Here is a 72,089-nt window from a genome sequence, read left to right on the forward strand (position 1 = left end):
CGTTAATATCCCCACCCTCCATCCGACAAGTTCTGTCCCTAGCAGCAAGGGTTCACCGGCTGGTTTGTACCAAGCAATTTATGAAGAGATTGGGATATTCCACCTGGCAAAGATTCCTATCAGATCCGGCGTTCAGGTTTTATATTTCATACCGAATTGAATTTTCAACGAACAAATGTCACTTCCGCTTAAATACCACATTTTAACTGACTGAACACTGTCAGAAATCTGTTCACTATCCCCATGTGAAGGAGTCCTATCACTGTGCATGTGTGACTATATCGGTGTGTTTGGGAAGATTCTCACCCGTCACTACTTCTTAAAGAACGTGATTTCTGTTTATTTGTAACTAGCAATCAAAACGTTGCCCATTTCCCCTTCCGTCTGCACACGGACTGCCTCAGATATCTGGGCCCTGAAAATTAAACCCATCGGGTTGTTCGTGTTCTTTTTATTTTATATTCTCTCCAACAGCAATTGAATGTCATAAATCGACTGAAACTCTCTTCAATATTTCATGTATTGTCACATCCTTCATAGCATTTTCTGTGTCTACTAACTTTGCAGTCTTTATCACGATCATGTCATTTTATTCCCTTTAAACTGGATGATATGTAATCACTCTGAAATGGAATGAGATGGGGACAGTGTGGAGGGATTCTACATTAAGAAACTGTACTAACCGATTATGTTTTACATATTGTCTCTGCTTTGACGTCTGAAATCTGACCCACCAGCTGTATCGAGTATTGTTTTAACTGCTTGCTGTCTGAGCCAACATTTGTGGTCCATCTCTAATTGCTCTTGAACCACTGCAGTCCCTGTGATGAATGTTCCGCAATCATGTCAGACACAAAGTCCCAGGACATTGTCATCAATGACAATGTGAACTTCACCCTGTACAGAATGTGCTATCTCACCATCATTCCCATGCATTGTGCTAAATGCTGAACTGGTGCATGTTGAAGTAGGAGGGGTGACTGTTCAGATTGGTATTGCTGGCTTGGTTCTCTTGCTTCTGAAGGGCCGAGCCAAGCAGAGGATTCTGTCAGCAGAGACAGTAAAAGCGAAATATGAGTACTGGGCAGGCTAAGCAACCTCATAGCCGTGAGAGTGGAGAGGCACCTACAATTTTCCGCAGCTCCCTTAAAGAGATGCGCATTGAGGACAAGAAGAAAAGAAGATAACCCTTCACAAAATAAATCGATGTCGATGGTTATGTACTTTGTTGTGATGTGTCAGCTTGAGAGACCTGTTCAGTTAATGAGTCACGCAACATTTTATGAATAGTTTAGATGTATGGCTGGGGTCAGTTTATATGAACTTGTTCAGTTTGTCCGTAGGAGGTCAATGAAAATACTGTCCGTTTATGGTTAGTGGCCACTTGATGTTCCATGTGCCATTCTATAAATGCCGTTTACATTTATTTTCTTGACCTTGAAACAGTATAGAAATACTGGATGAATTTACGGTGTCTCGTGTGAAAACACATATTGCATCAGTTGGAGCCATTGGTGCACTTTATGGAAGTGGATCTACCAGTGGCAGTAAACATTATGATATTAAACGTAATGTCAAGAAAACCTGCTATAAAAAGGGGATTTTGTTTTAAATTCATGGATTGGAAACCTACTTTAAACGTTTAATGAAACAGAAGAAGCTGGAATTCTACAATGAACTTGTTTAGAAAGCTGGCAGACAAGATGGCCTCCACAATTTGTATTTGAACACCTTGCACATTCCAAGGCCTGAAAGAGGAGACACATGTCTGATGGGCCTATACACAAAATAATGACTTGCACTACCGAGTTAATCACAGGAGATTCCTTTCATTAGAAGGACATTCAGAGCCAGCCTAGAAGATTAGCCTTGAAAGAGTCAATCCTCCAGGTGCAAACGTTAACATCCTGAGGCCTGTGGGACTGAAATTACTTAACTTGAATCCCATTAGAAAGTTTCAGACAATACACTGAGGCAGTCATGTGACCGTCAGTCCATCTCTGTGAAAGCTGGGAGTTATCCCTTGGACAAAGCACAGAAGCTCATTCTATGCAGAAGCTATGAGGGGTGTTTCTTTCTCTCTCTCCAGAAGACCACGTGTGGGTCAAGCAAAGCCTGCTGCTGTTTGCTGGATACAAGACAGATATATCAGGGGAAGAAATCCACCTACAATTGTGCCTACAAGAAAATTGCCTGAACCAGTGGGTCAGCCACAAAATGCACATTTGCCAGCCGAAGACTTCAAGAACACAACTTCTGCCGGAAGACAACGAAATGCTCCAACTCCACAGACTGTGTCTGGACTCTAATCCAAGCACCAATCAACTTCTTATCACGCTGTTATATAGGTGTGTGCGTGCGTGTCTCTGTGTGTGTTTGTGTTTCTGTGTACGTGTCTGAAAGAGTGTTCTAAGTTTATTTTTTTAGATGTGATTATTAAGTATAATAAACTCACCTCTTCCTTGCTTAAACTCAAGACAACCTGTCCAATTGGTTCTTTTACGATCACAACAAAGGAAAAAGGTAAAACATTCACTGGAGTGTTAAGTACATCCAGTGTTTAAACAGGAATAAACCCTGCTGCGGTCAAATGAGAGGAAGGACAAGTGGGTGTTGTGTGACCCCTCAGCACCTGATCGTAACAATAACCAATGCACTAATCTGTATCCCAAAGAGACGAGGATATCACTGTGCATATGTAGCCAGTGTACTGTTTAGTCTTCCCCACAAGAGGTATAAAATGGCATTCACCAAATGAGGTAGACATTACTATATCAATGTATGCTTTGCACTCAGCATTGCTATATAAATATAATACTGCACTGTCATACCTCCAAAAGAATGGAGGTATTACTGTATCAATGCAACAATTGTACTGTGCAGTATTCACCAGCAGAGGGAGGCAGTACTGTTTAAATGCAAGCATGGCACTGTTCAGAATCCACAGGCAGATATGGTCAGTATTATACTAATGTAACTATAGCGCTGTGCAGTTTTCACCAGTGGAACAGTTAATCAAATTATAGTCTGGGCTTTGGAAAGTTTCAATTCCTATCTGGACAATTACACTGTTTGACATATCACGTGTTCAGAAGAAAGCATGTCACTGACCCTGTTTGTTTAGTGACGGTAATTCATGGCACTTTCCAAGGGACCTAATTGTGTCACTGCGAGGTTTCTCTTTGATGTAAATAAGATTCTCCTTGCAATGTTACTCTAGCATTGCGTCAGTGACTAACAGGTACATACAGCTTTACAAAGAGGGAGCGAATGGATCAACACCGGAGAACAATAGCATGGAAAAGTATGATCTGCGAGTTTCAATATGTTTATTCAAATTGCCATATAGTATATTTAGAAATTATGATACATATGACAGATCATAGTGTCCACAAGTTGTGCTACCTCTGCTCGCTAGTTCCTGGTGAGCTTCCATCTCCAACTATTAATTCAGTAAACTACATTTAACTGTCTTTTTCTTTAATTGACCGCCTCATTACTGCTGCCTGTTCCTTGTAAGAATCAACGACTCTGATAGTCTCTGGACTGGCCTGTAGTTTAGCAGAGTTTAGTAAGACATATGAGGAAAAGACTGAGGACCGAGTCAGCAAACTCTTGAACATAATGGAGTCTTCTCTACTCTGTTTTCTTTCACTTTCTCTTTCAGTTCCCTCAGCTGGCACGTGTGTGCATGGTAGCCTCAAATGAAAAATATGTACAACACAATTGTCAAAACATTACAATATCCAGTTATCAACTGTATGAAGCATGCTTTACTGCATTTTTAAAATCATTTAGCAACGTATATTCGCGGCTCCTGTATTCTTCCTAAGTGCATCTCGCCATTTGAACAATTACATGATATTCCTGGATTGGGAGTTGTGTGTGCAGGGGATCCCTCGGGTGCGAGAATTTATTTGCAAGGGAATACTGGGAGTGCGACTATGTTCCAGTTTTTGACAGAATCGGAGGGTATTCTCAGCATTTACAAATAGACCTCTGGATTTATGTTATCGACAGACGGTTCTGGGATTGGTTATCAATGAATACAATTTGTCCATTGAAGTGGCAACATTTGAAAAGAATCTCTGCGAGTCTGGTAATATTTTCTGGGTCCATAAGATTTTCGTTACAGGAGACCTTGCATCTTTTTCCTCGGATGATGATGGCAAACACGAGAGGACATAGCTTTAAGTTGAGGGGTGAAAGATATAGGACAGATGTCAGAGGTAGTTTCTTTACGCAAAGAGTAGTAGGGGCGTGGAACGCCCTGCCTGCAACAGTAGTAGACTCGCCAACTTTAAGGGCATTTAAGTGGTCATTGGATAGACATATGGATGAAAATGGAATAGTGTAGGTCAGATGATCGGCGCAACATCGAGGGCCGAAGGGCCTGTACTGCACTGTAATGTTCTAATTCTAATTCTAAAAAAATCTGTCAGTATTTATTGTGTGCCGTTAATGCTATCTATTGACAAAGGTACTCGGAAATTACCGTGTTGACAAGAAGATCCTCGAATTTCAACGTTTATATAGGATCCTACATGTGTGGCATAAGTTACATCCGAATATCAGTGCTTACTGAATGTTCCTTCGTTACTTGCACCATTTTCAGGTTGTTCATGGCTAAGCAGGGCGGCACAGTGGTGCAGTGGTTAGCACCGCAGCCTCACAGCTCCAATGTCCCGGGTTCAGGTCTGGGTAATGCCTGGTTGGAGTTTGTAAGTTCTCCCTGTGACCATGTGGGTTTCTGCCAGGTGCTCCGGTTTCCTCCCACAGCAAAAGACTTGCAGGTTGATAGCTAAATTGACCATTATAAATTGCCCCATGTTCAGGTAGGGGATATGGGGTTAATTTAGGATTAGCATAAATGGGTGGTTGTTGAGAAGCACCGATTGGGTGTGCCGAAGGGCCTGTTTCAGTGCTGTATCTCTAAATGAATAAAGTACCAGTATTTATGATTTACAGGATTGGCCGGCTTCTCACAGATACAAGAGACCCATACCAAACATCTTAAACCTCCAACGTTATGTACGAGTAATTCAAGTTGCTGTGGCAACCAGTTGCTGTCAACACCTATATCTCATACTTAATGTATTGTAAGTCTGCTTGATACCTGCAAAACATAACTCAGGGGGATAAACCTATCAGATTGTGACAGGAGCCGATACCCCTGCAGAAACCAGTGAGTGGATGGTAACGTTATGAGGGTCGTTAGCCTGGCACGAATTCAATTTGTGAATTCATTCGTTAAATGTCCATTTCAGGAGAGTTGTTGTTTTACATCCGGGGAATGAATTCATTTCAAGGTTTTCTACTTATGGTAACTTCATAGTGACACCTCAACTGTGCTAATGTATTGATCAGCATTGGATCTTCAGGCTCTTTTCATTCTCCAGTTCTACTTTCTCTCCCGGATATATCAGGCTGACATTAATTATTATGTATTGAGTTACAGTGGACAGTTTATTGAAACAGCCATCTACCTTCAGCTCCCATCTTTGCATTGAATCATAGTGAGTTAATAACTGACATTGATAGAGGCTACATTCCTGGTGATTAAATTACAAAGTGTTAACGGTTTACAGTAACACAGCCTCACTCGACTGTCTGGATTATTAACAGTGTTACGGTTTCATTAACCTATATATTCAGGTAGAGAAAACAGCCTGAACATTTCACAAGTTCATCTATTTTACTTTAAAACCACAGGGAGAATTGATGCTCCTGCTGATCCCCACTTTGCTGATTGATTTGAACTTAGTCATTTATCGTGACCTGTTGATATTTTGGGTTTTACATTTTGGAAAGTGTACACAGATTACTGTATTTTTGTACTGTGAGTCAGTCTTTGTAACAAGAGATCAGTTTATTTAGAGTTCACTAAGCTGTCACATTTTTCCCGATACTTTGTCCTTATGGATGTTATGCAGCTCAGTTCAAAGTCCGAGCTGAAATGTCCTGCAGCAGGATGTTGATATTACAGAAATCATCATAATGTCAAGCGCTTCCTCTCAGTTCAACAGAACAGCAAAACACACAGTGACTGTTCTTTGGTTCTGCAGACTGTGAGCTGCTTTTCATATATTTCGGTAATGGAAATTCTTTGTTGATTCCAAGTGATCACCTTTTATAAAACACATTCCGTCATGCTTACAAGGAACACATCACATCCCTCCCTGCACAGTTTAACGATGGTGAATGTTTGGAACTTCTGATACCAGTCAGTGTGTATTTGTGTTCTGATTCTCTGGACAGTCTCACTAAGTGATCACGTTTCCTCAATGATTTGGCGAGTTACCCTCGAAGGCTACACAGTCCTTATATGGAGTATAATTTTGCGGCATTTCTGAGAGGAATGAATCAGAAACACATTGCCTCTCGACAGTGGACTTATACAGCAAAATTGGGCAAGAAAAACAGTGATGGCTCTTTTGCTGGTAATGGTGGCAATGGTAATCGAGGTGGCTGCCGTCAACATCAAGGCAGCAGTTTACAAAATGTATTTATAAAGAGATCACTTTCCTCATGCCCTCTTAGCCCCTTTTTGCCAGCCTCTCCAAAGTCATGTTACTATTGCTTGTATTGTTTTCTCTTTGCATTCAATTGCAACCTCACTTCTTCATTTATCCATGACATTTCCTTCTGTAAAAAGGCGAAATCCTGCAGAGGCGGGGAAGCTGAGAAATTAACAGCAAGTTCCGGAACTACCTGGAAGGCAAGGTAGCATTTTTAGAAAGAGGAACAGAGTTAAAATTTCCGGCTGGAGAATTTTCTTCCGAACTAGAAAGTGTTCTGTTGCAGCAGTAATTAACTAAGAACAGAGGCTGGGAAAAAGGGAACTGAGGAAAGGAATGAAATAACAGAAGAGATTAACTGTGATAGGATGGAAGGCAGTATTGATTAAATGGACAGCGGAATCATTCCCAACGCCTGCTGTCAAAAACAAATAGAGGAGCTGTTATCACGTGAGTTTTTGAAGTTGATGCTGATTCCGGAAGATTGAAACAGTGTAGCAGGCCCTGGACAGAGAGGTCAGCATGGGAATGAGGAAGGGAATTATAATGGCAAGTTACCGGAAGCTAAGCATCACGTTTGCAGACTTATTGGAAGTGCTCAACAAAACAGTAGCAGAACATCTGTTTGGTTTCCTCAGTGTAAAGAACAATGATTGTAAATACAATACTTATTTGTGTAGAGACTTAGCACTGAAAGAAGCACTTCGACCCACCGAGTCTGTGCAGACCAACAAGAACCCATTCATACTAACCCTACATTTCTTCAATATTCCCTACCATTGTCCTACCACCTACCTACACAAAGGGCAATTTACAATGGCCAATTTACCTATCAACATGCAAATCTTTGACTGGGCGAGGAAACCAGAGCACCTGCTGGAAACCTACACGGTCACAGAGAGAGCTTGAAAACTCCACACGGGCAACACGCAGAACTGAACTGAACCGAGGTCTTAGGAGTTGTGAAGCTGCAGTGCTAACCACTGCACCACTGTGCAAGTACAGGTAAACTACTGCTTCACCTGGAAATAGTGCTTGCAGCCCTGATGTTTGAATGAGAGGACGTGAAAGGGCAGGTGATGCATCTCCAGTATTTGCATGGGAACGTGCCATTAGCAGGGGAGTGGGTGATTTTACTGATGGAAGAGTGAGTCAAGATGTGCATCCAGAATGCTGAAAATTCTGCCCAGCAAATTCCCTCGTCACAATTTTCCCCTTGAAAATTTATTCCCCCCCCGAAAATGTATTCCCCCCACCCCCCCAAATTATTTCTCACCCCCCCCCCCCCCCCACCGCCCGCAAATTTCCTCCTCTCCCTACTCAAAGTTTAACCACGGAAACATTTCCCCCCCCAGAAAATTCCCGCACTGCAAATCCCCCGCCCCCCCCACCCCGTGAATAGACAACTCCAACTAATTACGGCTCGGCTACAGACCCCTATCTGATATCTCTCCTGTCAACAGACTTCTATCCACATGCCCCCAGGAAGAGACTCACATCTAAATACCCCTCCAGTGAAAAGATCCCCCATCTAAATACCCCCAGAACAGACTCCAACCTAAGTACCCCCAGGAACAGACTCCCATCTAAATGCCCCTCCTGTGAACAGTTTCCCATCTAAACACTCCCAAGAACAGACTCCCAACTAAATACCCCCAGGAACAAAATCCCATCCAAAACCCACTGTGAAAATCCGCCATCTAATGCCCCTCCTGTGAACAGGCCCCCCATGTAATTAATCCCTACCGTCCCCGTCAAATGTCCCACATCTAAACAATCCATGAACAGTCTGGAGAATCTGCCCTCCCCTTCCCATTTTAAACCTGGAGAATCCTCCTCCTCCAATTATAAACCTGGAGAATCCGCCCCCTCCAATTTCAGCATAACTAATTCCCTGTGTGAATATTGCCCTCTATTTCTCCCCTCTTCTCCCACTGTAAACACCCCCTTTCTAAATACTCTCCCTGTCCTGTAAAAGTACCACTCTACTAATTTACATACTGTTCCATCTCCCTCGTGAGCATCCTCCGCCCCACTTGTAACTTCCATCGCAGTCAATAGCGCCCACCCCCGTGTAATTCCAAGTTCCATCACTTTCCTTGTTGTGTCCCCGACAATCTTTAATTCACTTTAATTCCAGGTCTGGGTAAGCCACTGGAATTCCATCAACTGTTTCCCAGACCCCAGGCACCTTTAACTCATGTACGGCCAACGGCAGGGCCGGGCATACAGCAGTGACCAACACCCCAGAGGCTAACGGCATTCTGAAACTTTAACACACAGGGAGATCCCAGCCCCGACACATCCCTTTCTGCAGAAAGGCGTTTCACCTGCTCTCCCCGTCACCTTTAGGGAATGAAACAGAGGAAGACACACACAGACACACACACTGACTGGCACAAGGACGGGAGGGGGCAATTCAGCCCTTTGAGCCTGTCCCACACATGTTAGATCGTGGCTCATCTGTCCCTTCCCTCATTGAGCCATAAGAAGACAGGCAGAGACAGTCGGTTCGCAGGTACACAAAGAGACAATGAAACTCGGGGCTGGACTCGAACTTCGTGCCAATGTTGCAAACCAGGGTGGCGGGGAGGAGGGTGGTTGTGAATCGGACACCCGTTCAGCATCTGTCCCCTGTTTTTTACATCAATGAGAGCAAAACTTGGGAGAGATGAAGCGCAAGATCCCGGTTCACAAACACCCTGTACAACACCAAGGCAGTGAGTTTAAATCCACCCCCAGACAGAGAGATAGAGACACAGAAAACAGAATCCGGAGTTAGGACAGACCATGGAGAGAGAAAAATAAATGGAAAGGGAGATGGAGAATGACATGCAGGGAGTCAGAAACCAGTGAGAGAGAAACTGAGAACAGAGGGTCAGAAATACCGAGAAGGGCAGGGAGAGAGTGAAATGGAGACATGCAGAGAGAGAGAGACAGAGAGAGAGTTGGAGGTACAGAGAGCGAATACAGCAGCAATGCAGATATTGAGAGACGCAGAGGCGGAAAGACGTGGAGGGGCAGAGATACAAAGTAAGATCAGTTTACAGAACAGCGAGGGGTGTCCCCGGGAGGCGGTATGAAATGCAGAGCTAATCTTGCAAGAAAGGAGGAGCAGACATGGAAAGATTCAGGTATTTGGAAGTGAGTGAATGAAGAAATGGACTGAGAGAGAAAGACAGATAAATATGCAGAGAGTCTCAGAAAGAGAATGAAAATGAAAACTTGTTAGACTCTAGAGGGGGCAGAGATAGAAAGGATGTTGAGAGATACAGTGATAGGGATTTAAAGATGTGACGAAACAGAGCTAGGAACAAGGAGGAAGGTGCAGGCAACAGTTTGCAGCAAGAGTTGGAGAGAGCGAAATCTACGGGATTACATTGACTGTTCTGGAGCAGCGCTTCCCAAACTATTTGCTTCAGAGCTCCCTCCAGCCCCTTCCTTGTGGTAAAAAATCCACAGACCCCCGAAACACAAAACCAAAATACTGCGGATGCTGGAATTCTGAAATAAACACAGTGCTGGAAATACTGAGCATTTCCAGCACATGTTTTTTTCCCCATCAGCCCCGCAAGCACACAGTCTTATTTTCTGTATCTAGAAATGAATTTGACATTGACACATATATATTTATTATTACTTACCTCTCTGGTTTTGCCTTGATGCGGCCATTATAACGGTTGACTCTTTTTGAAGGCAGGAGGATGCTACAGAGATAGATAACTTTTTAGTGGCTGGAGAGGTTACAGAGACAGGGAGGGTTGAGTGGCTGCATAAGGTTACAGAGATAGGGAGGTTTTCTGGGGCTGGAGGATTTTGCAGAGCTGGGGAGGCATTGGAAGAGGTTACAGAGATTCAGAGAGCTGCAGGTTCTGGTGGAGGTTCCAGAGTTATGACGGTTATAGGGCTTGGAATAGATAGAGATTTATGAGGGTTTAGGGGCTGGTGGAGCCTACAGAGATTGGGAGGCTTTTAGGGGCTGGAGAAGTTTTCAGAAGTAGTGAAGGTTGTCGGGGCTGCTGCAGATTACAGGGATAGTAAAGTTTGTGGAATCTTGAGGAGATTACAAAGACAGAGAAGCCTTTTAGGGATCAGAGGATGTTCCAGCAATAGGGAGGGTTGTATTATCTAGAGGATGTTACCAAGATAGGGATCAGCTACAGGGACTGGAGGAGGTCAGAGACATAGGCAGGGTTAGCGGTTTCAGACGTTATTGAAGCGATAGGGAGGGTTGCAGAGGCTGGCGCAGATTATTGTATGGATTTATCTGTGTTTTTACAAGAATTTACAGCAATTACATAAGCTGAATGTGAAGCTGTACAAAGGCTTGTTATAAGTTTAAAGATGGAGTTTAGCATTTTCTGAGGACTGTGATGGGATATCAGGCTATTATCACATTGTGGGATCTGCTGTGCATACATTCCCGGCATCAGTTCCTACATTACAACACTGAGACAGAAACAGATGGAGATACAAAAGAGGGAGAGTGAGAAACAGCTTGAGGTGGCAGGTTAAACGCAAAGAGAGAGAGACAGGCGGAGTTTGAGTGAGGAAGGGAAGGCAGCGAAAGATGGAGAAAGACAGAGAGCGTGTGAGAGAGAGAAAGAAATCAACACTTAAAACCTTGGTAACTGAATTTTGAAATATCACCATTGCTCGGGTCTTGCTGTGCACAGCTTGCCGGCAGAATTCCTCTCATTGTAACAGTGACTGCATTTAGAAGTGAATTCATTGTGTATAAAGCACCCCTGAAGGCCTGGAATTAAAGTCATTGTTATCATTCCCAAATAATGCAGGTGTTTTGGGCAGTGCCGTGAAATTGAGGGTGAAATGAAATGTGCAGCAGGCATTTGAATAGAGAGTGAGGTTCTGAGAGTGGATTACTCTCTCTCTCTCTCTCTCTCTCTCTCTCTCTCTCTCTCTCTCTCTCTCTCTCTCTCGTGTCTCCCCATCTGTCTCTCTCAATGAGAGTAACAGGAGGGAGAGAGACTCAGGGGATTGAGGGACACATGGAGTGAATCAGAGGGGGAGAGAGTGGTAGACGGCTGTTATCACACTGCTGCTTGTGGCATCTTGCTGTGCACCAATGGCCTACACCATTTGCAACAGTGATGGCCACTTTAAAAATCAATTCATTTGATTGTCAGATGCTTCCATGAATCAGCAATTAAATGGCTGAAATGTGAAGGTTTGCAAATGCTTGTTATCATTCCGAAATAATGCAGGTGTTTTCTGCTGTGGGCTGAATTTGACAGTGAAATGAAACACCTGCGGGCCATTTGCTTTCAGATTTTCAGGGATGGGTATGTGGATTTCTCCCTCTATCCTTCAACAGGGGAGGGCATGGGGGTCGCCAATGTTTGTGTGCTTTTACAATGAGGCAGAAACAGATGCAGAGAGACACAGAGAAATAGAGAGAGAGAGGAGAGCAGAAAATGGCAGGGTAAACACATCCACACTTCCCAGTCTCTTAGTCTGTGTCGCGGGATGTGTTGTAAGATGGGGAAGTCACTGAGACTTTGTTTTATGTCAGTGAGTGAGAGAAAGAACCCTGGGCTCTTGCTGTTCTTTATTTCTGTTCAAAAATGTTTTGCTTTGTTTGAATCAATTCTGTTTCTCTTATTCCCAAGGAGAATCTTTTCGGAAGCTGCAGTGGTGATGATGCAGAGGGAGAACCTTTTGGCCACGTGGAATTCTCAGACGAGAGCTTTAACCGGAGAAAAAAATAATAATAAATATATGCGTGTCGTTCTCAAATTTATTTTTGGATACGGAAAAGAAGACCGTGTGTTTTCGGTGCTGATAGAAAAAGAAAGTGCTGGAAATGCTCAGTATTCGCAACACGGTTTTTATTTCAGATTTCCAGCATCTGCAGTCTTTTGATTTAGTGTTTCCGGGGTCTGTGGAATGTTTACCACAAGGGAGGGGACTGGTGGGTGCTCTGAAGGAAATAGTTCGCAAAGCGCTGCTCCAGAACAGTCAATGTAATCCCATAGATTTCTCTCTCTCCATCTCTTACTGCAACTTGTTCCCTGCACCTTCCTCCTTGTTCCTAGCTCTGTTTCTTCACATCTTTAAATCCCTATAAATCTCAACATCTTTTCTATCTCTGCCCCTCTGTAGAGTCTCGCAGGTTTCCATTTTCACTCTCTTTCTGCGACTCTCTGCATCTTTATCTGTCTCTCTCTCTCTCAGTCCATTTCTTCTCACACTCTCTTCCAAATCCCTGAACCTTTCCATCTCTGCTCTTCCTTTCCTGCAAGGTTATCTCTGCATTTCCCCTGCCCCCTGTCTCTGCCTGTCTCCTTGCGACTCAATGGGGGAAGGGACATATCAGCCATGATCTAAATGGGTGCGACAGGCTCAAAGGAATGAATGGCCTCCTGTCGTCCCTGTGCCAGTCAGTGTGTGTGTGTGTCTGTATGTGTCTCCCTCTGTTTGATTCCCTGAAGCCGATGGGGAGAACAGGTGAAGCACCTTTCTGCAGAGAGGTATGTGTCTGGGGCTGGGATCTTACTGTGCGTTAAAGGCTCAGAATGCCAGTTAGCCTCTGGAGGTCCTTGCTCTGCACCCGGCCCTTTGTTTGGCCAGACAGGAGTTAAAGGTGCCGGGTTTCTGGGAGCCAGTTGATGGAATTCCAGTGGCATCTTCAGACCAGGAATTAAAGTGAATTAAAGATTGCCGGGAATCGGAGCCACACCCAGGAAAGTGATGGAGGTTGGAATAACATGGGAGGGGGGGCGGCTGTTCACGGGGGAGATGATATAGGGTGGGAATTTGCATAGTGGGGGGCTTTTACAGGACATGGAGGGTATTTAGAAAGGGGGGAGTGTTTACAGTGGGGGTGCTAGGGAGGAGAATTAGAGGACAATAATCACAGAGGGAATGAGTTATGTTAGAAATGGGAGGGGGAGGATTCTACAGGTTTAAAATGGGAGAGGCATTGGGAATTCTCCAGGTTTAAAATGGGGGGGGGCAGTGGGGATTCTCCAGGTAAAAATGGGAGGGGGCAGCGGGGATTCTCCAGGTATAAAATGGGAGGGGCAGTGGGGATTCTCCAGGTTTAAAATGGGAGCGGGCAGTGGGGATTCTACAGGTTTAAAAAGGGAGGGGGCAGTGGGGATTCTCCAGGTTTAAAATGGGAGGGGGCAGTGGGGATTCTCCAGGTTTGAAATGGGATGCAGTGGGGATTCTCCAGGTTTAAAATGAGAGGGGGCAGTGGGGATTCTCCTGGTTTAAAATGGAAGTGGCAATGCGGATTGTCCAGTCCGATCACGAGGGCGGTTTATATGTGGACTGTTCACAGGGTGGATGGGGGTTAATTACTTGGGGTGGTGTTCGCAGGAGTGGTATTAGATGGGTGTCTGTTCCTGGGGGTATCAAGATGGGGGACAGGTCACAGGAGGATTATTAGATGGGGATCTGTTCCTGGGGGTATTTCGATGCAGGTCTGTTCACAGGAGCGGTATATAGATGGGGGTCTGTTCCTGGGGGTATATAGATTGTGAGGGGGTCTGGTTACAAGAGGGGTATTGGATTGGGGTCTGTTTCTGGGGGTAATTAGATGGATGTCTGGTCACAGGAGGGGTATTTAAAAGGGAGTCTGTTCGCAGGAGGGGTATTTAAATGGGTGTCTGTTCCTGGTAGCACTTAGATTGGGGTCTGGTTACAGGAAGGGGTTTTAGATGGGAGTCTGTACTCAGGGGGTATTTAGCTGAAAGTCTGTTCCTGGGAGTATTTAGATGGGAGTCTGTTCACAGGGGGTATTTAGAGGGGGGGGGGGGCTGCTCCAGGGGGTATGTAGATGGGAGTCTGTTCACAGGAGGTTTATTTAGATTTGATTAGATTAGATTAGATTTGAGATACAGCACTGAAACAGGCCCTTCGGCCCACCGAGTCTGTGCCGAACATCAACCACCCATTTATACTAATCCTACACTAATCCCATATTCCTACCAAACATCCCCACCTATTCCTACCAAACATCCCCACCTATTCCTATATTTCCCTACCACCTACCTATACTAGTGACAATTTATAATGGCCAATTTACCTATCAACCTGCAAGTCTTTTGGTTTGTGGGAGGAAACCGGAGCACCCGGAGAAAACCCACGCAGACACAGGGAGAACTTGCAAACTCCACACAGGCAGTACCCGGAATCGAACCCGGGTCCCTGGAGCAGTGAGGCTGCGGTGCTAACCACTGCGCCACTGTGCACAGGAGTCTGTTCACAGGAAGGGTATTAGATGGAGGTCGGTGAACATGGGGATATCAGATAGGGGCCTGTCGACCAGGTGTATTTACATGGCGAGTGGGGGAGGGGGGGCTATTCATGGGGGTGAATAAATTAAAGGGGGATATTAATTGCGGGGATATAAAAATTGCAGGGGAGCTATAAATTGTGGGGGAGATATAAATTGCGGAGGAGATAAATTGCGGGGGGGGGATAAATTGCGGGGGCAGGATAAATTGCGGGGGCAGGCTAAATTGCGGGGAGGTGGGTAGGGCTAGGAAAAGAAAGAGAAAATGAAAGTCAGAAATAGAGATAAATAAAGAGAAAGGACAGAAAGAGACAGAGAAACAGAAAGGAGAGGGATAGTAAGACAAACAGAGAAAAGACAAAGCCAGAAATAGAGAAAAGACAGAAACTTAGAGAAATAGAGAAAAGACAAAGTCAGAAATAGAGAAAAGACAGAAAGTCAGGGAAATAGAGAAAAGACAGAGAGAGACAGAGAAATAGAGAAAAGACAGAAAAAGAAAAAGAAAGAGGGAGAAAAAGAAGGAGAGAAATGACAGAAAGAGATAGAGAAACAGAAAAGAGAGAGAAAGCCAGACAAATAGAGAAAGCACAAAGTCAGAAATAGAGAAAAGACAGAACGTCAGAGAAATAGAGAAAAGACAGAAAGTCAAAAATAGAGAAAGGAAGGAAAGAGCCAGAGAAAAAGCGGAGGGAAAATGTGGAGGGTAAGGACTCAGACACAAATAAATTGCAGGCAGCAAAGAGACAGACAGAATGCCAGTGAGAAAGGCACACAGAGAATCACAGAGAGAGAAGAACAGAGAAAGGCATTGTGACAGAAAGACGCACAATCACTCAGAGAGAAACAAAAAATGAGGGAGAGAGGGAGAAAGATGGAGGAACAGAGAGAGAGAGAGAAACAAAGGGAGAGAGAGAGAAACAGAGAGAGAGAGAGAGAGAGATTGAGGAACAGAGAGAGATAAAGAAACAGAGCGAGAAAGAGAACCACACTGAGGGAGAGAGAGATTGAGGAACAGAGGGAGAGAAACAGAGAGAAAATAAAATAGAGAGGGAGAGAAACAGAGAGAGAAACACAAAGTGAGGGAGAGAGAGATTGAGAAACAGAGAGAGTGAGAGAGAACCAGCGAGAACATAGAACATAGAACAGTACAGCACAGTGCAAGCCCTTTGGCCCACGATGTTGTGCCGAACCTTTAACCTACTCTAAGATCAAACTACCTACATACCCTTCATTCTACTATCATCCATGTACCTAACCAAGAGTCGCTTAAATGTCCTTAATGTATCTGCTTCTACTACCACCGCTGGCAGTACATTCCACGCACCCACCACTCACTGTGTAAAGAACCTACCTCTGACATCTCCCCTAAACCTCCCTCCAATCACCTTAAAATTATGCCCCCGGGTGATAGCCCTTTCCGCCCTGGGAAAAAGTCTCTGGCTATCCACTCTATCTATGCCTCTCATCATCTTGTACCAATCTATCAAGTCACCTCTCATCCTTCTTTGCTCCAATGAGAAAAGCCCTAGCTCTCTCAATCTTTCTTCATAAGACATGCCCTCCAGTCCAGGCAGCATCCTGGTAAATCTGCTCTGCACCCTCTCTAAAGCTGCCACATTCTTCCTATAATGAGGCGACCAGAATTGAACACAATATTCCAAGTGTGGTCTAACCAGGGCTTTATAGAGCTGCAGCATAACCTCACGGCTCTTAAACTCAATCCCCCTGTTAATGAAAGCAAATACCCCATACGTCTTCTTAATAACCCTATCAACTTGGGTGGCACCTTTGAGGGATCTATGGACATGGACCCCAAGATCCCTCTGTTCCTCCACACTGCCAAGAATCCTGTCTTTAAGCCTGTATTCTGCATTCAAATTATTTGTGGCAAAGGCAAAGAGAGTGTTTTAATACCGTAATGCAAGACAACACATTAGTGCAGAGAGGGTATTAAATGACTGAATAATGAAAGCTCTAGCCAAAAGCACAAACATGAATAAAAACAGTCGGCAGGAACATGGTGAAAAAAATGAATGATGAAACAAAGTAAAATAATAAAAATTAAAACGAAAGATAAAGTTAAAAATAAAAATGTGGGGGCCAGTCATGCTCTGAAATTATTGATCTCAATATTCAGTCCGCAAGGCTGTCGAGTGCCTAATCGGTAAATGAGATGCTGTTCCTCGATCTTGTGTTGATGTTCACTGAAACGCTATAGTAATCCGTTGACAGAGATGAGGGCATGACAGCGGGGGGTTTGTGTTGAAATGGTAAGTGACAGATAGAGCAGGGTCATGTTTTCGGACTGAGCAGAGGTGTTTGGAAATGCAATTACCTAATCTGCGGTTGGTCGCCCCAATGTAGAGGATACCGCAATGTGAGCAGCGAATACAGTATATTAATTTGGAAAAAGTACAAGTAAATCGCTGCTTCATCTGAAATGAGTGTTTTGGGACTTGTATAGTGAAGAGAGAGAAGGTAAAAAGGCAGGTATTACACATGCTGCAATTGCATGGGAGGGTGCCTTGGGAAGAGGATGAGGTGGTGGGGGTAATGGAGGAGTGGACCAGGGTGTTGCAGGGGGAACGATCCCCTCGGAATTCTGACAGAGATAGGAAGTTGTATTCGGTGGCGGCATCACGCTGGACGTGGTTAAAATGGCGGTGGGTAATCATATGTATGTGCAGGCTGGCGGGGTGGAAAGTGTGGACAAGAGAATCCCTGTCGCGGTTCTGGGAGGGAGAGGAAGGTGTCAGGGCGCACGTGCAGGAAATGGGCTGTACACGGTTGAGGGCCCTGTCAACCACAGTGGAGGGGAATCGTCGGCTGTGGAAAAAGGAAACCATATTAGAGGCGCTGTTGTAAACAGTGAATCGTCACAAGGTGAAACACGTGTTCCGGGGGAAACTGCACCATAAATAGTCTCAGGTTTAAACACTGGGCCCGGGAAAAGCTGCACACTAAATCTTCCCAAGATAAAAACAGGGCCGTAGGGGAACCTGCACAGTGAATAGTCACAGGTCTAAACACAGGGCCCAGGGGGAATCTGCGCAGTCAATCGTCACAAGTTCTAAAACATTTACCGTTTGGAACTGCACAGTGATTAGTCACAAGTTTTAAAAAAATGCCTAGGGGAATCTCCACAGTGAAAATTCATAAGTTTAAACAGGCGCCCCAGGAGCAACACCCTCAGTGAATAGACACATGTTTAAAACAGGGCACGGAACAACCTGCAGAGTGAATTACCACAAGTTTAAACACTGGGCACGGTGGGGGGAATCTGCACAATGAATAGTCTTCTTTCTTTGACCTTCTTATCTCGAGAGACAATGGGTAAGCGACTGGAGGTGGTCAGTAGTTTATGAAGCAGCGCCTGGAGTGGCAATAAAGGCCAATTCGAGAGTGACAGGCTCTTCCACAGGTGCTGCAGAAAAATGTGTTTGTCGGGGCTGTTATACAGTTGGCTCTCCCCTTGCACTTCTGTCTTTTTTGCTGCCAACTGCTAAGTCTTTTCGACTCGCCACTATTTAGGCCCGCCTTTATGGCTGCCCGCCAGCTCTGGCAAACGCTGGCAACTGACTCCCACGACTTGTGCTTAATGTCACAGGACTTCATGTCGCGTTTGCAGACGTCTTTAAAGCGGAGACATGGACGGCCGGTGGGTCTGATACCAGTGGCGAGCTCGCTGTACAATGTGTCTTTGGGGATCTTGCCATCTTCCATGCGGCTCACATGGTCAAACCACTTTAAGCGCCGCTGACTCAGTAGTGTGTATATGCTGAGGATGTTGGCTGCCTCGAAGACTTTTGTGTTGGAGATGCGGTCCTGCCACCTGATGTCAAGTATTTTCCGCAGGCAGTGAAGATGGAATGAATTGAGACGTCGATCTTGGCTGACATTCGCTGTCCAGGCCTCGCTGCCATAGAGCAAGGTAATAAGGACACAGTCTTGATACATTAGGACTTCTGTGTTCCATGGCAGTGCGCCATTTTCCCACACTCTCTTGGCCAGTCTGGACATAGCAGTGGAATCCTTTCCCATGCGCTTGCTGATTTCTCCATCTAGAGACAGGTTACTGGTGATAGTTGAGCCTAGGTAGGTGAACTCTTGAGCCACTTCCAGAGCGTGGTCGCCAATATTGATGAATGGAGCATTTCTGACGTCTTGTCCCATGATGTTCGTTTTCTTGAGGCTGATGGTTAGGCCAAATTCGTTGCAGGCAGCCACAAAGCTGTTGACGAGAGTCTGCAGACACTCTTCAGTGTGAGATGTTAATGCAGCATCGTCAGCAAAGAGGAGTTCCCTGATGAGGACTTTCTGTACTTTGGACTTCGCTCTGCGACGGGCAAGGTTGAACAACCTGCCCCCGATCTTATGTGGAGGAAAATTCCTTCTTCTGAAGACTTGAACGCATGTGAGAGCAGCAGGGAGAAAAAAATCCCAAAATGTGTGTGTGCAAGAACACATCCCTGTTTCACGCCACTCAGGATAGGAAACGGGTCCGATGGGGTGCCTCTATGTTCAATTGTGCCTTTCATTTTATCTATTTTGTTTTTATTTAGAGAGATGGAACTGAAACAGGCCCTTCGGCCTACCATGTCTGTGCCCACCAGCAACCACCCATTTTATATTACCCCTACTGTAATGCCATATGCCCTGCCACCTACCTGCACTAGGGGCAATTTATAACTGCCAATTAATCTATCACCTGCAAGTCTTTGGCGGTGGGAGGAAACCGGAGCACCCAGAGTAAACCCACCCAGACACAAGGAGAACTTGCAAACTCCAAGAGAATAGTCACAAGTTTAAAAACAGGTCCCAGGGGATACGGCACAGCAAATAGTCACAAGTTTAAACTCAGGGCCCGGGGGATCCTGCAAAGTGAATAGTCACAAGTTTAAACACAGGTCCCAGGGGATACTGCACAGTAAATAGTCACAAGTTTAAACACAGGGCGCGGGGGGAACGTGCACGGTGAATGTCAGAAGTTTAAACACAGAGAATCCTCCACAGTGAAGAGTCACAAGATTAAACACCGGGCAAGGGTATACTGCACAGCAAATTGTCACAAGTTTACACACAGGGCCCAGGGGAACGTGCACGGTGTATAGACACAGGTTTAAACACAGGGCCCGGGGGGATCCCGCACAGTAATTCGTGTAAAAATAAACACAGAGCTCGGGGGGATCCTGCTCAGTGATTCGTGTCAAGTTTCAACATAGGGCCCGGGGTGATCCTGCACAGTGGATAGTCACAAGACTAAACATAGGGCCCAGGGGGAAGCCGCACAGTGAACAGTCACAAGATTAAACATAGGGCCCAAGGAATCCTGCACAGTGATTTGTGTCAAGTTTAAACACAGGGCCCGGGGTATCCTGCAAAGTGATTCGTTTTAAGTTTAAATTCAGGGACCGGGTGGATCCTGCTCAGTGATTCGTTTCCAGTTTAAACACAGGCCTCGAGTGGATCCTGCACAGTGATTCGTGTTAAGTTCAAATATAGGGCCCGGGGGGATCCTGCTCAGTAATTCGTGTAAGATTAAGCACAGGGCCCGTTGGGGATCCCTTATAGTGATTCGTGTCATGAATCAAACACAGGGCCTGGGCGGACCTGCACAGTGATTCGTGTTAAGTTTAAATACAGGGGCCGGGGGGGATCCTGCTCAGTAATTCGTGTTAAGTTTAAATACAGGGGCCGGGGGGGATCCTGCTCAGTAATTCGTGTTAAGTTTAAATACTGGGCTCGGGAGGAAGCTGCACAGTGAATAGTCACAGGATTAAACGCAGGGCCCGGGGAGTGGTGGGGGGGGGATCCCTTATAGTGATTCGTGTCAAGTTTAAATACAGGGTCTGGGGGGGATCTTGCTCAGTGATCCGTGTCAAGCTTAAACGCTGGGCCCGGGAGGACGCTGCACAGTGAATAGTCGCAAGATTAAATACAGGGCCCGGGGGGATCCCGCGCAGTGATTCGTTTAAGTTTAAATACAGGGCCCGGGGGATCCCGCACAGTAATTTATGCCAAGTTTAAATTCAGGGCTCGGGTAGATCCTGCAAAGTGATTCGTGTCAAGTTTAAATACAGGGCCCAGTGGGATCCTGCTCAGTGATTCGTGTCAAGTTTAAATACAGGGCCCGGGTGGATCCTGTGCAGTGATTCATGTTAAGTTCAAATATAGGGCCCGGGGGGATCCTGCACAGTGATTCGTGTTAAGTTTAAATACTGGGCTCGGGTGGAAGCTGCACAGTGAATAGTCACAAGATTAAGCACAGGGCCTGGGTGGGGTGGGATCCCTTATAGTGATTCGTGTCAAGTTTAAATACAAGGTCCGGGGGGATCCTGCTCAGTGATTCGTGTCAAGTTTAGACACAGGTCCCGGGGTTTCCTGCACAATTATTCGTGTTAAGTTTAAACAAAGGGCCCGGGGGGCTCCCGCTCAGATATTCGTGTCACGTTTAAGTACAGGGCTTGGGTGGACCTGCTTAGTGATTCGTGCTAAGTTTAAATACAGGGGCCGGGGGGGATCCTGCTCAGTGATTAGAATTAGAATTAGAATTAGAACATTACAGCGCAGTCCAGGCCCTTCGGCCCTCGATGTTGCGCCGATCATCTGACCTACACTATTCCATTTTCATCCATATGTCTATCCAATGACCACTTAAATGCCCTTAAAGTTGGCGAGTCTACTACTGTTGCAGGCAGGGCGTTCCACGCCCCTACTACTCTCAAAGTGAACTATCACAAGATGAAACACAGCGCCCTGGGGTAGCTGCACAATTCATATTCACAAGTTTAAATACAGGGTGCGGAGGGATCCTGCACAGTGATTCGTGCCAAGTTTAAATTCAAGGCCCAGGGGGAACCTGCACCGTGTTTCGTGCCAAATTTAAACACAGGGCTCGGGGGGATCCAGCACAGTTATTTGTGTGATGTTTAAGCACAGAGCCCGGGGGTATCACGCACAGTGATTCATGTCAAGTCTAAACACAGGGCCAGGGGGAATACTGCAAAGTGAGTCATGCCAAGTTTAAATGCAGCGCCCAAGGGGAATCCCGCACAGTGATTCGTGTCAGGTTTAAACACAGGGCCCAGGGGATCCTGCACAGTGATTCGTGTCAGGTTTAAACCCAGGGCCGGAGGGGATACTGCACAGTGATTCATGTCATGTTTAAACACAGGGCCGGAGTGGGTACTGCACAGTGATTCGTGTCAGGTTTAAACCCAGGGCCGGAGGGGATACTGCACAGTGATTCATGTCATGTTTAAACACAGGGCCGGAGGGGATCCTGCACAGTGATTCGTGTCAGGTTTAAACCCAGGGCCGGAGGGGATACTGCACAGTGATTCTTGTCAACTTTAAACACAGGGCCCGGGGGATACTGCACAGTGAATAGTCACAAATTTAAACAAAGGGCCCGGGGGATACTGCACAGTGAATAGTCACAAGTTTAAACACAGGGCCGGGGGATGCTGCACAGTGAATAGTGTCAAGTTTAAACACAGAGGCCAGGGGGAAACTGCACAGAAAATATTCACAACTTTAAACATAGGGCCGGGAGGATCCCACACAGTGATTCGTGTCAAGTTGAAAAACAACAACCGGCGGTATCCCGCACCATGATTCGTGTCATGTTTAAACACAGGGCCCAGGGGTTCCTGCATAGTGATTCGTGTCATGTTTAAACAAAGGGCCCAGGGGATCCTGCACAGTGATTCGTGTCATGATTAAACACAGGGACCGAGTTGATCCCCACAGTGATTCCTGTCAAGTTTAAACACAGGTCCCGGAGGGTACTGCACAGTGATTCATGTCAACGTTAAACACAGGGCGTGGGGGGATCCTGCACAGTGATTCGTGGCAAGTTTATATACAGGGCCCGCGGGGATCCTGCACAGTGATTCGCGTCAAGTTTAAATACAGGGCCCGCGGGGTTCCTGCTCAGTGATTCGTGTTAAGTTTAAATACAGGGCCCGGGGGGATACTGCACAGTGATTCATGTTCGTGTTGAACACAGGGCCAAGGGGATCCTGCACAGTGATTCGTGTCATGTTTAAACACGGGGACCGGGGGAAACCTGTAAAGTGTTTCATGTCAAGATTAAACACAGGGTCCAGGGCGATCCTGCACAGTGAATCGTGTCATGATTAAACACAGGGCCCGGGCGGATCCCACACAGTGCGTCGTGTTAAGTTTAAACACAGGGCCAGGGGGGATCCTGCACAGTGATTCGTGTCAAGTTTAAATACAGGGCCCGCGGGGATCCTGCACAATGATTCGCTTCAAGTTTAAATACAGTGCCCGTGGGGATCCTGCATAGTGATTCATGTCAAGTTTAAATACAGGGCCCAGGGGGATCCTGCGCTGTGATTCGCGTCAAGTTGAAAAACAGCACCCGACGGTATCCCGCACCATGATTCGTGTCATGTTTAAACATAGGGCCCAGGGGATCCTGCATAGTGATTCATGTCATGTTTAAACAAAGGGCCCAGGGGATCCTGCACCGTGATTCGTTTCATGTTTAAATACAGGGACCGAGTGGATCATGCACAGTGATTCCTGTCAAGTTTAAACACAGGTGCCGGAGGGTTCTGCACAGTGATTCGTGTAAACGTTAAACACAGGGCCTAAGGGATCCTGCTCAGAGATTCGTGTCATGTTTAAACACAGGGCGTGGGGGGATCCTGCACAGTGATTCATGTCAAGTTTAAATACAGTGCCCGCGGGGATCCTGCACAGTGATTCGTGTCAAGTTTAAATACAGTGCCCGCGGGGATCCTGCTCAGTGATTCGTGTCAAGTTTAATGACAGGGCCCGGGGGTGATCCTGCTCAGTGATTCGTGTTAAGTTTAAATACAGCGCCCGGGGGGATGCTGCACAGTGATTCCTGTCAAGTTTAAATACAGCGCCCGGGGGGATGCTGCACAGTGATTCGCGTCAAGTTTAAATACAGCGCCCGGGGGGATGCTGCACAGTGATTCCTGTCAAGTTTAAATACAGGGGCAGGGGGGATCCTGCACAGTGATTCTTGTCAAGTTTATATACAGGGCCCGCGGGGATCCTGCACAGTGATTCACGTCAAGTTTAAATACAGCGCCCGTGGGGATCCTGCACAGTGATTCATGTCAAGTTTAAATACAGGGCCCAGGGGGATCCTGCGCAGTGATTCGCGTCAAGTTTAAATACAGGGCCCAGGGGGATCGTGCACAGTGATTCGTGTCAAGTTTAAACACAGGGCCCGGGGGCATCCTGCACAGTGATCCGTGTTAAGTTTAAATGCAGGGCCCGGGGGGTTTCTGCTCAGTGATTCATGTTAAATTTAAACACAGGGCCCGGGGGGATCCTGCACAGAGATTCGTGTCACGTTTAAATATAGGGCCCGGGGTGAACCTGCGCTGTGATTTGCGTCAAGTTTAAATACAGGGCCCGGGGTGATGCTGCACAGTGATTTGTGTCAATTTTAAATACAGGGCCCGGGGGGATCCTGCACAGAGATTCGTGTCACGTTTAAATATAGGGCCCGGGGTGATGCTGCACAGTGATTCGTGTGAAGGTTAAATACAGGGCCCTGGGGGGATCCTGCACAGAGATTCGTATTAAGTTTAAAAACAGGGCCCAGGGGGATCCCGCACAGTGATTCGCGTCAAGTTGAAAAACAGCACCTGGCGGTATCCTGCACCGTGATTCGTGTCATGTTTCAACACAGGGCCAAGGGGATCCTGCACAATGACTCGGGTCATGTTTCAACAACGGGCCCAGGGGATCCTGCACAGTGATTCGTGTCATGTTTAAAAACAGGGACCGAACGATTCCGCACATTGATTCCTGTCAAGTTTAAACGCAGGGCCCAGGAGGATCCCACACTGTGATTCGTGTCAACTTTAAACACAGGTCCCGGGTGATTCTGAACAATGAATAGTCACAAGTTCAAACACAGGGCCCGTGGGATACTGCACAATGAGTAGTCACAAGTTCAAACACAGGGCCCGTGGGATACTGCACAATGAATAGTCACAAGTTCAAACACAGGGACCAGGGGGAAACTGCGCAGGGAATATTCACAAGTTTAAACATAGGGCCGGGAGGATCCAGCACAGTGATTCGTGTCAATTTTAAAAACAGGGCCCAGGGGCTCCTTGACAGTGATTCATTTCAAGTTTAAAAACAGGGTCCGGAGGGGATCCCGCACAATGATACATGACAAGTTTAAAGACAGGGCCCGGGGGTGATCCTGCTCAGTGATTCGTGTTAAGTTTAAATACAGGGCCCGCTGGGATCCTGCACAGTGATTCGTGTCAAGTTTAAACACAGGGCCCGGGAGGATCCCGCACAGTGATTCGCGTCAAGTTGAAGAACAGCACCCGGCGGTATCCCGCACCGTGATTCGTGTCATGTTTAAACACAGGGCCCAGGGGATCCCGCACAGTGATTACTGTCAAGTGTAACCACAGGGCCCAGGATGATCCCACACAGTGATTCGTGTCAACTTTAAATACAGGGCCCGCGGGATTCTGCACAGTGAATAGTCACAAGTTTAAACAAAGGGCCCGGGGGATGCTGCACAGTGAATAGTCACAAGTTTAAACAAAGGGCCCGGGGGATGCTGCAGATTGAATAGGCACAAGTTTAAACATAGAGCCCAGGGGAAAATTGCACAGTGAATATTCACAAGTTTAAACATAGGGCCGGGAGGATCCCGCATAGTGATTCATGTCAAGTTTAAAAACAGTGCCCAGGGGATCCTGGACAGTGATTCGTTTCATGTTTAAAAACAGGGTCCGGGGGTCTCCCGCACAATGATTCGTGTCAAGTTTAAATTCAGGACCCAGGGGAAAACTGCACAGTAATCCGTTTCAAGTTTAAACACAGGGCCCCACAGTTCCTGCACAGTGCATAGTCACAAGTTTAAACACAGGGCCCGGGGTGACCCTGCACAGCGAATATTCACCAGTTTCAACACATGGCCCAGGGGGAACCTGCACAGAGAATAGTCACATGTTTAAACACAGGGCCCTCGGAAAACTGCATAGTGAATAGTCACAAAATTAAACACAGGGCCCGGGCTATCCTGCATAGTGAATTGCAACAAGTTTAAACATAGGGCCCGGGGGATCCTGCACAGAGAATAGTCACAAGTGTAAACAAAGGGCCCGGGGGATGCTGCACAGTGAATAGTCACAAGTTCAAACACGGCCCGTGGGATACTGCGCAATGAATAGTCACAAGTTTAAACAAAGGGCCGGGGGGTTCCCACACAGTGCGTCGTGTCAAGTTTAAATACAGGGCCCGGGGGGGGGGGGGGTGCCTGCACAGTGCATCGTGTCAAGTTTAAAAACAGGGCTCAGGGGATCCTGGACAGTGATTCATTTCAAGGTTAAAAACAGGGTCCGGAGGAATACTGCACAGTGATTCATGACATGTTTAAACACAGGACCGGAGGAATCCTGCACAGTGATTCGTGTCAAGTTTAAACACAGGCCCTGGGGGATCCTGCACAGTGAATAGTCACAAGTTTAAACACAGCGCTCGGGGGATACTGCTTAGTGTTTCGTGTCAAGATTAAACACAAGGCCTGGGCGATTCTGCTCAGTGATTCATGTCAAGAATGAACACAGGGCCCGGGGTAGACTGCTCAGTGATTCGTGTCAAGATTAAACACAGGGCCCGGGGCTATCCTGCTCAGTGATTTGTGTAAAGTTTAACCACAGGGCCCGTGGGGAACCTGCACAGTGATTCGTGCCAAGTTTAAATGCAGGGCCCAGGGATATCCTGCACAGTGATTCGTGTTATGTTTAAACACAGGACCCGGGGGGATCCAGCAAAGTTATTCAAGTCAAGTTTAAATACAGGGTCTGGGTGGATCCTGCACAGTGATTTGTGTCAGGTTTAAACACAGGGCCCGGGATGAAGTTGCACAGTGAGTAATCACAATATTAAACACAAGGCCCTGGGGTATCTGCACAGTTCATGCTCACAAGTTTAAATACAGTCCCCGGAAGGATCCTGCACAGTGATTCGTGTCAAGTTTCAATGCAGGGCCCGGGGGAAATCCTGCTCAGTGAATCGCGTCAAGTTTAAAAACAGGGACCTTGGCGATCCCGCACAGTGATTCGTGTCAAATTTAAACACAGGGCCTGGGGGGATACTGCTCAGTGATTCGTGTCAAGTTGAAACACAGGGTTGGGGGGGATCCCGCACAGTGATTCACGTCAAGTCTAAACTCAGGGCCAGGGGGAATACTGCAAAGTGAGTCGTGTCCCGTTTAAACACAGCGCCCAGGGGGAATCCTGCACAGTGATTCGTGTCAGGTTTAAACACAGGGCCCAGGGGATCCCGCACAGTGATTCCTGTTAAGTTTAACCACAGGGCCCAGGAGGATCCCACACAGTAATTCGTGTCAACTTTAAACGCAGGGCCCGGGGGATTCCGCACAGTAAATCGTCACAAGTTTAAACAAAGGACCCGGGGGATGCTGCACAATGAATGGTCACAAGTTCAAACACAGGCCCCGGGGGATGCTGCACAGTGAATAGTCACAAGTTTAAACACAGAGCCAGGGGGAAACTGCACAGAGAATATTCACAAGTTGAAACATAGGGCCGGGAGGATCCCGCACAGTGATTCGTGTTAAGTTTATATACAGGGCCCAGGGGATCCTGGACAGTGATTCGTTTCAAGTTTAAAAACAGGGCCCAGGGGATCCTGGACAGCGATTCGTTTCAAGTTTAAAAACAGGGCCCAGGGGATCCTGGACAGTGATTCGTTTCAAGTTTAAAAACAGGGTCCGGGGGAAGCCCGCACGATGATTCACGTCAGGTTTAAACACAGGGCCCGGGGAAAACTGCACAGTGATTCGTGTCAATTTTAAATACAGGGCCTGGAGGAATCCTGCACCATGATTCGCGTCAAGTTTAAACACAGGCCGGGATGGGGGGTGGAACTGCACAGTGATCCGTTTCAAGTTTAAACACAGGGCCCGGGATCGAGCACAGTGAATATTCACAAGTTTAAACACAGGGCCCAGTGGGAACCTGCACAGAGAATAGTAACAAGTTTAAACACAGGGCCTGCAGAAAACTGTACATTGAATAGTCACAAGATTAAACACAGGAACCGGGCGATACTGCATTGTGAATTGCAACAAGTTTAAATACAGGGCCCGGGGGATCTTTCACAGAGAATAGTCACAAGTTTAAACAAAGGGCCCGGGGGTATCCCACACATTGCGTCGTGTCAAGTTTAAACACAGGGCCCGGGGGAAACCTGTAAAGTGTTTCATGTCAAGATTAAACACAGGGTCCAGGGCGATCCTGCACAGTGAATCGTGTCATGATTAAACACAGGGCCCGGGGGGATCCCACACAGTGCGTCGTGTCAAGTTTAAACACAGGGCCGGGGGTATCCCACACAGTAATTCGAGTCACGATTAAACACAGGGCCCGGGGGGAACCTGTACAGTGTTTCATGTCAAGATTAAACACAGGGCCCAGGGCGATCCTGCTCAGTGAATCGTTTCAAGATTGAACACACGGCCCGGGGCGATCCTGCTCAGTGATTCGTGTAAAGTTTAACCACAGGCCCCGTGGGGAACCTGCACAGTGATTCGTGCAAAGTTTAAATACAGGGCCCGGGGGATGCTGCACAGTGAATAGTCACAAGTTTAAACACAGAGCCCAGGGGGAAACTGCACAGAGTATATTCACAAGTTTAAACATAGAGCCGGGAGGATCTTTGAAAGGCATGGCAGTACGGAGTCTTTAAAGAGATGTTACACAGTTTACAGCTACTAAACATTCCTTCCAGGCACAAACACCCCAAAAGTAAAGGCAGTCAACCGTGGCTAACAAAGCAAGTTAAGGATTGTATGAGATTAAAAGAAAAGGCCTATAAAGATGCCAGAAATAGCAGTAAACCTCAGGATTGGTAGGATTTTAGAATACAGCAAAGGACAAAGAAACTTATAATGAAATGGAGATTAGAATATAATGGTAAGCTAGCAAAACATGAAAAAACGGACTGTGAAAGCTTCTACAGATACGTAAATAGGAGAAGTTTGGCTAAGACAAATGTGGGTCCCTTACAGGCAGAGTCACCAGAATTTATAATGGCGAATAGAGAAATAGCAGAGAAACTAAATGATGACTTTGTGTCTGTCTTCACTGAGGAAGATACAATAAATCTCACAGAATTAGAGATAGAAGTGATTCGGGGAAATGAGGAATTGAAGGAAATTAGTATTGGTCAGAAGGTTGTTTTGGAGAATTTAATTGAGCTGAAGTTCGATAGGTCCCCAGAACTTGATATGCTACATCCCAGAATGTTGAAGGAGGCAGCTAAGGAAACAATGGATCCATTGGTGATCATCCTCCAAAATTGCATAGATTCCGGAGCGGTTCCTGCAGACTGAAAGGTAGCAAATGTTACTCGACTATTTCAAAAAAGGAGGCCGCGAGGAGCAGGGAATTACAGACCTGTTAGACTTACATCAGTCGTTGGGAAAATGCTAGAATCTATTCTAAAGCATGTGATTTATGGAGCAAATTAGGAAGGCAAAGAGTATGTCGGCCTTTATTGAAAGGGCATGGAGAACAGGAATAAGGAATTGCTATACAAATATACAGGGCTTTGCTGAGGCTACACATGGATTAACTGTGTGCAGTTTTGACCCCATAGTTAAGTAAGGTATAGTTGCAATGGAGGCAGTGCAGCGGCATTTTGCTGTATTGGTTCCTGGGATGCGGAGGTTGTCCTATTTTCATTTATTTTTTTATTCATTCACGGGATGTCGGCGTTGCTGGCCAGGCCAGCATTTATTGCCCATCCCGAATTTCCCTTGAGAAGGTGGTGGTGAGCTGCATTCTTGAACCGCTGCAGTCCATGTGGGGTAGGTACACCCACAGTGCTGTTAGGAAGGGAGTTCTAGGTTTTGACCCAGCGACAGTGAAAGAACGGCGACATAGTTCCAAGTCAGGATGGTGTATGACTTGGAGGGGAACTTGCAGGTGCTAGTGTTCCCATGTAATTGCTGCCCTTGTCCTTCTAGTTGGTAGAGGTCGCGGGTTTGGGAGGTGCTGTCTGTGGAACTTTGGTGCATTGCTGCAGTGCATCTTTTAAATGGTACACACGGCTGCCACTGTGCGTCGGTGGGGGAGGGAGTGAATTTTTGTAGATGGGGTGCCAATCAAGCGGGCCGCTTTGTCCTGGATGGTGTCGAGCTTCTTGAGTGTTGTTGGAGCTGCACCCATCCAGGCAAGTGGAGAGTATTCTATCACACTCCTGACTTGTGCCTTGTAGACTGTGGTCAGGCTTTGGGGAGTCAGGAGGTAGTTCAGGATGCCTAGCCTCTGACCTACTCTTGTCGCCACGGTATTTATATGGTTACTTCAGTTCAGATTTCAGTCAATGGTAGCCCCTAGGATATCGATAGTGTGAGATCCCGCGAAGGTAATGCCGTTGAATGACAAGGGGAGATGGTTAGATTATCTTTTGTTGGAGATGGTCATTGCCTGGCACTTGTGTGGCGTGAATGTTACATGCCACTTATCAGCCCAAGCCTGGATATTGTCCAGGTCTTGCTGCATTTCAACACAGACTGCTTCAGTATCTGAGGAGTTGCGAATGGTGCTGAACATTGTGCAATCGTCAGCGAACATCCCCACTTCTGACATTATCATTGAAGGAAGGTTATTGATGAAGCAGCTGAAGATGGTTGGGTCTTGGACAGTACCCTGAAGTACTCCTGCAGTGATGTCCTGGTGCTCAGATGATTGAGCTTCAACAACCACAACCATCTTCCTTTGTGCTAGGTATGACTCCAGCCAGTGCAGGGTTTTCCCCCTGATTCCTATTGACCTCCGTTTTGCTTGGGCTCCTTGATGCCATACTCATTCAAATATTGCCTTGATGTCAAGGGCAGTCACTCTCACCTCACCTCTAGAGTTCAGCTCTTTTGTCCATGTTTGAACCAAGGCTGTAATGATGACAGGAACTGCGTGGCCCTGGCGGAACCCAAACTGAGCATCACTGAGCAGGTTGTTGCTAAGCAAGTGCCGCTTGATGGCACTGTTGATGACACCTTCCATCATATTACTGATGATTGAGAGTAGGCTAATGGGGCGGTAGTTGGCCGGGTTGAATTTGTCCTGCTTTTTCTGTACAGGACATACCGAGGCAATATTCCACATTGCAGGGTAGATGCCAGTGTTGTAGCTGTACTGGAACAGCTTGGCTAGGGGCGCGGCAAGTTCTGGAGAACATGTCTTCAGTTCTATTGCCGGAATATTGTCAAGGCCCATAGCTTTTGCAATATCCAGTGCCTTCAGTCGTTCCTTGACTTCACGTAGAGTGAATCGAATTGGCTGAAATTTGGCATCTGTGATGCTGGGGACTTCAGGAGGAGGCCAAGATGGATCATCAACTCGGCACTTCTGGCTGAAGATTGTTGCAAATGCTTCAGCCTTATATTTCGCACTGATGTGCTGGGCTCCCACAACATTGAGGATGGGGATATTTGTGGAGCCAACTCCTCCAGTTAGTTGCTTAATTGTCCACCACCATTCATGGCTGGATGTGGCAGGACTGCAGAGCTTAGATCTGATCCGTTGCTTGTGGGATCACTTAGTTCTGTCTATCGCATGCTGCGGATGCAGTTTGGCATGCAAGTAGTCCCGGGTTGTAGCTTCACCAGGTTGACACCTGATTTTGTGGTATGCCTGGTGCTGCTCCTGGCATGCCCTCCTGCACTCTTCATTGAACCAGGGCTCGTCTCCTGGCCTGATGGTAATGGTCGAGTGGGGGATATGCCGGGTCATGAGGTTACAGATTGTAGTTGAGTAGAATTCTGCTGCTGCTGATGGCCCACAGCGCCTCATGGATGCCCGGTTTTGCATTGCTAGATCCGTTAGAAATCTATCCTATTCAGCACGGTGATAGTGCCACACAACACGATGGACGGTATCCTCAATGTGAAGACGGGACTTCGTCTCCACAGGACTGTGCGGTGGTCACTCCTACCAATACTGTCAGGGACATTTGCATCCGCGGCAGGCTGATTGGTGAGGACGAGGTCGAGTATGTTCTTCCCTCGTGTTGGTTCCCCCATCACCTGCCGCAGACCCAGTCGAGCAGCCATGTCCTTTTGGACTCGGCCAGCTCGGTCAGTAGTGGTGCTACCGAGCCACTCATGGTGATGGACATTGAAGTCCCCCACCCAGAGTACATTTTGTGCCCTTGCCACCCTCAGTGCTTCCTCCAAGTGGTGTTCAACATGGAGGAGTACTGAGTCATCAGCTGAGGGAGGGCGGTAGGTGGTAATCAGTCGGAGGTTACCTTGCTTATATGTAACCTGATGCCATGAGACTTCTTGACGTCCAGAGTCGATATTGAGGACTCCCAGGCAACTCCCTCCCTACTGTATCCTACTGTGCCACCACCTCTGCTGGGTCTGTCTTGCCGGTGGGACAGGACGTACCCGGGGATGGTGATGGCAGTGTCTGGGGCATTCTCTGTTAGGTATGATTCCGTGAGTATGACTATGTCAGGATGTTGCTTGACTAGTCTGTGGGACAGCTCTCCCAACTTTGGCACAAGCCCCCAGAAGTTAGTAAGGAGGACTTTGCAGGGTCGACAGGGCTGGGTTGGCCGTTGTCGTTTCCGGTGCCGAGGTTGATGCCGGGTTGTCAGTCCGGTTTCATTCCTTTTTTTATAGACTTCGTCGCGGTTAGGTACAACTGAGTGGCTTGCTAGGCCCTTTCAGAGGGCATGCAAGAGTTAACCACATTGCTGTGGAACTGGAGTCACATGTCGGCCATACCAGGTAAGGACAGCAGATTTCCTTCCCGAAAGGACATTAGTAAACTCGGTGGGTTTTTACAACAATCGACAATGGTTTCATGGCCATCATTAGGCTAGTTTTTAATTCCAGATTTTTATTAAGTTCAAGTTCCACCTTCTGCTGTGGTGGGATTCGAACGCATGTCCCCAGTGGAATACCCTGGGTCTCTGGGTTACTAGTCCAGTGACAATGCCACAACGCCACCGCCTACCCTGAGCACATTAGGCCGATACTCTCAGAAGCTAGGTGGAATGCGTGGTTTCTCAGTGAAACGTACAAGAATCTGAAGGGATGGACAGGGTAAATTCAGAGAGGTTGTTTTCCATGGCTGGGGAATCTAGAACACGGGAACACAGCCTCAAGATAAGGGGTCAATGTTTTAGCTCTGAGACGAGGAGCAGCACTCTTCTCGCAAAGAGTTGTGAATCCGTGAAATTGGCTAACTCAGAGGGCCTGGATGCTCCATAATTTAGTGTATTTAAGGATGAGATAGACAGATCTTGTTTTCTCTTTCAGGGAATGAAGGGAAATGGGAAGCAGACAGGAAAGTGGAGTTGGGACAGTAGAACAGCTCTGATCGTGTTGAATGGGGTGGAGCAGGTGCTAGCGGCTGTTTGATCTACTGCTATCTCTGGTCTTCATATATTCTTAGAATTTGAGACAGCATTGCGTTCAGATGCTGAAATGTCTCCAGTACCTCTCATCGTTTATTTATTTCTTTATTTTTAATAATTGGGGAAAAGGGATATTTCAGCACGTTCTTCAACTGCTCTCTGAACTGAGTCTGGGTCACAACGTAAATCGCAGTGTTTGTGCAGCAACTCAGGAGCTGCAGCATGAAGCCCATTTCTCTTACAAAAGCAGGTAGAATTACAGACTTATAATCTAACCACCACAGCCGTTGCCACATGGAATACACCATTAACTCTGACCATAACAGCATGAAATTCGCTGAGATAAAAAACTGCAAAATTATGGATTTCCTTCTGCTCTTCATTTCTGGGTCTTTTGGGTTGTCCACACTGCTGTGAGCCCGGAGTCGTCTTCGGGCTCAGCTGGCATATACAATGTGTCTGACGGTAAAAACATTGAACATCAGAATCAAAACAAATGCAAACCCTGGTGTTAGAAAGCTATGAAGGAACGCGATTGTACCCCAGACTGGTGAAATCATAACATGTGCTTTTATACGACAAAACCAAGGGCTGTTCCAAAACCTGTACTTATCTGATACCAGAAAATACCAGGTGATGTCCTTTAAACCGCTAAGCACAGTCACTGCTCCAAGTATCATATTAGCTGTTTTCTCAGTGCAATATTTAGCTTTTAGCTTTCGGCAACAAATAGCCACAAATCGATCAAAGGTGAAAGCAACTGTGAACCAGACAGAACAGTCCGTGGCTGCATAAAGCAGGATGGCGTGGATATTACACACACGGATGTAATAAAGGAAGATAAATGAATCCCGATAACGAATTGGTATCTGCCGCAATATCAGGTCAATGATAATGACCAGTAGATCCGCCGCTGCCATGGCCACCAGGTAGCGAGTGACACATTTGGAGAGACCACACTTTCCACGAGACAGGATCCTAATCGTCAGCAAGTTAACTGTGAGAAAGGGAAATAGTCAGGGAAATTATACATCAGGCTCTGAGCAACTGCTCCAGTTTGAATGTTTACTTATTGAGATTTACTGATGTGTTCCTGTGTCCAGTGATATACTGGAGTGATTGTACATGTGAAAGTTTCGGGGGTTCCTAAAAAAAGTAATTAGGAATCCGATGAGCGTGCATGAAAAAACACGGGTGGACAAGATAAAGGAAACTCCCAAGGTGATTTATAAGCATATTAAGGGCATGAAGATAACCATGGAATGATGAGGGCCGATTAAGGACCAAAGTGGAAATCGGCATGTGGAGCCAGAGGACGTAGGTGAGTTTTTGAATAATTGCATTTCATCTGTGTTCACTATGGAAAAAGCGGTGCAGCGATCAGGGAGGGGGTATGCAATATACTTCAGAATATTAGCATTGAAAGGGAGGAGGTATTAGAGGTTTTAGTGGGCTTAAAAGTGGATAAATATCCAGACCCAGATGATATGTATACCAGGCTGCTATGTGAGGAATTGATGGAGATTGCAGCGGCTCTGACACAAATTTTCAAATCCTCTCTGGCCACAGGAGAACTGCCAAGGGACTGTAGGACAGCGAATGTGGCACCATTATTCAAGAAGGGTAGCAGCAATAAAAAAAAGGTATTTGCAGGCCAGTGAGTCATATCATCAGTGGTAGGGAAACTAATTGGAAAAAATCTGAGGGACAGGATTAATCTCCACTTGGAGAGGCAGGTCTTAATGAAGGATAGTCAGCATGGTTTTGTCAGCGGTAGGTCATGTCTAATAAATGTGATTGAATTTTTCGAGGAGGTGTGTTGATGAGGATAAAGCAGTTGATGTGGTCGACAGGAACTTCAGAACTTGATAAGGCCCCGGATGGGAGATTGCTCAAGAAGGTAAGAGCCCATGGGATACACGGAAATTTAGCAAATTGGATCCAAAATTGTCTGACTGGCAGGAGGCAGAGGGCGATGGTCCAAGGGTTGTTTTTTATGATTGGAAGCCTGTGACCAGTGGTGTACCGCAGTGATCGGTGTTGGGACCCTTGCTGTTTGCAGTCTACCTTAATGATTTAGACTTCAATTTCAGAGGTATGATCAGTAAGTTCACAGATGACACGAAAATTGACGGTGCTGTAAATAGTGATGAGGAAACCTTAGATTACAGGACGATACAGATGGGCTGGTAAAATGGGCGGAGTAGTGGCAAATGGTATTTAATCCTGAGAAGTGTGAGGTGATGCATTTTGGGAGGACTCATAAGACAAGGGAATATACAATAGATGGTAGGACCCTGGGAACTATAGGAAGGATGTGATTCCACTGGAGAGGGAGCGAAGGGGATTCACCAGGATGTTGCCTGGCCTGGAGAATTTCAGCTCTGAATAGAGACTGGATAGGCTAGGTTTGTTTTCCTTACAGTGGAGAAGTCTGAGGGGGTGTGGGGGAGACCTGATTATTGTATAAAAAATTATGAGAGGCATAGATAGGGTCGATATGAAGAAACGTTTTCCCTTAACGGAAGTGTCCATAGCCAAGAGGCATAAGTTAAAGCTTCGGGACAGCAGGTTCAGGATGGACTTGATGAAAATCTTTTTCACCCAAAGGGTGATTGGAATGTGGAACACGCTGCCTGAAGGGTACCGATCAATTGGGGTGCTTGTCTTGAATTGTATTACACCTCTTGTATGTTGTTGGAGATGCACTCAAGCAGGAAAGTACAGATCATTCTATCACACTCCTAACTTGTGCCTTGCAAATGCTGGACGGGCTTTGGCGAGTAACGCTGCTGACTTCCCAACAACTGACTTGCTCTCATCATTGCAGTACTTATACGGCTGGTACAGTTAACTTTCTGCCGAGGATAATCCTCAGTGTGTTGATGTTGTGGAATTCAAGGATGATAATGGCGTTGAATATCAAGGGGAGATGGATGGAATTTCTGTTGTTAGATGTTTGCACTACCTGGCACCTGTGGGGCACGAATGTTACTTGCTTCAAATTAGCCCAAGCCTAAATATTATACAGGCCCTGTTACATGTGAGAGAGGATTATTTCCATACCTGAGGAGTTGCAAATGGTACTGAACACTATGCAACTATCAGCAAAAACCCTAACTTCAGTCCTTATGATGGAGGAAAGGTCATTGATGAACACTGCGAATCTCCTGCTGTGATATTCAGGTGCTGAGACTATTAGCCTCCAACTACCGATACCATCTTCCTTTGTTCACGGTATGACTCCATCCAGAAGAAAGTTTCTCCTTGATTTTGTGAGGACTCCTTGATGCCACAGTCGATTAAATGCTGCCTTATTATCAAGGGCAACCACTCTCACCTCGCCTCTTGCTGTGTCTATTTTGCCTGTGTTTGGAGCAAGGCCATAATGAGGTCTGCAGCCGAGTGGCATAAGGGTAATCAAACGTGAGCATCTGCAAGCTGACTAAGTGCCATTTGATAGCACTCTTGACGACACCTTCTATCATGTTATTGCTGATTAAGAATAGACGAATGAAACGGTAATTGGACAGGTTAGATCTATCTTGCGTTTTGTGAACAGGACATATTTGGGCACATTTCCACGTTGTCGGGGAGATGCCAGCGTTCAAATTGGCTAATGTGCACCTAGGCAAAACTTTGTGGTAGTCAAGGGCGGGCATTGTGACGTTGGGGTGTTGGGGTGGGGGGGGATTGGAGTGGGGTTAGGGGTGGAGGATGGTTGGAGAATTTCAAAAACTTAGACCATCCAGATATCTGACACACTGACGTTAGTTCCAGTTTTTGTCAGTGGTGGTAAAACACAATGGGCGGCATTTGCACCACAATGCGTTTCAGCAAACGGCGGGTGCTACGGAAGCACCTCCAAACTGAAGACCAGTAAAACCTGGCGGCACTGAGGAGAGACACGTTGCCGTGATCTGTAGACTGGCTGGAGCATTGCTGCTTTGGTGATGCATCAACTCTTTTGCTTTCTGTCCATTTGTGGTCACACTCCTGTGAGCGGATGTAATGTATGCTGGTGCCCATGGGAGACACGATGTTAATGAGGGATGTCACTACATGGTACAGAGGGCAGTGGTATTATTGGTATAGCCCGAAGAGGGAAGGGGAGGTCAATAACTCACACTTCAGGCATAATTGTACATGGCTTTCAGACAATGAAACCTATTGATAGAACAGAGGACATTTTAATTAATGAACACAAAACGTATGTGGTAGACACCTGAAAACTACAGTGTGGCTATGTGTTATTTTAATATGGTTGTGGGTGGTCCTATGCAGTGTGCTACCGGAGGCAGCAGCTGGGCTTCAGGTAGGCTGCTGGCAAAGCTGCCTCTTAGACTCTGCTGACTTTGACGGGCATCCTGTAGCTGCCTTAGGCTTGGAAGTCCCGGCTGCCTGGAGATGTCCTGGACAGGTGCACAGCTCTCCCGAGGCGTGGCAGCTACTGGAACTGGGCTGCCTGGTGGAAGGGCTGAGAAGCCAGTGGCTACATTTGCAACGCCCTGTGGGGCGTCCCTAAATGTGGCTGTCAGCTTCCCCACCTCCCTTTGAAGGCTCTCTCAATCCACCCTGCTCACCAAAGGAGCTGCAGAAGCCTTCATCTCCTGTTTCTTCTCTTGCCTTGTCACTGCTCCATTGAGCTCATGGTCTAGGCGACCATGTGCAGCTCTGTGTGCATCTTTGAGATCTAGGGCTCCATCAGAGTCTGCAGTTTCTTGATGGACGAAGTGCTGCTCTCATAGGCCTGAATCCTGGCGACAGTCATGGCATGAATGTACCCCTTCATCGTCCACCTATGGTTGCACTTGCTCTCTGGCATCTCCTCCAAATGGGGCCTTACCTCTCTGCAACTCCAGCATACCCTCTGTTGTTGACACCAAAGGCTTGTCATCATCCTGGGGCCCAGCATGAGCCTGGCCACACACAGTTCTCAGAATGTCAGCGGACTTGGCTGTCTCAGCCTCAGCCAGCTGTTGGGGTCCGTGTGTCACACTCTCAGCATCTTATCATATTGATTCTAATTCCGAGCAGGTAGCCATCGATATGGAGGTATGTGCGCTGCTAGAGGGTGCAAGAGAGTGATAGGATGGTGCATCCTTTGAGCAATCCTTCTCCTCAGAGGCAGACGCCTGTGCAGTTGATCGTGCGGATCCCTGGAAATGGCTGCCTGCTTGAGAGAAGACAAACATATGTAGGTTATGCTGTGCAGATCTCCTGATGGCAATCAAGAGTTAAGTGTGTCTCCAACATCGATGTGCATGCCAATGGGAGGCAATCCTCAGTCTCTTGCACCTGGACTTCATTCTGCCCATCTGATACAGCGTGGCAGCCATGGATGCCAGCACGTTCCAAGGCCTGTTCCTCAGTGGAGGTGAGTGGACATAGATCTGGCCTTCCGAATGTCTGGGCCATCTCCCTTCTATTATGGGCCCTCTTGTTCCACAAGAGCAAGGATGTAGATAGTGGAGAATGGCTTAGAGAACAACATGGTAGCTAAGCCAATTTAAACCTCTCATCCCCTCCTGGGGAATCTGATGTCTCTCGTGCTGGCACTCGTTGTCAGGGGAAGGGTGTAAGGGGGTGAGCTATGAAGGAGCCTGTGGCCGACAGACAGCCATGCACCTATGAGGATGTGACAGAACTCTATCCACTAGCCACCGTCTCTCACAGTTACCCTCCCCATGTCCCACAACTTCCAGCATAGGCACATGCAATCCTCAAAAAGGCATGGAGGAGTCGCCTTGACAGAACGCAAGAGGACATTGACCCTCTTCCAGCGCTGAACTCAGTTGTGCTGGTTGACCGCTTGGCTGTTAACCTCCACTGTGATCTCCATCAAGGTTTGCTTGTTCAGGCGGGAGGACCTCCTCTTGTCAATCTGGGGGAAGAGAACTTCCCGTTTTTCTCTTGCAGACTGGAGATGAATCTACAGGGAGGCATCACTGCACCGTGGGCCCACTCTGTAAGTCTTTCTCAGCCATCGTCTTTTGCCCTCGTTGAGGAATTGGGCCCAGGAGGGTGATGGGTGGTGGTGGACGTTGAAGCTGCTAATGGAAGTAGTGAGACAATGTTGTAGGCTGCACCTAGTTGCCAAGCAATCCGGGCAGGAGTGAATGGAAGGCTGGCAGGCCTTTAAATATGAAACCAGCACATGCTCCAGAGTCATCTGAGGCACTAATCAATGACTGTTCCCTCCCCCGCCACGTGACTAGTGGGGACCTGTGACTCCCCTACGAGAAATGCCCATTGATGTGTAATCGCTGTGCGGTGGTTGCCCATGTGCTGGATGGACACGCAACACATTACCAGGCCCACCGGTACAGTCCGTGGGCTCATTAAATTGGCCCCTAGTCCTTGAGTACACGTCTTCTGTACCTTAGCCAGAATATTGTCAGGTCCTATCGTCTTTGTTGCATCCAATGAATTCAGCATTTCTTTGCTGTCATGTGTACTGAATGGTATTGGCCGAAGAATGACATTTGTAATGTTGAGGAGCTCAGGGGGAGGCCAAATTGAATCATCCAGTTGGAATTGCTGCCTGAGGATGTTTGCAATCGTTCAGCCTTGCTTTCTGCACTCCATATGAATCTCAGCTGCCATTGATCCTGGGGATATTTGTGGAACATCCTGTTCCAGGTGATTGTTTTGTTGAGCACCACTGTTCACAAATGGATGTGGCTGGATTGCAGAGCCTTAGTCAGTTGATTGTGAGATCGCACAGCTCTGTCTGTTGCGTGCAGCTTCCTGATTGAACAAGGATTGGTTGCCTGGTTTGATGGCATCAGTTGAGCGAAAACTAGGCCATGCCATGAGGTTACGAATTGTGGTGGAATACATTTTCCCTGCTGCTTATGGCAAACAGACATCATGGAAGACTAGCTTTGAACGGTTTGATCTGCTCTGAATCTTCCTACTATGCCCCTAGTTCTTGACTTCACAACCAAAGGAAGCAGTTTCTCTCTATCTACACTATCTGTTCCATTTCACAGCTTGGACACTTCCTGGTTCCTTGTAATTTCGAGGGAGGAATACAACCCCAGTTTGTGTAGTCACTACTCGTTATTTAAACCTTGGGGTTCACGTAGCACTGTGATAAATCTACGCCACACTCCCTGGCAGGAAATTATTAGTACTATTCCTAAGATAAAAACATAAAGTGCTGGAATTACTCAGCATGTCTGTGGAGAGAGAAACAGAGTTAACATTTCAGGTCTGTGACCTTCCATCAGAACTGGCGCAAGTTAGAAAAGAATTAGGTTTTAAGCAATTGACGTGGGATGCGGGGAGTGCGTGGGGAAGACAACAAAGGTGAAGTCACACGGGATCAGAGGTGAGCTGGCAAGATGCATACAGAACTGGCTCGGTCATAGAAGACAGAGGGTATCAGTGGATGGGTGTTTTTCTGAATGGAGGGATGTGACTTGTGGTGTTCCGCAGGGATCAGTGCTGGGGCCTTTGCTGTTTGTAGTACATAAAAATGATTTGGAGGAAAATTTATCTGGTCTGATTAGTCAGTTTGCGGACGGCACAAAGGTTGGTGGAGTTGCGGATAATGATGAGAATTGTTAGAGGATACAGCAGGATTTCGATCATTGGAGACTTGGGCGGAGAAATGGTAGATGGAGTTTAATCTGGACAAATGTGAGGAAATGCATTTTGGAAGGTATAATGCAGGTGGGAGATATACAGTAAATGGCAGAACCCTTAGGAGTATTGACAGGCAGAGAGATCCACAGGTCACGGAAAGTGGCAACGCAGGTGGATAAGGTAGTCAAGAAGGCGTACGGCATGCTTTCCTTCATCGGTCGGGGCATAGAGTATAAACATTGGCAAGTCATGTTGCAGCTGTACAGAACCTTAGTTAGGCCACACTTAGAATATTGCGTGCAATTCTGGTCGCCACACTACCATAAGGACGTGGAGGCTTTGGAGAGGGTACAAAGGAGGTGTAGCAGGATGTTGCCTGGTCTGGAGGGCATTAGCTATGAGGAGAGGTTGGAAAAACTCGGGTTGTTTTCACTGGAACGACGGAGGTGGAAGGGCGACATGATAGAGGTTTACAAAGTTATGAGCGGCATGGACAGAGTGGATAGTCAGAAGCGTTTTCCTAGGGTGGAAGAGTCAGTTACTGGGGGAAATAGTTTTATGGAGCGAGGGGCAAAGTTTAGAGGGGATGTGCGAGGCACATTTTACATACAGAGGGTGGTGAGTGCCTGGAACATGCTGCCAGGGGAGGTGGTGGAAGCAGATACGATAGCGACGTTTAAGAGACATCTTGACAAATAAATGAATAGGAAGGGAATAGAGGGATATGGGCCCCGGAAGCGCAGAAGGTGTTAGTTTAGGCAGGCATCAAGATCGGCCGAGGCTTGGAGGGCCGAATGGCCTGTTCCTGTGCTGTGCTGTTCTTTGTTCTTTGAATATATTTGAGAAGGCAGTGGTGACAAGGGTGGTGCTGTTGTTGTCTGGCTACCCACCTCTACCTTGCAGAGGCTGAGTGCCAAATATCAGATACTTCTTCCTACCTGCCTCTGGACCATGACCCCATCACCGAAAATCAAGCCACTGTCACCAGGACTGTCACTGACCTGATCCCCTCTGGAGATCTCCCCTCTGCAGTTGCCAACTTGATGGTCGTAAAAACCTGCACAGCCCCCTTCTACCTCCTTCCTAAAATCCACAAACAGGTCTGTCCCGGGAGCCTCATCGTTTCAGCCTGTTCCTGCCCCACTGAAATTGTTTCATTCGATATTGACTGCATCTTTTCTCTGTTGGTACAGTCTCTTTCCAGCTACATCCTTGCCTTTTCGGTCGACCTCATTTTGACAATTTCTACTTTCCCGGCCCTAATCCTATCCTCTTCACTATGGCCGTCCAATCTCTCTCCAGCTCCATCCCCCACCGAGACAGTTTGGGGGCTCTGCGCTTCTTCCTTAAACAGCGGACCAACCAGTCCCCATCCAGCACCACCCTGCTGCGCCTGGCTGAACATGTTCTCACATTGAAGAACGTCTCCTTCAACTCTACTCACTTCCTTCAAGTGAAAGGTTTTGCCATGGTGACTGGCATGGGTTCTAGTTCTGCTTGTCTTTTTGTGTGATATGTCGAACATTCCTTGTTGCAGTCCGACTCTGGCTCACTCCCTCATCTCTTTTTCGGTACATTGTGACTGTATCTGTGCCGTTTCCTGCACCCGCCCAGAACTGGGAACGGTTATCAACTTTCTTCCAATTTCCACCCTTCTGTCACCTTTACAGGGCCCACCTCCGACACTTCCATTCCCTTCCTCGAGTTCGCTTTTTTTCCATCTCTGGCTGTCCACCAATACTCATTATAAGCCCAGAGATTGCCACGGCTACCTTGGTTACATCTCCTTGCACCCTGTTTCCTGTAAGGACTCCACCACATTCTCACAGCTACTCTGTCTCCGACGCAACTGCGCTGATGATGCAACCTTCCACAACAGCGCTTCTAACATCTCTTTCTTTCTCCTCAACTGAGGTATCCATTGCAATGTGGTTGACAGGGCCCTCAACCGTTCCAGGCTCATTTCCCACGCTTCTGCCCTCAACCCTTCCCCTCCCCCCAAGAACCACGACAGGGTTCCGCTTGTCCTCACTTTCCACCCCACTCGCCTTCACATCGAAAGGCTCATCCTCTGCCAATTCTACAATTCCAGAGTGATGCCACCAGCAAACACATCTTCCCTTCCCCTCTCCTTTCGGCATTTCGAAGGGATTATTCTCTCCACGATAATCTGGTCCACTCCTCCATTACCAACGACACCTCGTCCCCTTCCCATGGCACCTTCCCATGCAATCGCAGGAGGTGTAGTGCCTGCCGTTTTATCTCTTTCTCCTCACCATCGAAGGCTCCAAACATTCCTCCCAGGTGTAGCAGCGATTTAATTGTACCTTTTTCAATTTAGTATGCTGCATTCGCTGCTCACAATGGGGTCTCCTATACATTGAAGAGAACAAACGTAGATTGTGTGACCATTTTGTGGAACACCGCTGTTCATTCTGAAAGCAAGTCATCGAGCTTCCGGTCCAGTCTTCCAGTGATCATCAACCCAAGGTCAAGCAGCAACACTTGATCTTTTGATTAGGCACTCTACAGCCTTGTGGACTGAACATTGAGTTGAATAGCTCAAGCATGACTGGCCTTTATGTCATATTTAATTGTATTTATTTAACCACGTGTCGGTTTTTCATGTCGTCAGAGCTGCTCATTATTTTGCTATTAACGCTCCCTCTGGACTAATGCTTTGTCTTTCACCACAAACATGAACACCGTCTTTGCCTTTAGCCAGGACAGCTTTGTTGTTTAATCTCTCCTGCCATCTGCCCTATCAAACACCTTCTCTTCCCCACGTCCATTCACCACCGCCCCCCCTCCACACCGCCTCCCTTAACTTGCTTAAAACGAATTACATTCAACGTTTGCCAGTTCCGATTTACGATCACAGACTTGAAACGTCAATTCTCTTTCTCTCTCTCCACAGATGCTGCCAGACTTTCTGAGTAATACCAGCACTTTTTTGTTTTTATTTTACATTTCCAGCCTCTGAAGTATGTTGGTTTTATTACCCTTCCTACCATATGGTTTCCAGAACTGCTTGCAGCACTCCAGGTGTTGTCCAGCCAGGGTTTTGTCAAGGTGGAACATGACTTATTTGCCCTGATATTCCACCACTCTGGATATAATTATATAATTCTAGTCATGTTATTTGCATTCTTGTCTCCACCGGCTCACGATGTTTTCATGATCTATGTACCTGGACTGCCAAATCTTTTAGCATCTTCACAATTTCTAGCTTTTTTATCATGAATGAAGTGCCCTGCTCTATCATTTGTACGTCCAAAGTGAATGACCTCGCATTTTTCTACATTGAAATAAAATCTGAATAGTTTTCTCCATTCGCTTAATTTGTCAATACATCCTGTAGTTTTACCCTTCTATCTATATTGCAATGCTGCCCTTCATTGCTTCACTTGCAAAGTTGCATAAGTGCTTTTATACCATTAACCAAATCATTAATTAATATAGTGGCTGAGGCCCCAACACTGATACTTGACAGACACTGAGAGTACCACCCTGCCAATGAGAGTATCTGTCTTTTGTTACTGCTGACAGTCCTGCCGCTGAGCTGATTTTGTAACCATGATTCGGCTTTTGCTTACAGCCTCCCATACAGGACCTTATCAAGTGTTTTCTGTAATTACATGCAATTAGCAGTCCACTATTCACAACCTTAATCACACTTCGGGAAAGAGTTCAAGGACTAGGGAAGGTGTTGGAGGAGCATTAATATCTTTGTACCACGGGGATGGGACGTCAGTTATATGGAGAGAATCAAAAACGTATGATATTTATCACACCAGAGAGAAAAAACAGCAGCAAGGAGGCGAAAATAAATAATACGAAAGCTGAGCATGACCATCGAAATAACTGGACACAGTGACTTACCGGCGACACCAACAACAGCGAGAATTGGATAATAGATCTTTTGAATAACCAGAAGGGAATACAGGACTCGAAGATCTAATGTCAGCAAATCATAATAATAAGAAAGGTAGTCAAACTCCCAGGAGAAGCTCCTTCTCATTGTTATAATATTCCAATCTAATGGTCTCAGATTCTGATCCATTGTTGTAACATTCCTATCTGTTGTTCTCAGATTCATACCGTTCTTCTCCCTTTCTTTGGAGAAGCTGATTCCTGCTAGTGCCAGAGATGATTCAGCCAAACACACGGCAAGCAGTCTCCTATTAATAGAAGGAAGAAACCTCCAGAGACACTACTGGGGCCAATGGAGAATAACATTAATTACACTCACTTAACAAACAGGTTCAGTTAACCCTTTTCAATCCAGCACTATACACATTAAAGTATAATACTTATCGGATTCAATTGGGATGTATGAGGATTGCTGATGGAAGGAAAGGTGGAAATAATGGAGGCAATGGGAAACAAATATTGTAATTCCTCTTGGATGTGGTAGTGGTACCAGAGGATATGGAGGTTGCAACCGTTACCTACTGGTTAATACAAAGAGTGAGAGAGCGCGATACAGCACTGGAAGAGGCTCTTCATCCCACCGAGTCTGTGCCAACCAGCAACCACCCATTTATACTAATCCTGCATTAACCCCATGTTCCGTACCACATCGCCACAATTCTCCTACCACCGATACACATTGGGGGTAATTTACGCTGGCCAATTTACCTATTAACCAGCAAGTCTTTGGCTGTGAGAAGAAACCAGAGCACTCGGCGGAAACCCACGCAGTCACAGGGATATCCTTCAAACTCCGCACAGGCAGAACCCACAACTGATCCCGAGTTACTGGAGTTGGGAGGCTGTGGTGCTAACAACTGCGCCACTGTGCCACCCCACAGGGGGAGGAAAGAGAGAGGAATAAACCCTGTAGCTGCAGGCACTCAGGCCAATGTCGCTGGTGGGGAAATTTCTGGAGGACAGAATCCAGGACAAAAATATTTATGGCTTTGTACAACGTACCTAAGACATGTCAGGGAGCATGGTCGCAATAGAGTTCTTTAATGAATAACAGAGAGGGTTGATGAGTGTAAAGAGGTTCAATTTATGTATATGGACTTACAAAAGTTCTGCAATGATAGGCCATTTTCGTGCCTTGAAAAGAAAAATGAAACCCATGGAGTAAAGAGGCAGTGACAGTGTGGAAATGTCTTTGGGTAAGGGACACAGAGAGAAGTATTGTGGTAAACGGTTGTACAAACTGGGAAAAGTATACAGTGGTATTCCCAGGGGCATCGTTATTAGGACAAATGCTCTTATATATGGGTGCAGGAGAAAATAGACCTGCATCTAAAATTGTTCTTAATGATGGTAGGAGAGGTTGCAAAGCAGTACAGGTTACTTATCTTTGTGAATAGAGGCAGAGAGCACCAAAGCAAGAAAGGTATGTTCAAAGTTGATAAATCACCGATTCAGCCTCATCTGGAGTATTGTATACAATTCTCGATACCACACTGTCAGAAGGATGTCAAGGTCTTACAGAGGGTCAGGAGAGTATTGCATCATATCAGGGATGAAGAACACCCTTTGTGGAGGTACTGGAGAAGGCAGAATTCCAATCGAAGGAGCAAGAATTTAAATGCAAGATTTCATTGAGGTGCCACAATTATCAGGCGTTGTGATGGAGTGAAAAAGAAAAGTCGGGTTCCCCTCATAGAAAGGGTGGACAACCAGCAGGTATAACTTTAAAGTGTTTGACATGCAACCTGAGGAAAGATTAAGAGTTTATTTTTTTAATGCAATGAGTTGTTGTGATCTGGAATGCTGTGGAAGAAAGGATGGTGGACGCAGACCCAATCGCAATTTTCAAAATGTAACTGAATAAATTCCTGCATGTGTGGCACAGTGGCGCAGTGGTTAGCACCGTAGCCTCACAGCTCCAGTGACCCGGGTTCAGTTCTGGGTACTGCCTGTGCCGAGTTTGAAAGTTCTCCCTGTTACTGCGTGGGTTTCTGCCAGGTGCTCTGGTTTCCTCCCACAGCCAAAGACGTGCAGGTTGATAGGTAAATTGGCCATTGCAGGTTGCCCCGAGTGTAGGGAGATGGTGGGGATGTGGTAGGAAATATAGGATTAACGTAAGACTAGTATACAATGGGTGGTTGTTGGTCGGCACAGACTCGGTGGGCCAAAGGGCCTGTTTCAGTGCTGTATTTCTCTATGTCTATGGTATATTGTGGGTGGGTGTTGCTAGTGATGATCGTGCATGGAGATGGAAACGGCAGAGCAAATAAATTAAGTGTTTGGCTCTTTCAAGAGCTGCCAGAGGTACAATGGGTCAGTTGGGCTCAGTCAGTGCTGTATGATTCCATCATTCTGTTATAGCAGAAGTCATCCTGTCCAATCCTCATGTACAATTGGCATTGTCAGCCACGTTGTATTGACAATTTTTTCAGTGGAGCTCTGCTCTGATCAAAGGTCTCAATTTCTTTCAATTAGCAAATTTTAAAATCATTCATTATATGCCCATTTTATCTCCTTTCTGTCTGTTCTCATAATATGGGAGACATTGTCAGGATCAGTATCACATCCTTAGTTACCATGAGTAAACAGTGGTCGGCCATCTTGAGCTGCTGCATTCCGAGTGGCGAAGGTGCTCCCACAATAACGTCACAGAAGGAATGTCAGAGGGCCAAAGTGGAGAGCCCCTGAAAACAGGCACAGGGATGACCCTGCGCCTATTAAAAGTCATGCAGGCAGCATGCTGATTTAGTGCTGCATGATCATTCTATGAATAAGATGTGAATGCATGCCTCAGCAGGTAGCCCAGGTTCGGACCAGGTCAGCATTATTTAAAGCTAGACTTCACAATTTCGACCCAGACTGCAACTCTGAAAGGCGGCAGTAGGTGCTGAAAATGCTTGGATAACATTTGAAGAACTTTTGGAAGAAATTGTTTTGGTTCAAGATTCAAGACAGTATGTCAGGGTTTTAGGATGCTGCACTGGAGTTCTTGCAGGAACTGGACAGGAGTTGAGAAATTCGTTGCCTCATTGGGCCATGAGGCGCTCCATAAGGCAGTCAATGACACCGGTCTGGCACCAAGGATGTGGTATCAGTGCTGCAAGAAGTTTAATGGCCCCATACAAGTGGTCAACGTCAATGAATGCATCCTCGTATATCACTTCCTACCAACTACACTACCAGCCCCACTCACTGCTCCATTCACTGCAACTCTTTCACACGCCTTCGAACAATATTAAACTTGACTCAAACCTTCATAAGCCTCACCTCACTCGAACACACAGAGCATTGCTGGAAGTTGCACCCTCATATCTCACAATTTGCACCATCTACCAGCTATTCAAATGGGGCAGGCATATACGAACATACAAATATATGAAATATTAACAGGAGTTGGCTACTTGGTCCCTCGAGCCTTCTCTGCCATTCAATAAGTTTATGGCTGAAATGATTACTCCACATGTCCACCTACATCCGATAACCTTCCACCCCCTTACTTATCAAGAATCTATCCACCACTGCCTTAAAAATATTCAAAGACTCTGCTTCCACCGCCTTTTGATGAAGCAAGCAAGTTCTAAAGACTCACTCCCCCGTGAGAGAAAAAAAAATCTCCTCCTCTCTGCCTTAAATGGGCTAACCTTTATTTTTAAACAGTGACACCTAATTCTAGATTCTCCCACAAGAGAAAAGATCCTTTCGACATCCACCCTATCAAGACCCCTCAAGATCTTGTATGTTTCATTCAAGGCGCCTCTTACTCTTATAAATTCCAGCGGATGCATGCCTAGCCAGACTAATCTTTCCTCGGAAGATAGTCCGCCCATTCCAGATATTAGCACAGAAAACCGTCTCTGTACTGCCTCCAATGCAGTTCCATCCTTCCTTAAATAGGGAGACCAGTACTGTGCAAAGTACTCCACATGTGGTTTCTCTAATGCCCTGTATAGCTGAAGTATAACCTCCATACTTTGGCATTCAATCCCCTCCCAATAAACGATAACATTCTATTGGATTTCCTAATTACGTGCCATACCTGTTTACCAACCTTTTGAAATTCATACACTGGGCCATCAGATCCCGCTGCATCTCAAAGCTCTGCAATCCCTCAGCATTTAGATAATATGTTTTTTTCATTCTTCGTGCCGAAGTGGACGTTGTCACACTTTGCCTCATTATACTCCATTTCCTCGGTCTTTGCTCATTCCCCTAACCTATCTATATCCCTTTCTAGCCTTCTTATGTGCTCTTCAAAAGTTACTTTCCTACCTATCGTAGTTTAATGAGCAAATTTAGCAACCTTCATCACAGTCATTTTTATAAATTGTAAAAGGTTGAGGGTTAGAACTGATCCCTATGCCACACCACTCGTTAGATCTTGCCAACCAGAAAATGACCCATTTATTCCTACTCTGTTTTCTGTTAGCGAACCAATCGTCTATCCATGCCAAGACGTCATCCTCTACACCATGAGCTTTTATTTTCTGCAATATGCTTTGATGTAGCACCTTATCAAATGCCTTCTGGAAATCTAAGTGCAAAATATCCACCAGCTCCCATTTTTCCACAGCACATGTCACCCCTGAAAGAACTCCAATAAATTGTTTGGACATGATTTCCCTTTCTCTAACCTTATTTGCACTCTGCCAAATTGGACGTTGCTCAGGCAGTCATCCAGAGATTTATTCATTTTTTTTCTTTTTAGATAAGGCACTGAAACAGGCCCACCGAGTCTGTGCCGAACATTAACCACCCATTTATACTAATAATACATTAATCTCATATTCCTACCACATCCCCACACTGGGGCAATTTATAATGGCCAATTTACCTAGCAACCTGCAAGCCTTTGGCTGTGGGAGGAAACCAGAGCACCCAGCGCAAACCCACGCAGTCACAGGGAGAACTTGCAAACTCCGCACAAGCAGCATCCACAACTGAGCCCGGGTCGCTGGTGGTTTGAGGCTGCAGTGCTAACCACTGCACTGCCCTTTGTTTCGTTGCTATCACCTTTGAGGTTCTGCTTTATAATGCTGCGCCTGGTTCCTCATATTGACTATGTAGAACCTCTTTCCTTGTCCTGCCTATGTCGTTTGTACCTCGATGGACCACGACGATTGGATCCTACCCCTCCCACTCTCTGCTCCTCTCTAGCCCTGAGCTGATGTCGCGAACCCTGGCACCAGGCAGGCAACACAGCCGGCTGCACTCTCGTTCTTTGCTGCAGAGAACAGTGTCAATCCCTCTAGCTATACTGTCTCCTATGGCAACTACATTCTTTTTATTCCCTCCAATTGAATGGTGTCCTGTACCATGGTGCCTTTGTCAGGTTGCTCATCTACTCTGCAGCCACCACTCTCATCCGAAGAAGCTGAAAGAACCTCAAACCTGTTGGACAATCGCAAAGGATGAGGCTCCTGCAGTTCTGCCCTCTCCGTCACTCAATTGTCACAGCTGCAGCCCCACAAACTCCTGTCCCTGACCACTGACCAAATCAGAAGACCCCATCCTAAGGAGTGTGACTGCCTTCTGCGACAAAATGTCCAGGTAATTTTCCCCCTCCCTGCTGTGTCGCAGTGTATGTAGCTCGGACTCCAGTTCAATGATTCTGAGCCGAACCTCTTCGAACCGCAAAAACTTACTGCAGACGTGTTTGCCCTGGGTCACACTGGCATCCAGGAGCTCCTAAATGCTACAGACATTATCCATCACCTGTTCTGCTATCCTTAATGTGTATTAATTGATGACTTAATTATTTAATTCTATTGTTTATTTTATATTCCCTTTTTTAAAAGATATTTTATTAAGCTTACCATTTGTTCCATAACTATTTGAAACGTTAGCAGCTTAATTACTTACCAAATACTCACCAAACAGGTAGCTTCTTCCCTACTTGCTCTGTTGATTGTGACCTCACTCGAATGTCGATGTATCCCCTGCTCCTGGTGTAATATTCAATATGATTGAGGGACTCAATGGAATCAGCAACTGTTAAACACAAACATGGATGGTTACTGGAGAGATTGTTTGGAACATTCGAGCAAATAACATAATACCATCATCATCTGGTGCCAATGTCCTGGAACTTTGTATCTGACATGATTGCGGAACATCATTCATCGCAGGGACTGCGATGGTTCAAGAGCCACTAGTGATGGGCCATAAATATTTGCTCATCCGACGAGCAGTCAAAACAATACTCAGTACAGCTGGTGGGTCAGATTTCAGACATCAGATCAGAGACAGTAGTGTAAAACATAGTCGGTTAGCACAGTTTCTTAATTCAGAATCCCTCCACCCTGTCCACGTCTCTTACCCTTTCAGAGTCTCAAATGGCCAGCGGTGGCTCCATCACCCATCACCCCGAAAAGAGTGCAAGGAGGCTCATATCGGATGTGTTCTTCTCGTTTAAACTGAGAAATTTGTCTCATTGATTAAGTCGTTCCCCAAATAAAGTGCAAGACAAAACTTATGTCGATTTGTTAGTGTTGTTGCCCCAGTATCGTGAAGCAGAATTTGTAGAGTAATCTTAATCTTCAGAATACAAAGTGGTATAATGCGTTTTGTAGAAACCACCGATTTCAGGTGATGATCTCCTGATGGAAACCTGTTTATGATCCAAAAATCCAGTCACCTAGAGAAATAAAATCTGGAACAATTTGACTGTCTCGTCATTACAGCAGTGATTATCGTAAATGGAATATTCCCAATCACTTCATTAGTTGATTGCTACAAACCAGCCGGTGAACCCTTACCGCCAGTGGTAGAAGCTGTCGGATGGAGAGTGGGGAGATTTACGTTTTGTGCCAATCCACGAGCGTTTAACAATAAATTATTTGTGAACACATCCAAATCACAGATATGGTGATTATAAAGAGACAAAGGCAGGTATTGTGAATGTGGCGTAGTAATGTTGCGCGTATTATCATATATGTCTAAGTGTCTATTTTTCTGCATACTCATATGTTCACCTGCAGCAGACTGGGATAAATGTGTTGACTGAGGGAAAGAAGAAATGACCGCATTTCAGGAGAAACAAATTCCAATTGAGCAGTGTGTTCTGGGCCCACATGTGGAATTCAGCTGAAGAGAAGCTGGATGAAGTAGACAGATTCTGTGACAGCATCAGTTGAAAGTATGAGCGAGGAGCGTATTGTTCATTGGTATGTTCTTTCACTGTGATAAAAGACTAGTGCACATAGTGTAAGATTTAGGGTCGGGAGTCACAGTTTTCCCAAAATAGATGATCGAGATCTCATAAGCAATTTTAAAATATTAAGCTTATGAAGAAGCAACAGTTTAGACAAGATGCATAAGCTAAATCGACAGAAGAAGTAATAGACCCATGGACGATAGTTTTGCTGCCACTCTCTGCAGTTGGAAGGGCTGGCTTCTTCTTCTCTGTCTCGCGATCTCTCTCCCTTTCTGTGCTTTCACCTATTCCACTTAGCCGAGGTGTCAGGAAGCTGTCTATCTTCTGCCAGACAGGGCATGTTGTCGCTGTTCCTCCGAGAATTCATTGATGTACCTTATGTGGGGGTCTGGTAGTTCACCCAATATCAATCACCAGTTCGGACCCTTCTAACCAATGAATACACGAGATGTTCCTGGGATATTGGGGGTGGTACCTCCCCCTTGTCCATCGCTCTGCTCCACAAAGTCACCTTTCACCTTATCTCATGCTTGTTATCATTTGTAAACTTCTGCCAGGCACTTGTCAAGAGAAGTTACAAGGTGTCATCTTATCAGCTTTAGGAATAACTTGTTTCAGAGCCTGTGCTAGTCCTGTCCTTGGCAGAGCTAACAGGCCGATGCTTTCCCAGCTATATAATCTGCATTAACAAGAGAGAGATAGAGAGTTATTTCTATAAGAACTCGTTATTAATATGAGCAGTGTCATTCATTAAGAGTCCCATTTCTTACAATAAATCAGGAGTGAGTTGAATGGATGAAATGTGAGTGGAAGCGTTGTTTTGGAATATAGAATCCTCGCTGGTTTTGCAGAAGGTCCTATACAGGTAGCACCTCTGAAAATGATGGACAGAAACCGGTGAGACAGCTCGAGATTGGACAAACATACCTAGAATCTGAAGGACTGGAATTATAACCAATGGATGAAGGAAGATTAACAGTCAAATGAATAAATGAATGCAGAGTCCCAACAGTTCAATTAAACTTCCTGATCCACTGTTACAATAAGTAAATTCTTCCATAGTTTCATGTATTATGTGCGAAACTCTCACAGTAAATGTGGACCCTTCAAATAACTCTTTATTTTAAATGTCATATTTGACTAATTCTGGAGCACATCAGCCAAAACGATTACGATTTATTTCTAACAAAGCCACTTGACATTCCACAGAAAGCTGCAATGAACGAGAGTTTTGCACGGATATGACACAATATCTGGGATCTTGTGTTGGTTCCGTGATAAGATATGAGCCTCACCTCTTCTGGTTGACCTTTCCTGCATAACCACCACCAGTGCGATCAACACACCGTTAAGTGGGACAGCACATCTGACCGCAACCAGGATGGAAGTAGTTTTACATCGCGGTTATTAATGGCAACAATACTGAAATGTTTAACACTGACACACTCCATCTTGCATGATAAAATATTTACAATAAGTATTTAAAAGTTATATCCACTGATTCCGGGCTATCAGTCCAGTCGAACATACCCCTGCATGTGTTTTGTACATTGCGCAGAGAGACGTCACAAAGAAAGGGAGGGGGTCTTGGGCAATAGAGGTCTTTTTAAAGAAGGATGGGTATTTTAGAGGCATTGCGGACTGAGAGTAAGTGTAGATCAGCGATCACAGGGGCTGAAGGGTGAATGGGGCACATTGCACATTAGGATCTGGGGGCAGCAGTTTTTTGGATAAACTCAAGTATATGGAAACTCTTCCCGGGGTTTAGCCTCAGACAATTTTTAGGGAGACGAATGGAGTCAGTAGCTGCGAAACCGAGTTTGTGATGGGGACAGAAGACAATGCCTTCAGTCTTCACAAATTTAACTGAAGGAGATTTTTGCTCATCCAGTCCTGTGTGTCGGATAGGCAATATGATAAAGTAGAGAGTGTGGAAGAGTCGAGAGTGGTGGTAGTGAGGGAGAGCAGGGTTTCGTCAACGTGCATGTGAAAACCAATGCTGCATTTTTGCGCGATGTCACCAAGGGATAGTTTGAAGATGTGAAATACGAGGTAGTGAAGGGTAAATCCTTGGTGGGGGGGATAAAAAGGTGAAGTTGATGGGGATAATTAATACCTTTGAAAATTGCAATCTTTTGAAAACGTTCAAAACGGAGACAGTTGTATTCTCATTGGGAAACGGAGTGGAGTGTTAGAACACCAAGGTGGATAGCTGGAATTAGCATGCATATCAACATGAGCTGTTTGTATGATGGAAGAGGCTTGAGGGGCTGATTGGCTTCCTTTTCTTCCTACGAATGGTCCTAAAATTTAGCTAGTGCAAGATTTACTTACCTCTCGCTGGAAGATGTTTATTCTCTTCTATGGCAGTGATGGGCTGTACCAGCACCAGGACTCCAAGAACAAAGAGCACTGTATTCATCATCTTCTGTCGAGCTGCTCAGTCACAATGAGATAGCTGGAGTTCAGCAGATCTTTATATGAGCTCAGAGAATATTCAGTAATTAATAACCACACCAACACGCGGTGGCGATTGACTCCACATTCGGCATGTTAAATGGGCAGTGCACTAACTGGGACAAACAGTAACTGGAATCAAACATTGAGTGTGTCTCTTAAGCTGGTGGCGTCAACAAAGCTATCAAGCAGGACCTGGTCAGCAATACATTTCTCACTGAGGCTCACTTTGGGTTTTGCCTGGGCCACTTGGCTCCTGACCTCATTACTGCCTTGGTCCAAGCATGGACAAAAAACATTAGGTCGGAGTGACTGACCTTGACATCAGGGCAGCATTTGACCTCAAGCGTGGCATCAAGGAGGGAGATTAAATTTGAAGTCATTGGGCATCAAGAGTAATCACCACCACCACCCACCCCCCCACCTCCCCCGGTTGGACTCATTCCTAGAACAAAGGAAGATGGTTCTGGTTGTCTGAGGCCGATCATTTCAGCGCATGACATCGCTGCAAGAGTTCCCAGAGTAGTGTCCTAGGCCTTAGCATCGTCAGCTGCTTCCTGAATGACTCTACCTCCATCATAATGTCAGTCATGGGGATGTTTGCTGATAAGTGCACAGTGTTCAATACCATTCGCAATCCCTTGTATACTGAAACAGTCCGCATAGAAATGCAGCAAGATGTGAACAGCATCCTGGCTTGGACTGGTTTGTCGTAACTAACATTCACTTCATACACGTGCCGGGTCATGGCCATCTCAGGCAAGAGAGAATTTAACCATCTCCCCTGGACATTCAATGGAATTATCATTGTGAACTCCCTACCCTGAACATCCTAGGTGTTACCATAGACCAGAAACTGAACTGGGCCAGCTGCATAAATGCTGTGGCTACAAAAGCGAATCAGATGCTGGGTATTCTACGATGAGTAACCCACTTCCTGCCTCCCCAATCTAGAAGATGTAGTCAGGAGTGTGATGGAATATTCTCCAGGTGCCTGGATGGGTGCAGATCAACAACGCTCAAGTAGCTCGATACCATGCAGGACAAAGCAACACGCTTGATCAGCGCCAGATGAACCTTCAGCATGCACTCCCTTTACAAGTAGTGCACCATAGCAGCAGTGTGTACCATATGCAAGATGTCCTGCAGCAACTCGCCAAGGCGACTTCGACAGAATCATCCAAATCTATGACGTCTGCCACCTAGAAGAACAGGGCAGCAGATATGTGGGAACATCACTGCCTGCAAGTTCTCCTCCAAGCCACACACACCATCGCAACTTGGAACCACATCAGCCGTTCCTTCTCTGTGGTTGGGTTAAAATCCAGGGACTCCACTGTGGGTGTACCGCCATCACACAGGCTGTAGTGGTTCAAGAGTCAGCTCACCTCAAGGGCAATTAGTGATGGTCAACAAATGCTGGCTTGCCAGCGCCGCCTACATCCCATGAACGAATACATCAAAAAATGGTGGCATATGAAGCAGTGTGAGCCAGTGAGCTCAGGGGGGATGGTTTGAGAAGACACGGGAGCAGCAGAGTTTTCGAGGAGCTGAAGATGACAGAAGGTAGGAGGTGAGAGATCGAACACAGTGCCCTCTGAACATGATTGGTGGAGATATTGTTACGAGGAAACCCTTTGTGATTTCGCAACGTGGCCTCGTAAGGGAAATCGCAGAGACCTGCCTGCGCCAGACAAATCATTGCTTCTATAACTGTGGCTGGATCAGCGAGCAGGGAAACACTGGCCCCGGTGATTGTCAGGGGAGGGTTTTCCAAACAGCAGGTGAGGGGAATTTCGGTAAGAAATGTACGCTGGATGGGGCGTGGGTTCCTTAATGCCCATCACTAAGAGTTGCTCAGTAGTACCACTGAGCTGTCTGAGTACTGAAGGACATATCTCCCAGAATGGGCCTGCACCAGGTGGTGATAGAACCAACATCAGAGAAAGAAAACGCACTTGATACCATTCTCTGTCTCTCCTTCTCTGTTTCTGTCAGTCTCTATTCTTGTCTCTGTCTGTTTCTGATCCCCTATTCTATCGCTCTCTGTTGCTATCTCATTCCATCTTCCTCTTTCCCTCTATCTATCTCTGTCGATCTGCTATTCTATCATAATATCTCTCTCTCACGCACACACATTTACAGGAGTTGACACTGGGACAAATACCAGAACCTTACATTGTCAGACGAGAGTGAATTGTTCCCTTTTACCCACTGTGTGTACTGCATATGTGAAGGAGCTGAAACTGAGACGCACACACACAGATGGACCGTGCAGTACCAGATGGGACTCAATCATTTCCTTTTATGAACTGTGTACATGGACAGGAGCTTATACTGAGACAATCACAGGCGGTACAGTATCAGACGACAGTGAATCATTCACTTTTAACCACTATATGTAATGTACATATACGACAGCTGATACTGACACACACACACACACACACACACACACACACACACATACACACACACACACACACACACACCGATCATACAGTACCAGATGGAGTGAATCATTCCCGTTTATCTTTTGTCTGTACTGTACATGTATAGGAGCTGACACTGAGACACAGGCACACGACTTCGTACAGCACCAGACTGGAGTGAGCCACTCCCTTTTGCCCACTTTGTGTACTGTACATGCACAGGAGCTGACACTGAGACACACACACACTGACCATACAGTATCTAAACAGGAGCTGACACTGAGACACAAATGCATTTATGTCGCTGCTGAAGTGTGGGGTGAATAAGGAGAGGCGGGCAATATTATCATCATCTACTTCACATTCTCCCTATATGTTCACACTATATTACCTTCAGTAAACCACGTTTTAGTGATTGCTTGTGGGGAGCCTCTCTAACTGGTACGCAAGAACTAGAGAATACAAATCAGCAACTACGGGGTTAAATGCTGCATCAACTGAAGGTAAATGTAGCAACTTAAATGGTGAGAACAGCGCCAGCTAAGATGGAATGAGCACACGGTGTACTAAACAGCGAGTACCAGAGTTGGTCATTGCAATCACTGACGGATTTAAACACGAAAATAAAAGTAAATTTTAGACGATGGAATTGAGGTGCCTTATTTTGTGCCAGGAACCTGGTATGTGCTGGCATGCCTTATGCTGCACTCTTCCGGACAGGTGATGCCAGACCACCTCTGCTCAGTCTTATAAAGGCCGGACGGTCGGTCTCCAAATCGGTTGTTCCTCATAACAACTCGATATGTAACAAACTGACACAGGGAAAAATCTAACCAGGGATAACAGTCGAGTGGAACACTGCATTCCTCTCTATACACCACTGGCACTGGATCGACAGTGAAAGGGCGGGCTTTATTCTGTTCATTCTCGATAGGAATTGATGGACAGTGGTGTGTGGAAATTTGCAGAGGGCTTAAATATATCAATATTGGCACCTGTAATAGCGCACAAAAAGGAGGATATTATAGCTCAACTGGAGAAGCTGGGGTTGTTCATCTTAGAGAGGAAAACGCTGAGGAGGAGATTCCATGGAGGTATTGAAGATCGTCTTTCCTGGCTGGGAAATGTAGCCGTTGTTCCTTCAGTGTGGCTGGGTCAAAGTCCTGGAACACCCTCCCTAACAGCAGTGCAGGTGTACCCACACCACATGGACTGGAGCATTTAAATCAGGCGGCTCACAACCACCTTCTCCAGGGTAATTAGCGATGAACCACATCTAAATTTAAAAAAATAATTTGAAAAATCCATCATACTCAGCATTTCGAAAAGGCAGACAAAACGGAAAAATAACTGGGTGCTTTATTTCTGATAAGAAATCATGACATCAGGACAATAGTGATAAGGGATCTCTGCTCAGGAGAACAGGTCGGAGAATCAGTATTAATGGAGTTTGGGGAAAAAAACAAGACTTAGAAAGCGCTGGGAGGAGTCGTTTATCGGTATTGTAACAGTAACTGTACTGTTAGACAGAACAATGGTCAAGAAATAAGAGGAGCTTGTAACAAGAGGAATGCAATAATCATGGGTGGCGTTAATCTCCATTTATATGGGACAAATCAAATCGGCAAAGGTAATTTGGAGGAATGCATTCAAGATAGTTTCCTGGAACAGTCTGTCATGTAACCAACCAGAAAATAGGTCATTGTGTGTCTTGCTTGTGCAAGGCGATAGAGCACATTAGTGATCTTGAAGAAAGGGATGCTATGGGGAAGAGCGATCATAATATAGATGAGGTCAACATTGAGTTTGAGAGAGATTAACATCAGTCGGAAATTAGAGCATTGAACTTAAATAAAGCCAAATGCATGGAAGTGAAGGATGAGTTAATAAGATAGATAGGCAATCACAACCGTTTGAAGAAATATTGCATCATTCCCAACTAAACCTGAATTCCATTGAGAAATAGAACATCCATTCCAGAAATATCGGGGAACCAAGTAACTGTACTGTTAGACAGCACAGAAATCTGTTAGAGTTTTTTTTTCCCTGAGGGTTCAGATCATTAGGTAGATAAGGGAGAACTGGTAGATATCGCATATATGGATTTCCAAAAGGTGCCATGCAAAGGTTGTTGCACAACATAAGAATCCATTGACTTGGGGGTAATGTATTAGCATGGCTAGAGGATTGGCTAACTCACAGGAAACAGAGAGTCAGATTGCATTTTTAGGTTGCCAAACTGTAAATAGTGGAGTGCCGCAAGGACCAGTGCTGGGACTTCAACTATTTACAATCTATAGTATTGACTTGGATGAAGAGATAGAGAGTAATCTATCCAGGTTTATTAAGCATGCAAAACTGGATAAACTGTGGGGAGCACAGAAAGAGGCTGCAAAGTGATATAGACAGGTTAAGCGAGAGGGCAGCAAATTGCCAGATTTAGTATAATGTTCGGACGTGTGAAGTTACTCACTTTGGTCAGTAGAATAGAAAAATAGATTTTTTTAAAATGAGAAGAATCCTGTAAATGGTGATGCTCAGATATACTTGGGTGCACTCATACAAGGCACACAAAAAATAAATACACAGGTACGTGAAAGAATTAGGAAGGCAAAGAAATGTTGGTCATCATTGCAAGGGAATTGAAATATGAAAATAAGAAAGTGTCGGTACAATTGTACGGGGCTTTGGAGAGACCACACCTGGAATACTGTATGAAGTTATGATCTCCATACTTAAAGAAGGATTTACTTGAAATAGAGGCTGCACAACGAAGGTTCACTAGATTGGTCCCTGAGTTGTCCTATGATGAAAGGCTGATTAAATTCGGCCTATACTCTCTGGAGTTTAGAACAATGAGAAGTGATCTCATTGAAACAATATCATGAAGGAGCTTGGCATGGCACACACTGAGAGTTTGTTTTCCCCAGCTGGGAATCTAGATCTCCGAGCTCATATAAAGAGCTTCTGTGCACCAGGCATCTCACTGGGATTCTGAGAAGATCAACGGAAGGTGAGAAAAGCACTGCTCTTGGTTCTCGGTGACCCGATTCTGGTACAGCCCATCCCTGCTGAAAAGGAAGACATGACTACAGTTTCATTGATAAGTCAGCATATCTTTCCATAGCCAATCACTCGTAGGAACAGGAAGATGCCATTCTACCCCTCGACCGTTTTTTTTTCTGCCATTCAATTCGATTACAGGTGTTCTTTATCTGAAATCCATTTAGACTCATTGATTCCATCTTCCTGAACACTCTTCTGAGCAAACAATATATTAACCTCAGCCTTCAGAACTCCAATTCAGCCCCGGCTTCCTCAACCGTTTGGACGGGAGAGCGTTCCCGATTTCTGCTCACCTATGCACGAAAAAGTGTTTTCCAACATCAACCCCAAACGACCCAGCTCTATTTTTAAGGATCTGCACCCCTGCTTATGGACGCCCACCAGAGGGAACACTTTCTCTCTATGTAGCCTATCTACCTGTCCTTGTGTTTTCACACTTTCAGACCTCGGGATTGTTCTGGTGAGTCTGCACTGTACCCCGTCCAAAGCTGATGGATCATTCCTCTGTTTCGGTGCCCAGAATTGAATGCAGCTATTCAGAAGTGGTGTCACAGACGTATAACAATTTAGCATAACTCGCCTTCCCCCCATCCCACCGCTGCACCCCCACCCAACCCCCGCGCCACCCACACCCGCCCTCTCCCACACACACTAGACACACACAATTTGTTTTCCAGTCCTGTTAGGACAAGGCCAGTATCCTTTTAGTGTTAGTTTTTTTTAGTGATGCGATCTCATGCAAAGTCACCCGGAGCAAGGCAGTCAACAGCCCATCTCAGGGCAAACATTGGGCCCCAGGACACGAGGGAGTACTCTCGCCTCCAACTCGCTTTCGTTCCAATAGCGGCCAGGATGTCATTTAAACCTACTTGAGAGGGTAGATGAGGCCTGCGCTATCTCAAACGATGACTCCTCCGAGAGAGGGCACTCTATCAGTACTGACCCTCTGATAGTGCAGCACTCCCTAACTTTTTGACCCTCCGAAAGTGTGGTGTTCCTTCAGTGCTGACCCACTGACAGTGCAATGCTGTCGGTACTGAACCACTGTCGGTGCAGAAATCCATCACTACTTAACCCTCCAACAGTGTGTTGCTCCCTCAGTATTGACCCTCCGACAGTGCGCCGCTCTCTCAGTACTGAACTCGGACAGTGCAGCACTATCTCAGCATTGACCCTCCGACAGTGTGGCGCCCCCTCAGTACTGAACTTCGAAAGGTGTGGTGTTTCCTCAGTGCTGACACACCGAGAGTACAGCGCTCCCTCAAAACTGAACTCGGACAGTGCAGGGCTCCCTCAGTACCAACCGTCCCACAGTGTGATGCTCCCTCAGTACTGACCCTCTGACAGTGCAACACACCTCCAGAACTGAACCTCTGATAGTGTGGCGCTCTGCCACTACGGACCGTCCAACAGTGCGCTGCTCCCTCAGCACTGACCCTCCCATAGTGCGGTTATTCCTCAGTACTGACCTTCGCACAGTTTGGCGCTTCCTCAGTACTGACCATCCGACAGTATAGCAACACCTCAGAACTGACCCTCTGAAAGTGCTGCCTTCCCCCTCTACTGCCCCTCCAACAATACCGCGCTCCCTCAGTATTGACCCTCTGACCGTGTGGCACTCCATCATTAGGAACCTCCAACAGTGCGGTGCTTCCTCTGACAGTCCAGCGCTCCCTTGGTACTGGCCCTCCGACAGTGCAACGCTCCCTCTGTACTGAAACTTCGACAGTACGGCACCCCTTCAAAGCTGACCATCCGCCAGTATGGCACTCCCTCAATACTGACAATCTTACAGTGCAGCACTCCCTCACTACTGACGACCCGACATTGTGGCAATCCCTCAGTAGTGAGCATGCGACAGTGTGGCCCTCCTTCAGTACCGACAAGCTGACCTTCCAACAGTGCAGCACTTCCTCAGTGCTGACCATCCAACAGTGTGACGCTCCCTCATTACTGACCCTCTGACAGTGCGGCATTCCCTAGTACTCACGCTCTGCCAGTGTGGTGCTCCCTTGGCCCTGACCCTCCCACAGTGCGGAACGCCCTCACTACTGATGCTCTGCCATTGTGCCGCTCCCACAAAGCTCGCCCTTCAACAGTGCAGCTCCACCTCATTCATAACCATCCAATAGTGTGGTGCACCCTAACTATTGCCGATCTGACAGTGTGGCGCTCCCTCAGTACTAACTGCAGAACAGTGCGGCGTTCCCTCGTTACTGACTCTCCGGCAGTGAGGCGCTCCATCAATACTAACCCTTCAACAGTGCAGAGCTCCATCAGTATTGCGAACAGGGGAGTTTGAACCGTATTAGTCTCCCGATTTTCTGGAGTGTGCGTGTGTGTCTCGAAGCCACATACCTCTTTTCCAGGGTAGGGAGGCAGTAAACAACCCAAATCAGAAAGAATTAAGGAAATTGGAAGGCGGGTGTCATTCCCTTTGTCGGTTCACAGTGCACAGTACAGACTTTGACCAGTTTGGACTCAAGGAGACTAAATGTTGATAGAGGTCTGTACCAAGTCTCTGATGCAAAATGCCCCATTCAGAAAGAGGGCTTGAGACAGAACTCACTTTGGCAGAATGGCAAATGAACTGGGAAATGGAGTTTTGAAAGTGACAGTATGGAAGTAACTGCAACCATGCCAAATGGTGTGAATCTCATCCGTGGCTTCGTTATCTCGACGATGAAAATGATCGCCTGAAGCATTCCGCCCGACTTCAGCACTTCCACATATGACCTTGGTGTGAAAATATGATACCTAACATCACCCCTGAACGGGGCAGCTTCAAAAAAGGACCTTTTACTCTCTTAACACTATATGGAGATGAAACAGTACACAGTGCTCCACGTGTGGCCTGGCCAAAGGTATATGGAGATCAGAACTGTGCACAATGATCCAAGTGTGGTCTAACAAAGGTGTATGCAGATCAGAACAGTGTACAGTGCTCCAGATCTGGCCTAACCAAGATGTATGCAGACCAGAACAGTACACAATGCACCAAGTGTGGTCCAACCAAAGTATATGGAGACCAACACTGTGCACATTCCTCCAAATGTGGACCAACCAAGGTGCACTGACAACAGAAATGTGCTCAGTGCTGCAGAGGTGGTCTAACCAAAATATATGGAGATTGCAACTGTCCACAGTCCTCCAAGTGAAGTCTAACCAAGTTTCTGTATTCTAAAATGATTTGGAGGCTTTGGAGAGGATGCAAAAAAAGAAGTGCAGCAATACCAGCAGATAGCGGGACGGTAAATAAAATACTGCAGGGTTAGTATAAATGGGTTTTTGTTGGTCGGCACAGACTCGGTGGACGAAAGGGCCTGATTCAGTGCTGTCTCTATAAATAAAATAAAATAGCAGATGACCCGATTCATCTATTTCTCTGCTGCCAATTTTACTTAATTCCATCAAAGCGCTGACAGACATGTCTCGGTAATTTCTTGCCATTCTCCCCAGAACCTTCGCACCCCCCGCAACCCAACCACCGCCTCCACAACAACGAATCATACAGCTCTCTGTTTCCGGGTTCCAAGTGCGGTCTATGGCTGCCACAGGGTCAGAGCGAGATGTCGACTTGACTGTAGATGCCTGCCTGTCTGGGTCTATGGTTACTGCATCTGCCGAAACGACTGGATGGGATGATGCCAAGCCGCTGTGAGGCCCGCCTGAGGCTCCCTGCGGGCGCCAACTTGGATTCAGTAACTGTCAGACCGTGTAGGCCCCGCAGCAACCTGAGACCATCCCGCCATCGCCTGAATGAGGAGAGAGTAAGTTCTCAAATAAAGCCCGTGGCATTCATCATTGCCTTGTATCCTTGTTGCCTTGTGTGTTGTTTCGCTAAGGGTCGAATGGGCACCCATCCTCAAAAATCTACGACCAGGACAAAAGAGACAAAATTTCAGACTCTCTGAGGACAGGTACAGCTCGGGTGCGATGCAGAGTAAAGCTCCCTCTACACAGTCCCCATCAAACACTCCCAGGACAGGCATAGCTCGCGGTTGGATACAGAGTAAAGCTCTACACTGTCTCCATAAAATGCTCCCAGGACAGGTACAGCACAGAGTTACGTACAGAGTAAAGCTCCCTTCACATTCTCTGCATCAAACACTCCCATGACGGGTACAGCACGGGGCTAGATACAGAGTGAAACTCCCTATACTCTCCCCATGAAATTCTCACAGGACAGGTACAGCACGGAGTTAGATACATGGGTCCGTCTGCCCTGATTGCCTGCCCCTCTTCCAAGGTTTCATTCGCGCTCAGGTGTCCCTGGAGAAGGCGCATTCGGTGCCTACCAGTACGCTTGAGGCTTTCTGAAACCGGTTGGCCCCGCAGGGGCTGGAGTGCATAATCGATGCAGACACTGCTATTTTCATTTGAGTTTTGTTTTATTTATGTTTCTAATAAAGTTATTTATTTCAAATGTATATACAGGGGGCCATGTAAATAAAGGCCCCCTCAACAAAGGGTCCATGGGTATAAAGGCCACCTTATATATTATAAAAAAAATTGAAAACAAACGAAAATAAAACTGGGTTAGATGCAGAGTAAATCTCCCTCCACACTGTCCCCATCAAACACTCACAGGACAGTACAGCAGGGGGGTTAGATACAGAGTAAAGCTCCCTCTGAAAAAAAGAAAAACAAACAACAAAAAAGGGTGGTAGATACAGAGTGATGCTCCCTCTACACTGTCCCCATTAAACACTCCCAGGACAGGTACTACAGCTGGCTACTGCTTAATTGCAGGTGCTGAGTGCATCAATGATGTGCAGCGGTCTGTGGCTGTGTGTTGGAGGCTGCAGGCCGTGGGACTGCTGCCAGGAGAGAGACTAAGTTTGTAAGGAAGGTTTTTCAATCTATCTTTAGTATGAAAGAAGAAAGCAGGAGGCCAGAAGACATGTCAGCTCTTGTGAGTTTGGCATTTTAAAGCCGGTCATTGACTGTTGTGGTGAGGGGGAAGGAAGAGACCGGAAGATCTTGGGTTGGGCTGTTTTGTTTGAACAGGGAGCTCCTCTGTTATAACTGAATGGAATAGGGGCTCCCTTCCCACCCCAACTACCTAGCGTGGAATAGCTGGAGCAGCCCAGGTGAAGAGACTTACACTTAACTGTTTTAATCAACACCCGACGCTGAGTGCGCCTGGGCAGCTAGAGCTGTCATAGGTGAAGACATCGCGCCCCTCTGCCCCCCACCACCAACTAGAAGACCAGACCAGCGACTGCCAGGAATAAGATCTTCAAAGGGACAAATTCCTCCTGACCTTCCACTCCTTCAACTTCTCTCCCTGGTCATAACCTCGATTTTGTGTATATTTGGGATAATATGTTGTTATTATTTATCATTTCTTTCTCTCCATTTCTATTTAATTTATCGGCAGGTGTGACTCTTCTACCCCATGGCTGCACAGTCCTCTCAGGTGGTTGGGCCCTGTCACCATTGAAAATACTGACGTCAAAGCATGGGGTGAAGAGTTACACCCACCCAAACATGACTATCGAGGCTTGTGTTCAGGCAATAGCGGAGGTTGTCGACCCCTCGGCCATTGTGGCAGCCTCAGAGATGTAAGGGAAATCTGTGTTCTTCCTGAAGACCGAGCGGGAGGTCTCCATGGCCCTGAGCAAGGGGCTCATTGTGGTTGGGACCTTCCTGCCATTGGATCCTCTGGGGACCACTGCGCATCAGATCATGAAATCAAACGTCCCTTCATTCCCAGTGAGCTCCGACTCCCCCATCTGCACCATCTGGGGGAGGTGTGGTTGGCGATCACCCCAGTCCCGCTCGGTCTTCGGAAGCACTACCTCCGACATGTCTACTCCTTTCGCCGCCATCTATTTATGCATCTGGCACGGGCTTTGGTTTTGGAGGACCACTTCAGTGTGAAGTTACAGGAGCCAGCCTAACGCGCCTTCTGGTCCTCGGACAGGGCGCAGTGCCACGTCTGCCAGGGGGTGGGGCAAGTTCATAAGAACTGCCCCAACCAACCCGGCCTCCAGCTCCACCTCGTATCCCAGGGTGGCACCATTGCGCCTCCTCCCACTCCCCCCACACCTCCTACAGACACATTTCCGGCGGTTCCTGAGGCTATGGTTTCACGGCCTCCGGCGGGGAGATGCGTGCCCGACCGAGTGGAAGGAAGTCATGGAGGGAGCGCAACCACCGAAGGCGCGCTTCCTGGACAGCATGGCACAACCCTAGCCTCAGCTGAGCCCAAGGCCCGATACAAGGCCCTTTTGAACACTTGAGCACTCTTGAGCCCTTTCCCCATAGCCCTGCAAATTTTGTCTCTTCAGATAATTATCCAACGACATTTTGAAAGCTATGATTGAACCTGCTTCCATCACACTGTCAGGCAGTGCGTTCCTGATGCTAACGATTCGCTGCATTAAAGCAAAAAGAAAGCTTTTCCTATGTCACCCTTGCTTCTTTTACCATTTGTCTGAAATCAGTGCCCTCTGATTCTGGATCGTTTTGCCAATGGGAACAGTTTCTCCCTAGCTACTCAGTCCAGAACCGTCATGATTTTGAAGACAGTTTTCAAATCTCCTCTCAGCCTTCTTTTCTCGAAGGAGAACAGCCCCAGCTTCTCCAACCTCTCCATGTAACTCACAACTCCCGTCCCCGGCCCAAGATCCCAAGTGCCAGAGATACATTTTCAATGCAACTGTCCAACAAAGCAAGAGAGCAAGTATTAGGGGAGATGGTGGCGGCGTGGTGATTATATCCAGCAGGCCTTGCCAAATGTCCTGGGACATGGGATCAAGTACCCTCGAGCAGTTGGTGGAAATAATTATTAACAATGTGGAATTGTAAGCTAGTTCCCCTAATGGTGTCAGCCAACTATCTGTCATTACCTCGTCTTTCCTAAACGTGATTCCAAACCCACAGCAATGGGGTTGAGTCGTAATAACATTCCTTCTCGCAATCCACTCAATTGTAAGGCAATCAGTGTTAGGCAACAAATGCTACATCCCATCAATTAACTAAAATGTCGAGCCACTTGACAGGTGAATCTCAGCCATAGTTCACACCATGATCAGATTGAAAGGCTCTGTGCCAGTCTCACAATAGTACACGTTTAAATAGAAATTAAACATGAGATAGAACTAACATACAGTACATGTGTGATTGGAACTGAGTTGAATGCAATAATATACCGCAAATATACCCGTCCAAAAACCTCAATTAGAGTCTGACTGAAAGACTGTGCTTCAATTCCATTACTGCAAATTTAATGAGTCTAACCTTACATAGTCGGCCATCGATCCGATTAAAAGGTGTATTATCATACACAATTGTGTTCACAGAAATAAAGATTGAACTTGTGTCCAGAATTCAGGCAGAATATCTCATAAAACCTGCACCTATAAAATCCAGTTGATCCATACTTTACATAAAACGTATGTCAGACATATAAGCACATATCAAGATTTTAAACATATCCTTTTGATCACCATACCTGAGATATAATATTACACTGAATGGGGAATTGTCAGTCCCTTTCGTGCAGACGTAACTAGTCATTACATATCAGTCCAACACAGTCATACAGTATGAATTGAGATATGCTATCATTTCCATTAGTGCTGACTAAGATACACATTAGCTGCATCCAATTTGTAGGGTAGAAGGGAATCACTGGCCCGCATCTACACCCAGCTCTCATTGCAGGGTCCAGGTGCAACACCTTGGTACCATCTCAGCTGACACGTGAAAAGTAATGCGGGGAAAAATAATGAACATGACACCACATGTGCAGAGGTCTTTCTTGATAAAGATAACGGCTAGGGTGGAAGGATTCCAAGCGGCTCAAGTGACCATCATGTTCTGGACCAAAGGCATACAGCACGTTCTTACATGGACTACGATTGTTGTTATACCAGCTATGGATAGATAACAAGGGAAAGAGGCTCCCTTCAAACCTTAGTCAGCAACCCACCCAGGAGAGGAAACTTTGAATCCAATCCTACAGCTTGGAGATTTCGCCGCCACTGACCCAGTTCACTGTGCAATGTCTTTAAGCTTCAGGATTAAAGGGTGGTGTCAGTCAGTGCAAACTGTACTCCATCATAAAACAGCACTGGGCAAGCAGGAAGGAAATCCATCCACCCCAGCTATAACCTAACAATGAAGTCCTATAGCGACTGGAAAGGGGTGAAAGCAGAAGGTGCAAGATGGTACTGACAGTCGCAGTTCAAATCCTGCATGCAGCCGGCTCAGGATATGGTTCAATTCGATGATGACTGAGAGACGACATCATCATCCGTTAACAACCTGAGCAACAGCACTGCTTGCACCGAAATTGGAGAGCGGCCTAGAAAAGTGGCCTAAACAAATGCTGGTCCCCCTGCCACCCATTTGGCTTTCCACGGTTAATGGGCATCTCTCAATCTGGTCAAACTACGACAGAGAAGGAAACACGAGCCCTTAACCTAGCTTCATATGGTGGGAAAAGAAGAAGCATTCTAAAACCCTGGTGCTTGATTTCACAGGCTGACACCTACCCTTCCTTAAGTGGCTTCCCGCCATATGATCATGGACAGCCGGCTGCAGCTTGCTCTTGCAATCTAAATTCCGACCTACTTTGTCTGTGCACACAGGAGTAACGTTTGGACCTGGTCCCCAGTTGATTTGGGATTCCAATGTTGACGCTGGATTGCCTATGATTTGTCTGCGGCTGTTTGATTGGTTCATTATCTCCACTTAAGTACAATTGAAAATGGTTGCTGAATATGGAAACAATGCCTCGCAAGTAATGTCAACCAGTTCCCCTCTCACTATTGGAATACGACCTCGTCGACTGTCAGTTCTAGAATATAGCATTCTCTCAGTATTGAGTTAAAATTGCAGTTGCAAACAGCACAATGATGCGCTCCACTAAATCAATGAAGGGTAAAATCAAACAGAGTAAAACTGGACCAGACCAGAACCCACCTCATTCCTGATTGAATTATTTGCTTGGATCTATGCTCTGGATTGTGAGCTCATATTTCTCGATACGGTTGATTTCACCAAATTCAGACGCAATGGTGTCTAAAATTAACTTAAACAGGCGGTATCAGAATTAGAATTAGAATTAGAATTAGAACATTACAGCGCAGTACAGGCCCTTCGGCCCTCGATGTTGCGCCGATCATCTGACCGACACTATTCCATTTTCATCCATATGTCTATCCAATGACCACTTAAATGCCCTTAAAGTTGGCGAGTCTACTACTGTTGCAGGCAGGGCGTTCCACGCCCCTACTACTCTCTGCATAAAGAAACTACCTCTGACATCTGTCCTATATCTTTCACCCCTCAACTTAAAGCTATGTCCCCTCGTGTTTGCCATCATCATCCGAGGAAAAAGACTCTCACTATCCACCCTATCTAACCCTCTGATTATCTTGTATGTCTCTATTAAGTCACCTCTCCTCCTCCTTCTCTCCAACGAAAACAACCCCAAGTCCCTCAGCCTTTCCTCGCAAGACCTTCCCTCCATACCAGGCAACATCCTAGTAAATCTCCTCTGCACCCTTTCCAAAGCTTCCACATCCTTCCTATAATGCGGTGACCAGAACTGCACGCAATACTCAAGGTGCGGCCTCACCAGAGTTTTTTACAGCTGCATCATGACCTCGTGGCTCCGAAACTAGATCCCCCTACTAATAAAAGCTAACACACCATATGCCTTCTTAACAGCCCTATTAACCTGGGTAGCAACTTTCAGGGATTTATGTACCTGGACACCAAGATCTCTCTGCTCATCTACACTACCAAGAATCTTCCCATTAGCCCAGTACTCTGCATTGCTGTTACTCCTTCCAAAGTGAATCACCTCACACTTCTCCGCATTAAACTCCATTTGCCATCTCTCAGCCAAGCTCTGCAGCCTATCTATGTCCCTCTGTACCCTACAACATCCTTCGACACTATCCACAATTCCACCGACCTTCGTGTCATCCGCAAATGTACTAACCCACCCTTCTACACCCTCATCCAGGTCATTTATAAAAATGACAAACAGCAGTGGCCCCAAAACAGAACCTTGCGGTACACCACTAGTAACTAAACTCCAGGATGAACATTTGCCATCAACCACCACCCTCTGTCTTCTTTCAGCTAGCCAATTTCTGATCCAAAGCTCTAAATCACCTTCAGCCCCATACTTCCGTGTTTTCTGCGATAGCCTACCGTGGGGAACCTTATCAAACGCCTTACTGAAATCCATATACACCACATCCACGGCTTTACCCTCATCCACCTGTTTGGTCACCTTCTCGAAAAACTCAATAAGGTTTGTGAGGCACGACCTACCTTTCACAAAACCGTGCTGACTATCGCAAATGAACTTATTCTTCTCAAGATGATTATAAATCCTATCTCTTATAACCCTTTCCAACATTTTACCCACAACTGAAGTAAGGCTCACAGGTCTATAATTACCAGGGATGTCTCTACTCCCCTTCTTGAACAAGGGGACAACATTTGCTATCCTCCAGTCCTCCGGCACTACTCCTGTCGACAATGACGACATAAACAACGGCTCTGCAATCTCCTCCCTGGCTTCCCAGAGAATCCTAGGATATATCCCATCTGGCCCAGGGGACTTATCTATTTTCACTCTTTCCAAAATTGCTAACACCTCCTCCTTGTGAATCTCAATCCCATCTAGCCTAGTAGGCTGTATCTCAGTAATCTCCTCGGCAACATTTTCTTTTTCTACTGTAAATACTGACGAAAAATATTCATTTAACGCTTCCCCTATCTCCTCTGATTCCGCACACAACTTCCCACTGCTATCCTTGATTGGCCCTGTTCTAACTCTTATCATTCTTTTATTCCTGATATACCTATAGAAAGCCTTCGGGTTTTCTTTGATTCTATCCGCCAATGACTTCTCGTGTCCTCTCCTTGCTCTTCTTAGCCCTCCATTTAGATCCTTCCTGGCTAGCTTGTAACTCTCAAGCGCCCTAACTGAGCCTTCACGTCTCATCTTAACATAAGCTGCCCTCTTCCTCTTGACAAGCGCTTCAACTTCTTGAGTAAACCACGGCTCCCTCGCTCGACAACTTCCTCCCTGCCTGACAGGTACATACTTATCAAGGACACGCATTAGCTGCTCCTTCAATAAGCTCCACATTTCGTTTGTGCCCATCCCCTGCAGTTTCCTTCCCCATCCTACACATCCTAAATCTTGCCTAATCGCGTCATAATTTCCTTTCCCCCAGCTATAATTCTTGCCCTGCGGTATATACCTGTCCCTGCCCATCGCTAAGGTAAACCTAACCGAATTGTGATCACTATCGCCAAAGTGCTCACCTACATCTAAATCGAACACCTGGCCGGGTTCATTACCCAGTACCAAATCCAATGTGGCATCGTCCCTGGTTGGCCTGTCCACATACTGTGTCAGAAAACCCTCCTGCACACACTGGACAAAAACAGACCCATCTAAAGTACTCGAACTATAGTATTTCCAGTCAATATTTGGAAAGTTAAAGTCCCCCATAACCACTACCCTGTTACTCTCGCTCCTGTCGAGAATCATCTTCGCTATCCTTGCCTCTACATCTCTGGAACTATTCGGAGGTCTATAGAAAACTCCCAACAGGGTGACCTCTCCTCTCCTGTTTCTAACCTCGGCCCATACTACCTCAGTATACGAGTCCTCAAACGTCCTTTCTGCCGCTGTAATACTTTCCTTGATTAACAATGCCACATCGCCCCCCTCTTTTACCCTCTTCTCTGTTCTTACTGAAACATCTAAATCCCGGAACCTGCAACATCCATTCCTGCCCCTGCTCTACCCATGTCTCTGAAATGGCCACAACATCAGGATCCCAGGTACCAACCCATGCTGCAAGCTCACCCACCTTATTCCGGATGCTCCTGGCGTTGAAGTAGACACACTTTCAACCAAGTTCTTGCTTGCCAGTGCCCTCTTGCGTCCCTGTAACCTTATCCCCTACCTCACTACTCTCAACAGCCTGTACACTGGAACTACAATTTAGGTTCCCATTCCCCTGCTGATTTAGTTTAACCCCCCCGGAAGAGCACTAACAAATCTCCCCCCCAGGATATTGGTACCCCTCTGGTTCAGGTGAAGACCATCCTGTTTGTAGAGGTCCCACCGACCGCAGAAAGAGCCCCAATTATCCAGGAAACCAAAACCCTCCCTCCTACACCATCCCTGCAGCCACGTGTTCAACTCCTCTCTCTCCCTATTCCTCTCTTCGCTCGCACGT

The 72,089-nt window shown here is 46.4% G+C and overlaps 1 pseudogene; it reads right to left on the minus strand.

Moving 5' to 3' along the window:
* Positions 1 to 33,308: 33,308 nt before the first annotated feature.
* LOC137381176 (probable G-protein coupled receptor 139) lies at positions 33,309 to 48,924 on the minus strand (annotated as a pseudogene).
* Between the last annotated feature and the right edge of the window lie 23,165 nt (positions 48,925 to 72,089).

The sequence above is a fragment of the Heterodontus francisci genome, chromosome 21 (genome assembly GCF_036365525.1).
Source record: "Heterodontus francisci isolate sHetFra1 chromosome 21, sHetFra1.hap1, whole genome shotgun sequence".
Taxonomy (NCBI): domain Eukaryota; kingdom Metazoa; phylum Chordata; class Chondrichthyes; order Heterodontiformes; family Heterodontidae; genus Heterodontus; species Heterodontus francisci.